The sequence below is a fragment of the Leptonychotes weddellii genome, chromosome 1 (assembly GCF_054177405.1).
Source record: "Leptonychotes weddellii isolate Sample4059 chromosome 1, ASM5417740v2, whole genome shotgun sequence".
Taxonomy (NCBI): Eukaryota; Metazoa; Chordata; class Mammalia; order Carnivora; family Phocidae; genus Leptonychotes; species Leptonychotes weddellii.
In genome coordinates this window covers 118,792,024-118,853,993 of record NC_138369.1, presented here as the reverse complement: position 1 = coordinate 118,853,993, position 61,970 = coordinate 118,792,024, and the positions used below count along the sequence as shown (strand labels likewise).

General features: G+C 46.1%; 1 pseudogene; it reads left to right on the top strand.

The window, feature by feature from the left end:
* Positions 1–24,807: 24,807 nt before the first annotated feature.
* Positions 24,808–32,986, top strand: LOC102733387 (galectin-related protein pseudogene; annotated as a pseudogene).
* The last annotated feature ends 28,984 nt before the right edge of the window (positions 32,987–61,970 follow it).

Sequence of the window (61,970 nt, the reverse complement as noted above, 5' to 3'; positions counted from 1 at the left end):
GATGAAAAAATTCTTTCTACGTGATGTGGAACAAGGTAGTATCTCAGAGATCATATCGTTTGTCTTGAAATTTCAATATTCATTCAAGGCATGCCTTCTAGTACTTAAGACCTTGATGAGCATATACAATAAGCCCTAAGATCATGCATTTTTTAATATAATGGGACTTGCTCCAGGCCCCTGACCAGCACTGGTTCCCAAACCTCAGTCTCAAACTGAGGTCGACTAAAAAGATATTAACACTTACCCTACAGGCTGGGTGTTAAGATTAGAGATAATGTTTGAGACGTGCATGGTTCATGGTGCTCTAAAAGCAGTCATCTTTTCAGTCTGTGCATGCGCGCACACACACACACTAAAAAAACAGATGGAGAGAGAGGATGTGTACTTGCTTGGGTCTCTGTGACTGCAAGGACTGGGCTTGATTGAATGTGTGTGGTCATGTTTGCGGGAAAGTCCCAGGCAAGGCTGTGGCAGGGCGGTGCGAGCCAGCACTGGGAGAGGACAAGTTGAACATCACTGAATTGGGACTCGCTTGGGTGGACATATGGAGAGCTGTGTACAATGCACTTTCGTATAATTACCTCTATGCCTTTTTGGGGGGATAGTACAGACCTCCTGGAAAATAGTTTCTTTGTTGACATCACAAAGATGCAACCCTACGTTTTACATGGTTGAGTTTCGTACCCCATTTATTTCATTGTGGCCTGGGGTTATTTTGTGTCATCAGGTGGTGGAGAATAGAGGCTGGATTGGAAAAGAATACAAAACATCTTTGAGAAATTAGACCCTCAAAGGTGAACCTCTTGGGACTGTATCAGAGGAAGAGTGAAGATCCTGGAAAACAGCAAGGAATCCAAAGTTAAGAAACTAATACACAATTTTCACAAAATATTTTTCTTTGCATTGTGCTAAACATCTGGTGCTAATTTTTTTTTAAAGGCCTACAAACCCATTGCCAACAAATTGTAGCCGAGGCTCAATTTGTGGTACATGCAATGACATTGGAAAGGGGAATTGTTTTTCTACGGAATTATTTTTAAGGGTTTCGAACACTGTCAACGCCTTTGTAGCCATTGTCAGTAACTTCAAAAATAAATTTCCACTGTGGCCGTTTTCATTCCTTAACCTTCTCCATGTGAGCAGAGAGCTTCCTTATTCTACTGGGGCTCTTGTCCGCTAGTAACAAAAAATGAGCTTGCCTGATCTTGTTACATAGATGATCGTCAACAGCTTTCACCATCTCATCAATTTTTCTTAGAACAGGATCATCAGAATTAGTGGAATAAAAAATCATGTCAACAGGACTTTTTCCTGTTGTTATTCTAGTAACCTATCGTTTGCTGGTAGCTTGAGTTTCTTCTACTATGGGCTGCCTATTCTATTTTGCAAGCATTTATACTATTCTGAAAGAGAACAGCAACAACTTTACCTTCTACTGAAAGATGTTTTTTTTAACATCCCGTGAAAATTCTAGATTTCAAACTTTTTCTTTAAATCTCAGATGAATGATATCCCACCAGCATGATAAATGCATTTCTTTTTTTTTTTTTTAAGATTTTATTTATTTGACAGAGAGAGACACAGCGAGAGAGGGAGCACAAGCAGGGGGAGCACAAGCAGGGGAGGGGGAGAGGGAGCATGTTGGCAACAGTTCGCATGCAGGCGGATATAAAACCAGATTTTCAGTATTCGACAGAATGTTGTTGACTGTTTTCCTTTAGAGCTGACATTTTGTCACACAGGCTAAGTCAGCGTATTACTATGTAAGTGGGGAATCACCATAAAAAGGACAGCTAACACGCAGATTTGGTGGTTCCAGTAACAAAGGAGGATCGCTGTAAATGCCTTTTCAAAATGGTGAACTCAGTAAAGTTTTCAATACAACACAGTACAGCCTTCCCTCGACGAATGCAGTTGTTTCTTCCTAGGAAATTTGGTACTTATTAAACCTTGCTTTAAAAAAAAAAAAGCCAAGACAAAAACAAACACTTTGTGTTCATTTGTAAAATGGAATTCATTCTGGGCTCAGATAATTATAAGCAAGTGTTTCATCTACATAATTCCAGGTTCTGTTAGATTCTAGAATTAGATCATTATAAACAGGTTTTTCACTTACATGTGAAAGTCCTGAGGGACACAGGAGAAATCTTTGCCATGCTAATCTGGCCCCACTAAAGGCTAGCAGTAACCCCTATTCATTATGACCAAAAACAAATAAAAATTTTCAAAATACCCCTGGGAGCCATATTGTCCTGCAGAGAACCACTAATTTTTATTAAGATAAAAATCACACATCTGTGGTTTACAATCTAAGTTACACATGATTTATGTAAACATATAATCATATAAACATGATCAGGGCTGTTTTAAGAGCTTTAAGAGGCTCAGGCCCTTAGTTTGGAGGCCCTAGCTTACTTATACCAAGCATATTAAAATGCACACTCATCCTACAGTTAATACCAATCGCCAGACCTGCTATGTGCCAGGCATCATTCTAAGTGTTTACTAACAACCCTCTATAGTAGGCATTATTATTTCTCTTTTACAGATGAGGAACAGAGAGGTTCAGTGACTTACCCAAAACTACACAGCTAGTAAGTGGTGGAGCCAAATTACAAAGCTAGGCACTCAGAAGCCAAGATATTGTGGCCTACCTAGCTCTTGTAGTTTACATTTAAGAATAACTATCACTGGGGGCGCCTGGGGGGCTCAATCAGTTAAATAGTTAAGTGTCTGCTCAGGCCCAGATCTGGGAGTCCTGGGATGGAGCCCCACATTGATCTCCCTGCTCAGCGGGGAGCTGCTTCTCCCTCTGCTCCTCCCCCGCCCATGCTCTCTCACGCAAGCTCTCTCTTTCAAATAAATAAAAATCTTTTTTTTTAAAGATTTTATTTATTTATTTGACACAGAAAGAGACAGCGAGAGAGGGAACACAAGCAGGGGGAGTGGGAGAGGGAGAAGCAGGCTTCCCGCTGAGCAGGGAGCCCGATGCGGGGCTCCATCCCAGGACCCTGGGATCATGACCTGAGCTGAAGGCAGTCGCTTAACCAACTGAGCCACCCAGGCGCCCAAATAAAAATCTTTTAAAAAAGAAGAAGAATTATTACTTACGAATTAGTTTAGCTGCAGATGATTTAACCTTTGTCAATTTCAGTTGTGAAGTTTTTGTTTTGTATTTTGAGCCAATCCATTAATGTAAAGTCTCAGACATTATAACAAGGCCTTTTTTTTTATGTTAATCACCATACAGTACATCATAAGTTTTTACTGTAGTGATCCACGATTCATTGTTTGCGTATAACACCCAGGGCTCCATGCAATACGCGCCCTCCTTAATACCCATCACCAGGCTAACCCATCCCCAAACTGTGGAAAGAGCCGAGATGCCCTTCAACAGATGAATGGATAAAGAAGATGTGGTCCATATATACAATGGAATATTACTCAGCCATCAGAAAGGATGAATACCCAACTTTTACATCAACATGGATGGGACTGGAGGAGATTATGCCAAGTGAAATAAGTCAAGCAGAGAAAGTCAATTATCATATGGTTTCACTTACTTGTGTAACATAAGGAATAGCATGGAGGACATTAGGAGAAGGAAGGGGAAAATGAAGGGGGGGGATCGGAGGGGGAGATGAACCAAGAGAGACTATCATAAGGCCCTTGAAAGGCCCCAGAGGCCCAGGACCAAGCCTGCACTGTCTAAAGCCTACAACAGCACCTTCCATGAAATTGGGAAACCCTTGCGGGCACTCACCTTCTCTCTTCTGTTTTTAATGTGTGTGTGTGTGTGTGTGTGTGTGTACGTGCATGTGTGCTAAAAACAATGACAATGGCTAGCTTGTACAGCCCCGTGACCCATCCAACTGTCATCTTTAAGTTTAGCACCCACCCTGTAGGGTAAGTGTTATCTCAATTTACAGATGAGCAAACTGGTGTCCAAATGACTGACTTGCTGAATGTTCCACAGAGCTTAAGAAATGACAGAGCTAAGAATTTTATCTTGCTCCTTATGGCTCCAAAGCTTCTGCCCCACCCCCCAACCCATCCCTGGCAGACTATTTGGGTCCCTTGAGGCTTTCCTGTCTCTTTGCCTGATACCCCTTCCCCAGTAGTGGAACCTCAGTAGGTTCAAGTTTTCCTGCCACCCAGCTCCCATCTGTAAGATTTCGCAGTGCCTGGTTCTTTCCCCACAGCTACTATCATCCCGTTCCAGGGCCCCATTAAGCCCTCAGACTCCTGTTAGGGTGCAGCCACCCGCAAAGGTTGTTCTGGATGGGGACCCCAGAGGACGATTTTCTGAATGCCAGACCTTATCTGCTCTTTTTGTCCTGGGCACTAAAATCACCCATCACTTCTCCTGACCGGGCTCTTTTCTTAGAGATCCCGTCCCCCACAACCCCAGAGTCCATGACTGCACCAAGTGGCCCCTCTTCCTGGCTGCCTGGACCCTAGAAGATCCAAAGTTTGGGGTGGGGAGGGGCAGATGTTACCAAGTGGTTCCCCTCTCTTGAGACAGACTCCACAGGCCCTTTACCTAGAGGTCTCAGAGAATGAGGCTGAAAGAGCCACCTCTTACTGGGCATGTGGTAGAGAAAGCTCAAGGAAGGGAGTGCAGAGGCCGGCAGAGAGAAGCAAACAGGAGAGAACTTGCAGAGCCAGAGGGAGGAAGCAGGCACCGAGAGAAACTTGGCCCCGCCCCTCGTCCCCAAACCTTCCCGAGCTCTCCTACACTTCCTATCTTTAGGCTTCGTGAGATCTGCCAGCATCCTTCCAATAAATGCCTTTCTTGCAACCAAAGTTGCCTGCATCTCTATTGAGCCCTGCTGCAGCCCTAATGTGCTGAACCCCAGACAGGAGCACAAAGGACCAGCTCCTTAGTCCCGGTGCCACCCCCTCCCCTGCCTCCTTCTGGCAGGTTGTGCCACTAAAGTGACTTTTCTTTTTTTTTTTTTTAAGATTTTATCCATTTATTTGAGAGAGAGAGAATGAGAGAGAGCGAGTACATGAGAGGGAAGAGGGTCAGAGGGAGAAGCAGACTCCCCGCCGAGCAGGGAGCCCGATGTGGGACTCCATCCTGGGACTCCAGGATCATGACCTGAGCCGAAGGCAGTCGCCCAACCAACTGAGCCACCCAGGCGCCCCACTAAAGTGACTTTTCTAAGAGTCTATCACCTGTTGACCTCTGAGTCACAATCATTTACCCCTAGGGCCTTACCTGGGGGGCTAGGCTCTGCCTCATAGCCCCTCCAGGATGCCCCAAGTCTAGCCCACTGTGGGCCCCACTTCACTTTCCTCTAGGGAAGCCCTGGCCATTGAAAGGCTGGACCTGCTCCCTGAAATCCTGCTTCTCATGCTGACTTTGCCAATTCCAGACTCTAAAGCCTCAGTAGGGACACCGATGGCTCAAGGCCTGCCTGCCCCACCCACTGGATGGTCCCTCTCAGCAAGCTTTTCACCTGAGCTTGCCGGGCCCACACAGTGGAGCATCACACAGCCAGTTCAGTGATGGTCGCCTGATGATCTGGAAATTATTCACAAATCCACATCACAGAGAGAAGATATGCCTGTAGCCACACACATCTTCACCGGAAACAGCCTAGTAAGTATCATGGCTGATCTTTTCTTTTCTTTTCTTCTCTTTTCTTTAAGAGGGAGGGAGGTAGAAACAGAGGGAGAGGAAGAGAGAATCTTTTTTTTTTTTAAAGATTTTATTTATTTATTTGACAGAGAGATAGACAGAAGAGCACAAGCAGAGGGAGTGGCAGAGGGAGAGGGAGAAGCAGGCTCTGCACTGAGCAGGGAACCCGATGCGGGACTCGATCCCAGGACCCTGAGATCATGACCCGAGCTGAAGGCAGACGCTTAACCATCTGAGCCACCCAGGCGCCCAGGAAGAGAGAATCTTAAGCAGGCTCCACAGTCAGCACAGAGCCCCACATGGGGCTCAATCTCAGAACCCTGAGATCACGACCAGAGCCGAAATCAAGAGTCAGACACTTAACCAACTGAGCCACCCAGGCGTGCCTGATTTTCCTTTCTGTTTCTTTTTTTGCTTTAACATTGTTCTGGTTTTACTATTCACCACAACATGGATGAATCTCACAGAGACAATGTTAAAAGGAAGCAGACACCAAAGAGCAGATACTATATAACTCTATGTATATGAAGTTCAAAAACGCAGAACCAATCTGTAAGGATAGATTGGAGTCAGACCAGTAGAAATTTCTGTGTTGACTGGGAGGGGATTGAGAGATTCCTCTGGAGTGCCGAAGATGTTCTCTCTTGATCTAGGGGATGGCCACATGGGTCTATACCTATGTAAAAATCTGTCAAGCAGTACCCTTAAGATTAGAACACTTAATTGCATGTAAATTATACCTCAGTTAAAAGTACAAAAACATTTATCATGGGTTCCTCCCTTCCCCAAGAGTATTCCCTGGTTGGGTATGCTCCTCACCCTGCTGATCTGTCTTCCTGGATTCCTATGTTCCTTTTTCTCCTTCCAGTGCCTGGAAATTGTCCTTTCTGGAAGTGTGGTTTGGAGCTGAGAGCTACCAAACAGAATTAAGATACTCTGAATTGAGGGCCCCAGGTTCTGTGTTCCATGTGCCAGTTATCAAGTTATTCCCTCTCAGCTCCAAGTCGATTGCTCTGTGATAATGGAATTGGACCCTAAAATAGTTCTCCTTTGCCAGCTGCCAGATGCTAAGCTCTCGCAGTAGTAGGCACTGGAAGGAGGCTGGAGGAGGAAGGGGCCAGCCTTCCGGGTTCCAGTGTTCTCCCCTGGGCAGCCTCCGGCAGCCTGAGACTTCAGCAGCACCTCATCCACCTGCATGCACGGCTTTTGCAGGAGCCAGCAGCCAGACCTCTGCATGGTGAGCTCCAGCCCACCCCAGCCCCAAACCCCGGGGAACTGTTTCTCAGTGAGTCCCTCCAGCACAGCCCTCAGCGGAGCTGACCTCCTCCAGCGAATCCTGGCTGCGCTTCTCCCCATGAGGTCTGGGTCTCAGCCCTGCAGAGGGGGGTCCTCTTGCAGATCTGCTCTGCCCCAGTTCTGGAGGTAGCGGCTGCTCCCTGTATCTGCTAGCCCCGTGTTCGAGTTTTCTCCACCAATTACTAGCCAGTCTTCCTTTATCCCAATTCCCTGTTATAACCAATAATTCTTCATAGTGAAATTTCCCTGCTCAAGTCACAGCAGACCATCTTCTGCTTGGACCCTGACTGATTCATATTTCCCTTGTGGGGCTTGGGGTTGGCAAACAGAAGTAACAATTGTCTGAGTAGCGATGCACGGAGGTAAAGGGCCCTGCTGTCAAATGCTGTGTGATCTTGGCATCTCAGTCTGTTTAGGCTGCTATAACAAAATACCTTAGACCAGGTGGCTTGAATGGCAAACAACTATTTCTCACAGTTCTGGGGGCTGGAAGTCCGTGATCACGGTACCAGCAGGGTCAGGTTCTTGGTGAGCGCCCTCTTCCTGCTTTGTGTCCTCACATGGCAGAGAAAGAGATCATCTCTCTGTGTCTCCTCTTATAAAGGCACTGATCCCATTCATGAGGCCTCCCCTCCCGACGAATCGCCTCCCAAAGGCCCCACCTCCCAATACCATCACCCTGGGGCTTAGGATTTCCACACACAAATTTTAGAGGGGGACACAAACATTTAGTCCATAACACTGAGAAGTCATTTTTCCTCTCCGGCCTCAGTTTCTCCTTGGGTAAAATGGGGAATGTGTCCACTATCCTCTCCTAACTTCGCAGAGATGTTATGAGAAGAAAGTGAAAGCACTGTAAGCTCCTCGGTGGAAAGGGGCTGCTCAAAGTCCTGGAGCTATTTGTTGTCCCTAAAACCATAAAAACAGCTTTACTTTCAACACCCACCAGCCCAGGATCATTGCCTATTGAAGTGGCTCATAAAAACAACTGTCCTGTTGCCTGAGGTCTCTGCATTCATTGCCACCTCTCCCGCTACAGGGAAGGAGGAAAGGGGTGGAGGAATGCGAGAAGGCCTGGGGGCTTGCGGAGGCAGCAGGACCTCTGGGAGATTCTAGGCACGGACAGATTTTAAGACCCACACTCTATCTACATCCTCAGACTCAGCTGATCATAAGGGTTCACTTAGCATCAAATTTGTGACCCTGTTCCACGGTGCTGAAATGTGATGCTTGTTTGTAGGAGGTGCGCTCTGCACAACTGCAGGTGGCGCCATAGAGCTCATAGTCCCTGGTGTTGTGCAGTGTACAGCCTGTGCGGCCGGACACGGTAGCCCTGCTCAGTTGAGTGAACCTGAGACCCAAGACATAAGTCTCCTGTGCGCCATCTTCTCTGAGGTGTTGAAGGGAAGGCTCTTCACGCAAATTTATGACAACGTGTGAGAATTCGGGCCAAGACTCCAGGGGCCACATAACAGTCATACTGATTTCTACCTGACTGTCTACGGCCACCTAAAGGGCACCATACCTTCTCTGTAGTTCTCCCACTGGGCCCACCATCTTCAGGCTCACAAAATTCCTTATCTATTAGTGCAATGTATCACACACACTTACTGCATAACAGGAACCCAACTTAGGGCAAAGGAAGCGTGAAATGGACATAGGATCAGAGCATCTGCTGACCAAACAGCCTCAGAGAACATGGGACTGGCCTGTGAAAACCTTGCTTCTGGCACCAGCTTGAAGACAACACCCTGTGGGGTTGAGGTGCGTCCTCCGAGGTGATGGAGAGGCCCTGGCCAATGGGTGATAGCTAGTGTTGTTTCCTCATTAGCTGTTCGACATGGGTCCAGGAACCAAGAGGTAGAAGTAGGATTGACCCCTCCCACCACCTGTCCCAGACTTTGTGCTTCCTGCACCTACAGCCTTACGTCTGTTGTGTTGGAAGCCTGGCTCTACATGGGGGAGGGGAGAAAACTCCTGACGGGTCTCGTGAACTTGAAGTGACCCCTACTACCTGGACCCTCCAGAATCCTATGCCAGTAGATCAACAAGCAGATTACTAGCAGGGGAGACAGCTGACTCCGATTGCCACGAAGAGCTAGGGTTGCTATCTGATGGGAGCAGGAAGGACTACCGACGGAAACTCAAAGGTTCTTTGCCCCGTGATGGTGAGCAGGCAAGGATTGCAAGTGCAGCCCAACAAGGGCAAGGTCGCTAAGGCTCAGATCCCTTGGGGGTGAAGGACTAAGCCTCCCCCACCAGGCAGCCAACCCACACCTATCAAAGTGCTAGCTGATGGACAGAGGAATCTGTGATGGTGACGGGGGAAGGAAACTATAAATGCCAACGTCAGCTTTGGGACCGGCTGCCCCGGTGGGGACCATAGCTTGCTCCACTGACGTTCTTGTGGTACGTTCTTGCAGAGAGTGTAGCCGACCACCTTCTTCATGGGGCCGCTGTGCTGGACTGGACTTGATGGAAGGCGAGAGCAGATCTGAGTGATACAAGGAACTCTCTTGTGCACCACTTCAAATCCTCTTGGTCACGCCTCTCACTCCAGCCACTGCTTTGACAAGCGGTTTTGCACAGACCTCAACCAGTTCTTTGTGCAACCTGACAGTGCCTTGCCTTGGGCCCAGTGCCACGTACAACTAGTTCTGTCCTCGATGCTTTTGGCACCTATATATGTACAGCCCAAAATACAGCGGAATTTAAGGCTTAGGGAGCTATTCTTAGAGTCTAGGACTTAGATCAGTGGAGGATGGAAGCCAAAGATAAATTCTTCCCCTTTCAACCCCCAAGCAGACAGCCCTGAGATGCATTTATGAGGCTTATCAGAAAGTGTTCTAGGGCGCCTGGGTGGCTCAGTCGTTAAGCGTCTGCCTTTGGCTCAGGTCATGATCCCAGGGTTCTGGGATTGAGTCCCGCATCGGGCTCCCTGCTCAGCGGGGAGCCTGCTTCTCCCTCTCCCTCTCCCACTGCCCCTGCTTGTGTTCCCTCTCTCGCTGTGTCTCTCTCTGTCAAATAAATAAAATCTTTAAAAAAAAAAAAAAAAGAAAGACAGTGTTCTAGGTTGAGCACCAGTCACATATAGCAATGGGCAGCTCACAGCCACATCCTTCCTTCCTGCTTCACTTCCTTACTCTTCACTCTTGCTCCCTGAGATCACACTCCAAATAAACTGCCCACAAGCAAGCCTTTATCTCAATCTCTACTGTGCAGGAAACCAAGATAAGATGCATGGCCACACCTAATAACTGCAAAGGAGCTTGCACCAAGGACGTCACTGGGCAGCTATGGGTCCAGTACTGTCCCTTATGGAAGGAGGGAGCGGGTTTTGGTGGCCAGCTAGCAGTCTCAGCAGGGAAGCATAGGAACATTTGACAGGTGCTTCAACTGAAGAGATAGAAATAATAAGAGTTCCGACACTTAAAGAAATGGGTAGTAAAATTACCCTTGTCCTAAGAGAAGAGGACATTCCCTTGGCCATGACCAGCACAGTGGAGAGAGAAGTGGGGAATTCTAAGAGTCAGATGGCTGGAATGTGACCACACTTAGTGGACAGGAAGGAAAGGAGGAGCCATTAAAGGAGGAAAACACAAGAAGCTTGGGTAAGGCTGAGGGAGGGTGGGCAAAACCAGAGGGTAAGGCTGCTACTCACAAACCTACCGTGGCCATAGGTAAACTATAAATTTGGCCATAAACACCGTCAATATGAGCATCCTAACTTGCCTCCCTTCCCTGTCAAAACACTTCTCTTTCTTGACTCACCGTCTTTGCTTTCTTTTTTGTCTCAGAAAGAGCTGTTTCTTCTTGCTTCCGTTCACCGCCCCCCCCACCCCCGCCAACGCCATAATCTCCCCCTCCCCCGGTGTCTCAGACTCACTTTTTCAGAACTTGCTTCAAATATCCCTGCTCTCCTTCCTCTCTTCATTTTCAGATTCTTTCTCCTTGTCTGGATTTCCCTCATTCTCATTCCTTTTCCCTTTCCCCCAAACTGCCAGACAATGGTTCATTTGACTTGTCTCTGCATCCTCAGGAACCACCCTTAGCTCATCCCAGCCTAGCTCCAGTCCCTGTCCCTCAACGGAGACTGTTCCAAGATCAGCAATGACTCTAAGTTGCCACTCTAGAGCTTCTTGCTTGTCACTCTTAACTACTCCTGTACTCTGAAAACTCATTTCTTCCTGTGTCTTCCTGACCCTTCTCCTACGTTTCTGCCCTCTCCTCTCATTAGCTCTTCTGGTTCCTCCTGCCCTGTAAATATGGGTTCTCTCCAAGTCCAACCTTCTTGCTGTACATACTCTATCAAGACAATCTTGTCTACTCACATTGCTTCATCTTTTCTTTTTAATTAAGATATTCCCCAGATATCCATCTCTACAACCGTATTTCAGAACCACATTCCCAAAGCTGTCTGGGCACTTGCACACAGAAAACCAATCAATATTTCAAACTCAAGGAGTTCTTGCAAGAGAATGACTATTTTTTTTTTTTTGCTATATGAGAGTTGTAAATTATACATATTTATTTTATATTTTTACTATAGTGATAAGAAAAGCAAGGTTCAAAACACACACACACACACACATACACACACACACCCCTTGGGATCCTGAACAAGAGTTTCCAAGCAACACTCTGGATTCCCAGTGCCTGATTTTGTTCTCCACCCTTCTTCTACCATGTATTTCTTGACCATTCTATAGATTTGCACTTGGCGATAACTAAAGCCACAATGCCAGTCATGCATCCCAGTTTCTGCCTTCATCTTCCATCTTTCTATCTCTCTCCCTCATTACCCAAACTGCAGCAGTGCTTTGCCCCACAAGGACCTCAGATCCATTGATCCTATCACCTTTCCCAGTCCCTTGATCCCCAGATGTCCCCTCGTCCCTCCTTGTCAAATTTAAATTCCTCATCCAATTATTATAATTGTTCTACTTATCACAATCTTAATTCCTTTGCCCCTCTTTCACTTCACTTTTTTGGAAAAACTACAAACCAGGTTAAATCCAGCCTTCCACCTGCTCTACACGTGCCCTCATCCACCTGAATGTGGCTGGAGAAAAAGACACAAAACTTCTGACTGTTTTCACTCTAAATCTGTAACTATAAACCTCAATCACATCTCTACTGTAACCAGGCAATCATTCTATACATCTTAACCCTTTCTTTTTTTTTTTAAGATTTTATTTATTTATTTGAGAGAGCAAATGAGAGAGAGAGCATGAGAGGGGGGAGGGTCAGAGGGAGAAGCAGACTCCCCGCCGAGCAGGGAGCCCGATGCAGGACTTGATCCCGGGACTCCAGAATCATGACCTGAGCCGAAGGCAGTCGCTTAACCAACTGAGCCACCCAGGCGCCCCCATCCTAACCCTTTCTTTCACTCTCCTATAGTCCTAAATGATGATTTGCCACCTATTTTCCCCTCAGATCTTCAACACCTTGTCTTATCTTCACTCTCACTGGTGATCTTGCTTCCTACCTCACTGAGGAAATCAAATCTGTCAAGAGAGACACATCATCCCATTACCGCATCTATGCCAGCATATTCTGCATTACCTCCCTTGACTATGGATAAGCCATCAGTGGTCCTGTCTAAAGCCAACCTCTCACCTACTCAAGGACCTCTCTCCAGTAATTTGACCCTCTCTCTCTCACATATCAGATTTTCTCTCTCTACTGAGTCCTTCCCATAAGCATATAACCATACTATTATTTCTCCCATCTTCAAAGGAAAACTCTTTCTTGACCCCTCCAACTACCATCTCATTAACCCTGCTCCCCTTCATAGAAAAGCCATTTGAAGCATTACTTGTACTTTTTGTCTCCCATCCTTCTCCAGTTCTCTGTTGAATCCACTGCAGTCAGGCTTTTGTCCCCAGCTCACTACTAAAATGTCTCTGAACAAGGTCACCAGTGACTTCCATATTGCAAAATCCAATGATCAGTCCTCAGTCCTCATTTGACTTGACCTATCAACAGCATCTGGCACAGTTGATCACCCCTTCCTCCTGAAAATATTCTCTACCAAGACACCACACTCAGGGGTTTCCCCTTCCTCACTGACTGTTCCTTCTCAGCCTCCTTCCTTGTTCTTCATCTTCCTCTTCACATTGCAGTACTCCAGGGGACGTCTTCATTTATTTGTCTATACCAACTCCTTTGGCAATTTCATCCAGTGTCATGATCGTGTTAAGATTTTAAATATGCTAAAAATTCCCAAACTTATATCTCTAGTCTTGAACTCTTCCTTGAATTCCAAATTTGTATATTCAACCCTCCAAAAGAGAGTTCTTGATTTTACCCCTCCTCCAGTTCTGCTCAACCTGCAGTCTTCATGTAACAGTGATTCTATTTTTCCATTGCTCATACCAAAAACCTTGGACCTTGAAGCTTCTTTTTCTTTTACATCCAAATCCAATCCATGTTTTTGCTCTATATTCAGAATATGCTCAGAATCTTACCACCAAAACTAGTACCACCCTGATACAAACCACTATCATTTCTCACCTAGATTAATACAACAACCTCCTAATTGGTCTCTCTGCTTTCACCTTTGTCCCCCACGCCCATCAACCAAAACACAAGTCAAATAAAATCACTCCTCTGCTCAAAATCTTCTAGTGGTTCCTCAAATCACTCAGAGTAAAAACCAAAGGCAGGTGTTAAGGAGAATAGCTACCATGGCTTCCATGGTAAAACCTCAGATGTGGAGACTTCTAGCCAGGTGTCTGTGACTTTGTATTGTTGGAACATTTGTTCTATTCCTAGGGTTATAGCACTCCTCAAATTTGCTGTCACAGAACCAAGAAAGAAGACATATGCAGATTTCTACAGAAATTATAATTCCTTGAAAGAATTTTGAGATGACAAAGGCTGGTATCTTTCAGAGCGTGAAGTGATTTGAAATATAAAGAATTTCTTTGGATTGAGTTCTATGGAAGTTTGTCAGTGACCTATGTTCCTGAATTGTATCACATGTAGGCTAAGGAATAGTTTGTCTTGACAAATAACCAGTTAACAACAAAACAACAAAACCAAAGTCATTTTGGTGGCTTACCAGGCTCTTCATCTTCTGACCCTATCTCCTGCCACTCCCCACTCTTGCTTACTTTGTTTCAGCCACTTTGGCCTCTTCCCTGTTTCTCAAACACTCCAGACCTGCCCATGACCTCATGGCTTTTGCATAGCAGTATCTTCTCCAGATGACCTCATGGCTCACCCTCTCATCTCCTTCAAGTCTTGGCTCTAAAGTCACCATCTCAGTGAGGCCTCCCCTGACCACCCTAGTTAAAGTTGCTACACCCCCCAACATTCCCAGTCTCCCCTACCGTCCTCTGTTTTTCATATTTATCAGCTTCTAAAGTACTATGTGATTTATTTATTATGTTCATTGTCTGTTACTCTCACTAGAATATAAGCTCCATATGAGCATGGATTTTGTTTTCTTTGTTGATGCATTCTTAGTGCCTATAACAGGGCCTGAAACATGGTAGACTTAAGTTAATATTTATCCATTGGATGAATAAAGTGGATGGGTCTTGAACATTTATCGGTCTCAGGATGTTTCAATCAGTTGGGTGCTACCACAAGGGAGCTGTGTGCTTGAGGTGTTTGCAGAAAACAGGACCACCCAGAAATCCACCAAGGAGTATGTATTTATTTATAACAACAATTGCCAATACATTACCACTTATAAAATATCACCTATGTTGATTTTATCCTCAAAACCTTGTGAGGTATGTATTATTCTTTTTTTTAAAAAAGATTTTATTTATTTATTTGAGAGAGAGAGTGAGAGAGAGCATGAGAGAGGAGAGGGTCAGAGGGAGAAGCAGACTCCCTCCTGAGCAGGGAGCCCGATGCGGGACTTGATCCCGCGACTCCAGGATCATGACCTGAGCCAAAGGCAGTCGCCCAACCACTGAGCCACCCAGGTGCCCGGTATGTATTATTCTTATCATCATATTTTATAGATGGGGAAACTAAGGTGTAGAAATATTAAGTAACTTCTGAAAGGTGACATAACTAATAAATGGCAGAATTGGGATTCAAATCCTGGCTTTTTTGATTGCATATCATTTCCTTACACTGACCAAATTTTAGCAACGGGGGAAATAATTTTCTACTATTTGGATGAAGGGGAAGGAAGACTGACGTAAACAAAAGTGGGGAAGCCCCAGGAATATGGTGTATGCCCAGGAGCCCACATGGACACCTGATAAGACAAGTAGGCAAGAATTTTAGCTTCATGTAAAGAAGATGTGGCCTTGCATTCAGTAAAGAGCATGCTTCAGATGTGCCCCAAGAGCCAGATAGAGATAGGCCAGGGGCAAGGTAGGCCAAAGCCAGGGAGACCACTAGCATAACTGAACACAAGTCCATCTGCCTGGCGCACAGCAAAGTCAATCACTGAAACATCAGGTTTGCAGCAAGGAAAGGGTTTATTAGAAAGGCAGCCAAATGAAGAGACAGGAAGATGAGCCTCAAATCTGCCTCCCCAAAGGGGGAGAGAACAAGTTTTTTATAATCATAGGAGTTGAGATTATATACATATTGATGAAAAAGGCAGGGAAACTTATCAGTATTCATGAGGAAAGATGGAGCATTGAGCAAACATATAAGTAACATACATCCTGTATTCACTTTGGGGTGGAGACTTAACACCAGACCAAGGCAAAATTCAGCCCCTGATGTCAGGAGGTCATTTTAGGTCAAGGGAAAGGGGCTATGGGCATGCTCTAAGAGCCAGGATAAACTGGATGGGGTCTTGGGCTTATCCTGGGTAAAGAATGTAGGGCGTTGTTTGTTGCTGGGCTGGAAACATATCAGTTGGCCTTGAGTCCAGGTTTCTGCAGAAACAGCCAGTGTGTTTGTTAGTGGGAGTCTAAAAAGACACAATAGCTGATTAGGGGGAAACCGTTCTCTGAAAACCAAGCTTTAAATTTTCTGCTAGTTTCAACCTCATTAACCCTAAGGAGCACAGTTTCACTAGGTCAGTGGGGAAAGGGATGTTTGAGTCAAATGATGTACCAAGAACTTCACATTTATTATTGCATTGAAGTCCCACAGCCAGTGAGGCACAGTAGGGTACTGTTACCCCATCTGGGCTCAGAGAGAGAAGATGACCTGCCAAGGTCACACAGTGGGCTCCACCAATCATGTAGTATCTGTGAGACTAGGACACATTGACCTTGTGCCCAAAGGAAGGATTTGTGGGACCACATCAAGTGTGTTTTCCTCAATCAAAAGTCCAGATTCCAGGGTGACTCCGGACCAACGTGGAACTGATGCATCGTCCGTGCACAGCAGGGTCACCGGAAAGCTTTGACCTTGATTTCAGAGAAAGGCCTAGGACACGGGTTCTTTCAGCTCAAAAGAGGGATCCAGGAGGTCTCACTCCCCTGGCCTAACATCCAAGCCAAACCCTGGGGGGAAAGTGCTCAGCTCAGCCAAGACTGTAACTGTGGGGAACGGGGCTCTGTGCTGGGATCCCAGCCATGCCTCTGCCTGGGTGTTTTCTCAGTGTGCTTGGGCCTCCTTTTCTTGGTAATTCTGTAAGCTCATGAGCAAAGCATGCTGGGGCTTGAGCAGGTAGTCCATGAGGAAATGGAAGAAGCCAGAACCACACACACCGGGGGGGTGGTGGGAGCTGATGTGGTTCTGAGGGGAATGAGGGTGCAGGGAGCTCAGGCTTGGTTTGATATCACAGCAAGTCCAGTCTAGTGGGCAACTCCGACATAAGGGACTGGTTAAGTGAAGTAGTTTTCAGGACAGGGTAGAAGTAACTTTAAACACCAGATAGCACATAATTATCTAATGACAGGGGAAAGATGCTCGATATAACACAAAAGTACATTTTTTGTTAAGTTAAAGCCATTTTTCAGCCGTGCATAGAACATGAAACGTCCGATCCAGGGGCAGGGGCTTCTGTGCCAGCCACCATGGGTTCTGCTGTGAGCCATGAGCTCTTTCCGTTCCAGGCACAACCATACCGACTGCCCTCTTTCCCAGGAGTGATGGTCAGGACCACATCCAGCTTCTGGTGGCTCCTATAACCACAGAACCATCTTCTTCGCCTTTCTAATGGGCCTGCTTTTCTTTTAAACCCTCAAAACTCTAAAAGCAGAGATTTCTAATGGAAGGCGGCAGATTAAATATCTCTGTTTATTTCCATTCCCTCGCACATCCTCGAGGAAATTAAAAAGTGAAGGATTAAAAAGCTGATAAACCCACAGCCAACCACAAGAGAATGAGATGGCCGGTCAACAGACGGGAGATTTTGACAAAATTCCGGAACATGGGAAGCAGAAGGAGTTGATAATTCAAGCAGCTGGGTGAAGGAAGATACAGACTAGAATACTGGCACAGAGGAAAAATACCGAAAAGAGCTGTTTAGCCCTGCAGAATATCAGAGAAGCGCGGTTCGCTCAGAAATCAGGTACAGGAGCACAACGGAGGACAAGGATGGTACGGGGCTAAGGAACATCTATGTGGAACATAAATGATCCCCCACTCCCCCCCTTCCTCCAGTTCCCTTGTGGTCAAAAACAGACATCCGCCCTTCGAGGAAGAGAGGAGAAGTTCCTTCCCAGGAGAAACGAGTCGGCCCACAGGAGCTCATTGCACGTTAATGCATTAGAGGGCCCCTCAGCAGCCTGGCCGGCTCCCGCACAATCAGATACACACAGGGCTCCTTGTAACCTTTTTTGGGCCACCCTCTTAAGCAGGAGCAGTCAATCAGGCATCACTAGAAATTTGAGGAACTCTTCCAAATGAATAAAACCTGGATATTTTTTAAATGACTCTGAGTTCCCATGGGATAATGATGGTTTCCTACACCCAAATCTCTTCACACACCCTCTCAAATCCCTACAAATTAACAGGGAGAGCAACTCAAATCACATAGAAGCCACATCTAGGCCATAACTACAAGGCAGAGATTCGACAAACTTTAATTTACACGGAAGAGAAAATGAAACACATGACGGCAGCAAGCCAGGTGAAGACTATGGCAGAAGGAAATGGGCAGTGGGGTCCTGGACATGGAAGAACATGAATAAAAGTCACTGCTTCCAGAAGGAGAGGGTCTCATCTCAAGTGGAGAAATACCAAGGGCAGGTCCACGACCTGGCTGGCCAGAGCACAGGCTACTGAGGAGTCTTGCCAAGGTTCAGAAGTGCATAGGACTGGAAGTAACAGTCTTGGAAGGGCTCTACTTCCAGGGAGGCAACGGCAACTTAAAGAGGAGACATTGGGGCACGTGGGTGGGGCTCCGTCAGTTAAGCGTCCAACTCTTGGTTTTGGCTCAGGTGGTCATCTCAGGGTCCTGAGATCCAGCCCGTGTCCACTGGGCTCTGCCCTCGGTAGGGAGTCTGCTTCTCCTCAATCTCTCCCTCTGCCCATCCCCCCCCACCCCACTCATGCATTCTCTCTCCCTAATAAATAAATTAATCTTTTTAAGAAAAAATGAAGGGGAGGCATTACTTGGACACTGGGAAGTGAAGAAAAGAAAGGAGGAAAATGGTGGAAAGTAAGAGTCCTATGGAATCAGAATCAGGAGACACACAAACCTCTCCCTCACAAATGACCATCTGTTAAGGAAATCTCACTTCACTTGTCAATACAAGAGGGCACTCTGGAACTAAAAATCTTAGTAAGCCACCCAAGCTCTTCGCCTGTTTTTGACAGGCCAGGAAAATTGAACACACTTTTAAATAGACAAGTGACAGGTAGCATCTCTACCCAAGCCACTTTGAGAAGAAAAGGAAAAGGAAGATCCTTGTATATTCAGCTGATGAATTTAGCCCCTCCAAAACAGCAAAGAACAGATGAAAATCATCACACAACATCCAACACAAATTAAATAGTATTAAATAGGCATTTGAGATATAAATGCCCCCGAAGAGCGCACCTCGTAGCGGGAGGCCTCGGCAGCTAGAGGCTGGCTTCCCACAGGAAGGCCCTTATACTTGGCCCAATACCACAGTTACCGGCACGTCTTTCTTTTTCCCAAGAAAGTGAGTTACCTGAGAGCAGGAATACCAACTTATCCACCTTTATATCCCCTCTCTTCTTTATTTTTAAAGTCCTGCAGAGAGTAGACAAAGTTCTATGGAATAAGCCACAGTCAGTCTTGGGCTCATCCTTTCCGTCCCTCCCATTTTCTGTCTCCTTCTTTCTCTGTTCACTTGTGCATCCCGGAAAGGGTGTGCGAGGTCAGGGCTTATCAAATGAACAAAGCCCAGTCCTGGGGAGAGAGTCGAGGAGAGAGACCACATGCAGGGCTGAGGCCCTCCTGGGAGCCTGGCTGTCTAACCCTCCAAATCATAGCACAGAATCCAGATGTACCTACACAATCGTTCAATGCTCTCTATTCTTAAACTTGAGTTAAACGTGAATTAAATTTTCTAGTTTAAACATTTAGCTAGTTTTTACTTATGGAGTTTTCTAAAGGATCAGTGGCTTCCAAAGGAAGACAAACTTCCTCCTCAGTATAATCCAGGTAAAATCTATAGGTTCCCTCCAACGGCTGTACCCTCACCCTTGTGGGTTGTTCCTTGAAAGGGGAGGCCACGGGAGGCAGGCAAGGCCTCATCCGCAGAACTGGGCCTGAGGATAGCAGTGGGGAGTGGTCCAGGGGCCGTGGGTGCCACCGAGGGGCACTGGGAGCACGAGGCTCTTCATCGTTGCCGGATTAGCAGCTCCCCCTAGTGGCCAGAAGTGGAAGCCGCAGTGCTCTCTGCCAAGGAAATGTCGACAAGGGTGTGTAAGGTTTTCCACACACACACACACACACACACACAGCCCCTCCACCCCCGCAGACCCTGGACACTCTTTTCAGAGTCTGGCCTCTGGAAAAGGCACAGGCCACCTGGAGTCTGTGTGTTTACAGTCTCCCTGGGTCTTGGGTAGAAACTGCCAGTGTGCTGGACTCTCCTGAGTGCCAGACCAGAGCACCCCGCTGAGCCTGCTCTGTGAAGACAGCTGCTTCCTGCCCCGCCCCTTAGGGCACCAGAACCCAGATAATGAAGCTTAAGCTTCAGGCCCCGTCCCCTTGCACAAGTCCCTTCTGAGGCCAGGGCAGAGGTCCTAGCAAACGTTCATATGGACATATGTTTATACAAAATCTGTAAAAGTAAGGGGTTTTTGGCATTATTTTTCCTAAAAAGAGTCATAAGCTGTATCAACTTAGGCCACACAAAGTCTCTCTCTGACCCTGATGATCACATAGGGACCGCTCGGTCCAGAGCTCTCTGAAGTCCTTTAACTCAAATGTCCAGTCTCCAACCCCACTTCACTCCCTGGAAGCCACACAGAGGACTTTGGGTGGTGGGGGGAGGGCAGTCAGTGCAGGAGTCGGTCAAGAACATGGATTTAGGGGCGCCTGGGTGGTTCAATCAGCTAAGCGCCTGCCTTTGGCTCAGGTCGTGATCTCAAGGTCCTGGGATCGAGCCACATGTCAGGCTCTCTGCTCAGCAGGGAGTCGGCTTCTCCCTCTCACTCTCCCTCTGTGCTCTCTCTCTCAAATAAATAAAATCTTTAAAATAAAAAAAGAACATGGGTTTGTAAGTCAGACAGATTTAAGTCTGTCCCTAGGCACGATACTTGACTGTGCCTCTCTTTCTTCATCTGAAAAAGAGGGATAATAATTTTACTTACTCTTTGGGATGCTGTAAGAATAGAATTAGAGAAAGCGTGGTCAGACTTCTGTTCTAGGCCTGGCCTGTTGGGGGCGCTCGGGGAATACTAGCTGTGGGGAGGTCCGCAAATAGCTACCCTAGTCTGGGAATACATATACCCCAACCTAAACTCAGCTCTCTATATTAAGTCAATCCAAATAAAATTACCAGTATTTCACTGTTTCCTGACCTACAAAAATGGCAGTTTCACATGATTCCCTCTAATAGAACAAATGACAATAATTACAAAGAGCAGCTGGGGTGTGGTTATCAGCAAGGTCCCTTAGGGATCTCATGGTACATCTGAGTCTTGCCTAGAGAGGCAGAGGGAGGTGGTTTAATTCCTTGATCTGTCCTACCTCTGGAGCCCTGCTCTGTGACCATAAAGACCTCTGATACAAATTAAATAAGTCCCAGGGATGTAATGCAAAGCAGGGTGACTATGGTTAATAATACTGAATATGCACACTTGAAAATTGCTAAGAGAGTAGATCTTAAAAGTTTCCAACACAAGCAAAAAAACCTGTAACTATGTGTGGTGACAGATGTTAACTAGACTTATGGTGGTGATCATTTCACACTATATATAAATACTGAATCATTGTTATACACCTGAAACTAATACGTTGTACATCAATTTTTTTTAAAGAACTCTGATAATGGGGCGCCTGGGTGACTCAGTCGTTAAGCATCTGACTTCGGCTCAGGTCATGATCCCAGGGTCCTGGGATCGAGGCCCGCATTGGGCTCCCTGCTCCGCGGGAAGCCTGCTTCTCCCTCTCCCTCTCGCCCTGCTTGTGTTCCTGCTCTCGCTGTCTCTCTGTCAAATAAATAAATAAAATCTTAAAAAAAAAAAAAAAAAAGAATGCTGATAAAATGACCCCTCCCTGCCCCAAGTGCTTTCAGTTTTAATGGTCAAGTCAGTGTGCAGAGACAGTTTCAACAACTGTGGCCACCCCAGATTCTCATCAGCCAGACTGCAGGGGGTTGCCCCGTCACTCTGCAATGCTGTCCCCTGCTTCCTGCCTCTCGGTGGCACCAGCTGCTCTCTGGAAGGCAGCTCCTGTTTGGAAGGTGCTGGGGCTCTCGCGGCCTCTTCCGACCCCAGCCCCTGGCACCTAATCCGAAAGTCTCTCCTCCTTCATCTGGCCCTCAGAGAGGCAGGGGAGGGTCTGGTGGGAAGGGAGCCAGGCCCAGATGGAGTCCACACTGCAGAGGCCCCACCTGGCGGCCCAAGTCCTCCAGCCTGAAGCTGTCCCTGAGAACCGCAAACTCATAAACATACTGCCGGCTGCTGGTGCCTGAGCTTCTCCTGTTGAACTCTGTCCCCCTCCTCCCTCCCAGTGGCCCACAGGCCACATACTCTCTGAGAACGCAGGCAAGAATCCTAGAGCCCCTGCCAGAGGCACAGAGCACCGTGCTGACAGCCAAGCTGGGCCTTCCGCTAGTTAGGCGGTCAGACCACAATCAAGTACAAAGCACCTGCTGTAAAGACAAGCGCCCTCAGAGATCAGAGGGGACGTGCCAGGCCGACTGTGCCAGTGGAGGTCTCTGAGAGTTGGGAGAGCACAAGGTTCATCAGCAAGTAATGTCATGAAAGAAAGGGGAGGAAAATGGTTTGGGGATCGACAGCCAGCACAATGCCGACCTGACAAACTTTTTGCCACCCCACGGGACCGCTGCGAAAAGATGTCCAAGGTTTCCTATTAGGAGCGTCCCTCACTGGGTAGAAACAGCCAGGGCCTATTCTATCATCATGCTCAGTCACTGGCTGAGGCCACCCCAAGAAGAGCATGACCTCAGCTCAAAAGCCGAAGCGGACCTTGACGCGGACCCCGATGCTGAGGCCGTCCGCTCACCTCGCTGCTCGCGGCTTCTTGCAGGGGGAGCGAGCAGCGCGGCTCTGTGTCTGCCAAAGTGTGCAGCGCTGCTGCGTGGACCCACTCTCCACACACATGTGGGGAGCAGCTCCCCTTGGGCCCTGCAGGCCCTCTTCCTTAGGGAAACCTACAAGAGGGAAGTTGGGGGGGCCATAGAGACCCCATTCGCCACAGTGGATCTTGGGGCCACGGTGGGTACCCATGGTCTTCCACCTCTGCTATTCATTCTAAAGCCCCTCACCGTCTGCTGTCCCAGTGGTTCCCCTGTAGTGAGACCCACGTCCTGGTGGCTGAGGACTCTGAGCCCCTGGTAACGAGATGTACTAATCAGATCCTCCTTCAAGAAAAGATGTGCTTCTGGGTGCCTGGGTGGCTCAGTTGGTTAAGCGACTGCTTCCGCTCAGGTCATGATCCTGGAGTCCCTGGATCGAGTCCCGCATAGGGCTCCCTGCTCGGCAGGGAGTCTGCTTCTCCCTCTGACCCTCCCGACCCTTCCCCCTCTCATGTGCTCTCTCTCTCAGTCTCTCTCTCAAATAAATAAATAAAATCTTTGAAAAAAAGAAAGAAAGAAAAGATGTGCTGCTAACTGCAAAGAGGGTGGTGATCTGAGAGCCCCAGCTGCCCACATCATCGGGGCTCAGTAGCACCTCAAGAGTTGTTTTCCGCTGCAGACGGCACGGCCTTGCTCCAGAATCCTAGAGCCCAGAGTTGCTATATTCTCCCACTGGGATTTGCAAAAACTTCCTATGGCATCTCTTCCCACCACCCCTACGTCCAACATCATTGGCTCTGCCAGGTCACGTGGCCCAAGTGGCGGGGCGCTTGCGCCGCAGCCTGCACCTGCTGCAGGGCTGTTGCTTGCTCTGGGGCCCGCTCGAAACTGGCGTCCTTTCGTTTGGCCTGATATATGGGCTAGAATAGTACATGCCAGGAATGGAATATGTTGCCTCGAGAACCCAAAGAAACCCACTAGGCATTGTGCTTTTTTCTTTGTATGTGGTACAAGATGCAATTATTTGTCTTCTACTTTGGAGGGACTCCCTCGGCACACCACTGACCACTGGACCTCTAACGGTTTTACTGATGTGGCAGGACCCTAAATCTCCAGAGACTTTATTCTACCCCCAGTGGGTCACATGTATCTCACCAAGAGCTCTAGTCATCTCCTGCTCATCTGGCTTGATCAGCATAATGTCATAAATGTTGGGAATCAGTATGCTGTTTTGTTAAATATCTAGACAGTCCAGATCTCTTCGGACTGCGTTAAGACGGGACAAACTATAAATGAATATTGCTTTCCATTCCACGTGAATGCCAATTGCTGCTGACCCTCTTTTCCGATAGAGATAGCTAAAAATCTGTTTGCCAATCGGTGGCCGCATCCCTTGTACCCAAGACCTTGTGAATCTGCTCCAGCAAATACACCACCTCTGGCAGGAAAGCTGTGACTGGGGTTACCATTTGCCTGAGTTTGCTGTAGGCTGTATACATTCTCCAGAAACCATCTCATTTCTGTAGAGACCTGACTGCTGATTTAAGTAGAACTAGGACAGGGACCACCTTCTCTGCATCCTTCCGATTTCTAAGCATGGCACTAATTTCTGCCTTTCCCCTCAGGATGTGACAGACGTTGTTTTTGACTATTCTGGCTGAAGGGCAGGGGGCAGTTTCAGAGACTTGCATTTGACCTTCACCATTCTGATAGCTCTTACGCCACAGGCCAAGGTTCCAGTGCGGAGGTTACTCCAACTGCCAAGTATGTCAATCTCAATTACATAGATCACCAGATGGGTCTATGGACACAATAAACCCACTGTAAGTTGGGTCTTCGGCGAGGATTCCATGTGCTCTTATGCTAACAGGGGACCATGATAACATTTCAAGTCTCTGGATCAACATTAACTCAGACCCTGGGTCCAACAGACTTTGAAATGTCTGAATATTATCCTTTCCCCAGGGAGTAATTACCATAGTAAATGTAGGTCCCTTTGGGGAAGGACTGGGAACGGTGAAAGGGCACATTTGCCATGGTGTGGGGTTCTCCCCGGTGTTCCAGCCACCTCTTCAGTCAACAGGTTCTGGGTCTGAAAACAGGCTTGGGTCCAGTAACCAGGCAAGACATCATGACTTTGTATTGGGGTGACCACCGTTAGCCTCCCACTCATTCATTTTTAGTCTCCTTTGATGACATATGCATATATATACACACAGTACTCTTTTGGGTGCCCATCTCTTTTCCACTAAGGACACTGTTCTATTGACCCTCTTATACGTCTCTAAAGATCAGGCCTCCATGATGGTCACACTGAACTTTCCATGTCACAGCCATAGCTTCAGCGAACCAGGTTCTGTGCCCGCCTCTTTGGGCATCCGTCCTGGCCTGCAGCGGAGGGACACCAGTGAGCAACTTAGTCATGGCCTTGGTGAGTGGTGTGTTCTTCAGTCTCCCCTGAGAACACTGTCTTCTTGCCTAACGTACTATATCCATTCCGAGTGCCTGCTCATTTCCCTGAGCCTTTCAGCCCCTTCCTCTACCATCTTTCCTGGCAATTCAGACATTTCAACCTCCCTCAGCCTGAGCTATGGCCTTCGCCTGGCTTCGAGAAGCCATCCTAGCAATGAGCTTACCCCTTCTCCTGGGGTCCTTGCCAGGGTGTGAAGTCCTGTGTCATGTAGCTCCCTCACCCAGTCCTGCAACTCTCCACGAATCCAGGCCCACCAGCACCCCTAGCCCCTGCCGGTGAATGTGAACCAGATCTCCCAACTCCTCTGGGCTCTAGTCCCCTTCCTCCTCCATCAGGCCAGCATGTCCCCAGCCAAATTATGCAGCGACTTAACTCTGGCTGTCAGCTGGCAGCCAGGAAAGGAGTTAGAGGTGGAAAAGAGTTAGGGACCCCTGTTGCCTTGTGTGAGGGGGAAGGCCTCAGTATTGTCTACCCACATGGGGCTGGGGGCTCACACTCTTGATGTAGCTGGTGAGCCACCTCTGCAGGCTCTGAAGGCCAGAGAATTTCAGGGATTCAGAATCTTCCAGAATATCCACCCGGAAGTCCCTATCCCACATGTCAGGGTCCTACCAACCCGCATTGGCTGAGCATTCAACCATCTTTGGGGCTCAGCCCCTCTGCCTATTAAATCCTGGGCTTCATTTTCAGCTCTTTTTTCTTCACCAACCATGCAAGATGAAGGCTTCTTTGTAAGGTGCCAAAGAAACCCTCTGGCTCTTAGTTAGTTAGTTTTCCACTTAGTTTTCAATTTTTGTTAATTGTTCTCAGATTTTCATTATACACCTATAGATCACCAAAGCAACTATCCATTTCCACTTATCCACATGTGTGTATACACTTATAAATACGTTACATATAACATATGTTTATCAGTTACATATATATGATTCTCCTCTGCATACCTTCCCAGTGCCAATCTTCCCAATAAGAGGATAATTCTTCTCCACCCACGTTCCCCCAAGTCACCACCAGCTCATTCCGGGCTGTCCATACTCACCTAACTCCTGGGATGTGGCCCCCATTGCCAGCTGGGTGATGGGGTGATTGGTCCCCAAACTCCATCTTTATTTACTTACTGAGCTGGAGGTAGGAGTGCCAGTGTCTCATTGGGGCAGGACTTGCGAGAAGGCAGCAGACAGCGGAGAGGGCGGGGAGAACTCGCCGGCCACAACGCAGACCTGCTCTGGTCTCAGCCTGCCCAGCAGGGAGCTCTGGAGCACAGACGCCCACCAGAGAAGGCCAGCCTTGTGCCAAAATGGCCGGCCTTGTAACGCCACCTGAAAAGGATGTGGCCTCAGCTGAAGACTGAGATTGGTTCTGAAGGAGGCTACAGCTGAAGCTGTCAGCTCACCACGCTCTTGGCAGCGGGGTGGTGAGTGTTTTCTCGAAGAGCTGACAGGCACGTCTCCAAGCAGCCACACAGACAATGGCAAGACCGTCTGAGAGCTGTTTCTGTGCAAGCCTGTGCAGGGTGTGGTCAAACCACGGCGCCATCTCTCCTGTTGGTAAAGTGGTGTTGGGTAGAAGTTTACCAAGACGATAAGGTGGGGAGGGGATTCTGCAGACGGAGGGAACCAAATGTTCACAGACCAATGCAATGTAAAACATGGGAATAGTCTCGAAAAATACAGAGAATTTAGTGGAGCTGAAGCATAAATGTTGGCAGGAGGTAGAAATGGCTGGAAGGAGTGACTGACTGACTGACTGACTGGGGGATGAAGGAGGGGAGGAGCCTAGGACGATGCCCTGCTTTCTGGCTTGGTCATCCCTTTTAGCTGCTCACCTTCTCCCAAAAGACACTGGTCCATGGGCTTTGTCTTTCTCCACCAATTTCCTCTTCCCCATGACCTATGGTCTCTTCCCCCTTCTGGCCCAGGTCCCTTACACCATTAGACCTCCCTCACCCTCTACCACCTAATGCATAATTATAGGAGACAACACAGGAAATAGGCCCCCCAGCAGAGACTGCCGGGCATTGTCTGGGGTGGGGGTAGGGGGTACAGCTCACTTGTTCAGCCCCTGCCCAGACCATCACTTCTCCCTGATCTGTGGGGCTCTCAGTCCTATAGAAATGGGTGGTCCAACAGGTAAGGCCCTCCCCAGTCTGCCCAGACCTGCCTGTCTAGCCTCCCCCTCTGCCCGCTGTTCTCCTCTCGTGATTTCCCACCCCAGGGCCCCCCCTCTGCTTGCAACGTCCAAACCTTCAAGGCCCAATTCAAATGGCACCTCCCCACTGATGTCCCCCACTGTGAGTATCTCTGTGCCTGATCTGTAATGGCTTCCCACGTTGTCCTCTCCACTCCCAGCTCTGTGTTGTGGGCCTCTTATGCCCTTGCTGGCATCCTTTGCCAGACGTCAAGGACCCAAAGACAGCGTCCGTTCCAAGCAGGGCCTTGCTCTGAGTGGGGGAAGGAGAGCACACAAGCAGGGGCCCGTGCAGAAAGACAGGTCCTGGCCTCTCGGGGCAAGAGAAGCCGAGCGTCAGTGGCCCCACGCCACTACCGCCCACCCAGAGACATGCCCAGCCCAGCGCGAGCCTCATGGTTCTTCATATCTACAGGGATCAGTGCTCTCCCTTCATGATTAATCACTGCAACCAAGAGCCCAACACGCCAACAGGTCACACCCTTCCCGTGCAGGGCTTACCGAATCCTCTCGGCTGCCTTCCCAATGGCCCCAATTGTGCCCTCTTCCAGACTGAGGGTCCCAAAGGATGTACCCCAAGGAGCTCACTCACCAAGGTTTGGTTCCCAACCTCGGGGGGTGACAAGGCCCCAGGACATCCTTGCACCAGAGGACACCAAGTGACAAAGCATTATGTGGGGTCACTCCTAAAGTGGGCTCAGGAGTTTCTCAGAAGGAGAAGTTGACAGAGAAAGACAGATTGTGACTGAAAAACACGCACCAGGTTAGGTAACATATTTGCAGCTATGTTCTTTCTTCTTTCTGTTCTTGCAGAGGGAAAAGATGCAGAAATAAACAGATGCTAGGTATGGGAAGCCCTCCCTTAGAATAATGGACTGTAGCCCAGGTGAGGTCCATACTAACCAGTGACCTTGGGCAGGTTACTACTCTGGGCTTTGCTTCCTCACCCATGAAACGGGCATCAAATGGGTTGTTGTGAAGATTAAGTGAGGTGATGTATATACGAAGTGCTTAGAACAGTGTCTTGGCACATAATAATTGCCATTATTATTTGTATTATTTTTCCTAGGATGATGAGAACTGCAGCAACGTGTGTGTGTGTGTTGACATATTTAATTAAAGGCTCAGAAAGGTATTGAGAGCATTCGCTTTCAGATGGAAAGGATGATTTAATCCACTCTAGCCTTGTGCAAACCATGAACAATTAAGCAGTAATTGAGAAGGTTAGCAAGAAAGATAATTGAGACTCGGGATGTTTGTGTTCCTTACAATCCTGTGTGTAATGATAGGTTTTTATATTTAGAGCAGAAAATTATATGCTTTCTAATTTTAATGAAAAGTAATTTGTAATTTAAATGAAAATTGTATTTGGTGAGGTCATGAGCTGTGAGCAATAAATGAGTTCAGAAAGAAAAAAGGATGAAAGAAATCAAATGGATAGCATAACCCCAACTACCTAATGTTAAAGCCCCTACATTTACATCTGGAAAGTACAGCACAGTTTCTGACTGGTCCAGAGCTAAGGCGCATATATATCAAGAGTCATCTGACATCTCTCCTACAAAAAGATCTATTTAACATGAAGAATGAGAGGCTTATAATGGTTAATTTTTATGTGTCAACTTGACTGGGCCACCAGCGCTCAGAAATTTGGCTAAACGTTACTCTGGCTATGTCTGTGAGGATGAGATTAGCATCTGAGTCCACAGGCTGAGTGAAGCCGACTGCCCTCCCCAGCATGGTTGGGCCTCATCCCATCCGTGGAGGGCCTAAATAGAACAAAAGGAAGGAAGAATTCACATTCAGTCTGTTGAGCTGGGACGTCTCTCTTCTTCTGCCCTGAGGCTGGGACTTACACCATTGATGCTCCTGGTTCTCAAGCCTTCAGACATGGACTGAAGCTACACCACCAGCTCTCCAGTTTGCAGATGGAGGTCATGGGACTTCTCAGCCTCCATAATCACATGAGCCAATTCCTCATAACAAATCTCTATATGCGTATGTATATGTATATAGTAGGCATATGCTATATATACAGTATAGAATAGTATATAGGGTATATGTATAGTATACAGTATGCTATATATGGGGGGGGGTGTACCGCAAATACTATTGGCCCGGTTCCTGTGGAGGATCCTGGCTAACACACCTGTGTATCTGTGTGTGCGTGTGTGTATGTGTGTACACACAGACATAGATATAAACACACACACGTATGTATTTTTTATATTATCATTGTTTACTAAGGTGGAGGTTTAAACATCTGTGGACATTTTAGACAGGGCAGAATGGCTAACAAATGCTGAAATGTGCCAAGGAAATGGGCCCCCTCAGAGAGAATTTCCCATGATGGAGAAAAAGACTGGTAGAGCAAACCAGGCCTGAAATGGTCCGCAAAGGTTGGTAGCGGCTCTGGGTGCAGCATTCATGACACCTGATACTCAAATACTCCCCAGCGCAGTGCTCCGGGCCTCAGGGAGATACATCAAGACCAAAAAAAAAAAAGTCTGTGCAGACTAACTGAGTGGATGGTCTACAAAACTTCCATTCCCTTCGGAGTCCCGGCAGCCACTCCCATGAAGACAGCACAGGCGGGAGAGGCCCTCCCCATCACTGGTCCCAGTAACGAACCTGCTCTGGTCTCAGCCTGCCCAGCAGGGAGCTCTGGAGCACAGACGCCCACCAGAGAAGGTCAGTTACATATATATGTCGGCAGCCCCGGCAGCAGCTTTCTGACACGGTGGGGCCCGGGGTTGCTGTGGCGTGATGCCCGCCGTCAGGTGGCAGCAGGCATGCGCAGCCTGGCCAGCGCTGTCAGGGCCCGCAGCCGCAGAATCAAGGCTCCGAAGCTGCCCCCCTGCAGAGCAAAGCGTGGCGCAGAGCAAAGCGTGGCCCAGCGCCTAGCTACACCTCTGCGCTGATAGACACTGGAAGACCTGGGGAAAGGCGGCTCCCCGGGGGCTCGGGAAGGGCTGGGGACTTGGCTGTGAAAGGTGGTGCGCCTGGGTTTGTCTTCACGGGCCCGTGAAACCTGGCGCTCCAGTTAGAGCCGTGAGAAATGATGATAAGTACTGTCGAGTTCCGTCCACGTCCACGGGGTCCTGCCTGCGTGCTAAGTCCGTCCCCTGCGTTCTTCCGCGGCCGAGGCTGCCCGAAAGCTCGGGGCTGAGGAAGGGAGCGAAGTCGGGTTGTGAAAGTATTGCCCTATCCTGGGGCCCTGCCTGCCGCGTTAGAGAGGAGCCCGGCCAGTCCTCAGCCGCCTGAGAGCAGACCTGGCCCCCCGACCCGCACCCCCCATGGGGCCTGTGCGCTCCTGCTGTGTGGCCTGCAGAGCTGGGCCAGTGGCCTATGGCGACTGTTGAGGGGTGCACATGCCTCGGAGGCTGAGTCACTCGCGTTGCCACTCCTCCCCCCAGGCGGAAGGCTGGCCAAGGCATGGGCACTCTGTGGGACACCTGACTCCGGGACTGGTCATCCGTTACATGGGGCTCTACTGTGCAGGGATGGTGTCCCAGGCCCTCTTCAGGGGCCAGAGGCTCCTCTTTGTCCCGATACCACCAAAGGGGCAGGGCCAGAGGTAGTAGTGACAGGCCTGTGTGGAGGGAACCCTATAGATGGGAGCTGGCTCTCTCCGAGGAAGAAGGCCTGCTCTGCTCCACAACTCACCCCTCATACCTGTCAGGGTGATTTCAGCTGCTGGTTCCAAAGCTCAAGCCACACTGCCTCAAACAGGAGACAGGATTTAGTGACTTGAATCACCAAAAGGTCTAGGGCAGAGAGAATGTCCATAGGACGTTGATCCCCAGGCCCTTACTCTGTTTTCCAGCATTTCTTTTCAGGACATGTGGCAACACCTGCCACTCACATTTTGAATGGGATAATTGAAAGGAAAAACCCCTCGGTATCTTCCAGCATTGCACATATCTGTCCAACAGCATTAGCTAGAGCTGGATCCATGCATCCCTCTTTTGTGTGTACGTCTATCATTTCCTGTCTCCTGACTTTCTGTCTGGTTCTCAAAAGAATCCGAGACCCCAAAGAGGTTACAAGCCATTGCCTAAAGTGGAAAAAACATTAATTCGTGATAGTTGTCCTTAATTCTAAATGTTGAGCAAATACTCAAATTCTGTTTATAATCATAAAAATCTGGATGTGGCAGAAGGCTCATTCTGACTCCTGCGGAGGCTGGAGAAATTCTCAGAGCACAGAAAAGGCAAGACAGGGGGCCCCACTGGAGCAGAGGGAAGACAGAACTGAACACATGACCAAGTAGATTTTCTCCTCTTGGGCCTCAGCTAGCTTCCGATGGGAGCCAATGCTTAAAGAGGAAAGATTCAGAGTAGTTTATCAGAGCTCATTCATTATTTGTGATACTTGTAATACATTAAGTATTTCTGTTTATTCTTAGGGCAACTGTATGGGCAGAATAATTCTCAACTTAGCTTTCTTGTTATGTTTGTGAAACCCTAAATTGAAAGAACTCCACGTGAAATGCGAATTAAAATCACACTGAGATCTATCTGAATATCTAAAATTAGAAAGATGGGCTCTACCAAACGCTGTACCAAGTGAGGATGTGCAGCAACCAGAACTCTCTACGTTGCTGGTGGGGATGGAAAATGAAACAACCACTTTGGAAAACACTGGGAAGTTTCCTCAAAAATTAAACATACACGTACTATATGATCCAGTCATTCCACTCTCAGAAATCTACATTGGAGAAATGAAAGCACATGTCCCTACAAAGACTTGTACACAAATATATATAGCAGCTTTATTTGTGATAGCTGAAACCTGGAGGCGACCCAGATGTCTACCAACAGATGAAAGAATACTATTGTGCAATGAAAGGGATGGACTACCGATACAACAGCATGAATGAATCTCAGAATAATAATGCTGAGTGAAATAAGTCAGACAGAAAGAGTACATACTGCATACTTTCATTTACATAAACTTTTAGAAAATCCAAGCTTCTCTATAGTGACGGAAAGCAGACCCATGATTGTCTAGGCACGCGGGATGGGGGGTGGGGTGGAAATTACAAAGGTCCACAAGGAAATTTGGACGGTGATGGATACATTCAATATCTTGATAATGGTGATGGTATCACAAGTACATCCATACATCAAAACTCATCGAGCTGTAGTGCGCACGGGAGCCAGCCTCCAATTGCTCCCCAGCCCCGCTCACTTCTGCCCTGGATCCCTGCCTGCCTGTGCTTCTCGTCCCACGTCCCCCGCCTCCTGCCTCCTCCGAGCAGCCCTCCCTCCGTGCTCCGCCTTGTTCCCCAGTGCAAGACTTTGGCCTGATCCACTGCGATGCAGTGCTGAAACTAGATGATGGGCATTTAAACAACTCCTTGGGCTCTCCAGTAAGAGATTGTGGTACTTCCCACGACTGATAGTTCCATTTTGTGGGCACATTAAAGCTGGCATGAGACCAGGCAGGAAGGTGTTGGTGGTGGGCACCGTAGACCTCATGCCAGAGTGCTTTCCATCAGATTGACTTCTGGTGACTCTGAAAACCCTCCTGCCAATGTGGCAATTGAACGCAAAGCTGTGTTCAAAATACAAAAATTCTTGAGTATCTGAGGAACAGTCAGCCATCCCTTACTTTCCATCCATCCCAGACCAGCCATTCAGGGTGGAAATTCTTTGTGAACACTTACGTTTCAGAGTGTCTGTGGATGGACACCAACTTTTTTATTTTTACCACCGCATTCAAACGTTATCTGCAGTTGATACCATAAAGATAAACGGGGACCTCCAGATCACTAAGCTTGGCTGGTATCATTTAAACCATATCTGTTTCAAATAGGATCAGGTGCCACAACTATCTGCCTGTAGGTCTGGAGAAACTGGCCTTGCAAGATCTGGAGACTTTAAAAGAAAATAAAAACAAAAAGCAAGTTTCACTGTCTCTTCTTTCTGTGCAGTTTAAACCCAAAATGACAACTTCAAACTGTGGTTTGCCCTTAGGAAGCTGTCAGAACAAAGACACTGAGCCATTATTTCCAAAACAAAGCAATACATTTATGCTGGGTTTTATTCAGACTAAACTAAAAAGAAAAAAACCTTATCAAATTGTATACTTTAAATATGAAGTTTATTGACTATCTAGTACACCTCAATAAAGCTGTTTGTTAAAAAAAAAAAAGAAAGAAAGAAAGAAAGAACCCCAAGAGTGGGAAAAACAGGTGAAGGGGTTAAAAAGTACAAACTTCCAACTACAAAATATATAAATCATGGGAATGACATGTACAGCACGGTGACTATAGTGAATATTATTGTACTGAATACTTGAGAGTTGCTAAGAGAGTAGATCCTGAAAGTTCTCATCACATACACAAACACACAATTTGTACCTATGCATAATGATGGATGTTAACTAGACTGATTGTGGTGATCATTTCACAGTATATACAAATACCGAGTCATGTTTTACAACCGAAACTAATATAATGTTACATGCTAACTACATCTAAATTTTCTTAAAGGAAAAAAAGAACTCCTGGGGCGCCTGGGTGGCTCAGTCGTTAAGCATCTGCCTTCGGCTCAGGTCACGATCCCAGGGTCCTGGGATCGAGCCCCGCATCGGGCTCTCTGCTCGGCGGGAGGCCTGCTTCTCCCTCTCTCACTCCCCCCTGCTTATGTTCCCTCTCTCGCCGTGTCTCTCTCTGTCATATATATCAAATATTTAAAAAAAAAAAGAAAAGAAAAAAAGAACTCCTAATGTCCACTCTACCTGTCCCCTTTTCCCTCTTGGAACCTTGTGTTTACGGTCTTGTTTTAAATTTCCCCCTTTTCGGGCGCCTGGGTGACTCAGTTGGTTGGGCAACTGCCTTCGGCTCAGGTCATGATCCTGGAGTCCCAGGATCGAGTCCCGCATCGGGCTCCCTGCTCGGTGGGGAGTCTGCCTCTCTCTCTGACCCTCCCCCCTCTCATGTTCTCTATCTCATTCTCTCTCTCAAATAAATAAATAAAATCTTTAAAAAAAAAAATTCCCCCTTTTCTGCCCCATCACTCCTTCGGTTTCAATCATCTGCCTAAACCAGGCAGGACTGTCCTCTCTGGGCTGGGCAGTAATGTCCTTCTTTCATAGCAATGAGAAGACAGTTTCAGGACTCAGGTTCCAGTCACAGGATTCCTTCACCCTCTATGTCCTCTCAGGGTACCGAGCAGTACCCAGACGTTAACCCCACCAATTTGGCCTTGTGCCAAAGCAGCTGTGCATCTCAGAGCTGGGATGGTTCTCCTGGTGACAGAGTAAACAGAAAGGAGTCTCTTCAGGAGAGCAGGGTCAAGCTCTGAACAACAGTGATATACCTGTTCCAAGAACAGAAAGTGTTACTGCATCTGTTATTACTTTCCCCAGGGCAAAAACTGTGACACCTAATTGTGCATTTCTTGCATCATTCAATGTCAAATGGAAACATGTCCCCTATTCATGAAAACTAAAAAAGCAAACAAAGACTGCTTCTAAACAAAGATGGATTTATAAGGGGGAATTACAAGTATTTCCAGTATGCCTCTTGCTATACACATTACAAATAGAAACAATTATCCACTCTGCTAATTCCATCCGCTTCCTCTAAAAAGTACAGATTCCGTACATGTGGGTATCAGGAGCCCTCAGGTCAATGGAGGACATTTCCCAAGGTCCACCACCAGAGCCCCCTCCCGACTGGTTTTCACCCTCTGCAAGTCCCCCTCCACTCTGCCCGCGGCCCTCCACCGCGGGGGACCTGAGCTTTCCCTTCCCCCCAGCCCCGCCCCGGCTCCTGGGGCTTTGGCCCCGCCCCTCCCCTCCCGGGAGGCAGCTCGCGGAGGCCACCGGCAACCCCAGGGTTCTCTCGGGACCTCTTCTCAGGGCCGGTCCTGCCACCCCTCTGCAGTCTTCCCCCTTCCTCCCCCCTCTGTTCCCAGTCTTCTTCCCATCGGTTCCTTATTTTATCCCAACTTGGTAAGTAGGGGTAACTTCCTAAATTCTCTCCTTGGCTGGTTTCCCTCTCTGTGTGCGCAAGTTCTGAGTATCTTTTTCCCTCCCCTGCTTCAAGCTTTATGTTATTCAAATGACTCCCAAATCCACAGGGCTAACCCTAAGCTCTCTATCGAAGCTTGAGATTCACAGATGGTGGACTATAAATAAGATACATTCCTAAGAAATGAAAGACAAGATATTCTTTTTAATCTGCAACTCAAAATCATGAAGAGGTCCCTTGGGGGATCAGAAACTGGAGAATTCCTGATGGGGTCGGTTGGAAGAAAGAAAACACAGAACAAAACGTGGAAAGGAGAGCCCCATGCCAGAGGAAGGGGTGCCTGGGAGCTGGACGGGGCCAGGGCAACTCAAAGGGAGAACTACCTAGAAGAACAGTGTTTGGTCTCTATAAACCAACCCCTGCCCACATAAATACAAACACTCAGCCAGTCAGGGGCCACCTGGGCATCTCCCTCCAGGCACCTTGATGTACATGGGCTTGGGTCAGAGAGACAAGGCATTGTGCCATGCCTGCCAGAAACCAGAGTGCCCACACCCACCAGACCAGCCTCTGCCACACCCTGTCCTCAGGGACACCCCCCCCCGCCCCCACTCCCATGCACTCCCGCCCCAGGCTTGTAGCACACACACAGTCTGTATGACCTCTCAACCCCAACGGCCAGCACAGGCAAAAGTCAGCCAACATTTGAGTAAGGCCAGCACCATGAAAGAAGAACAGACAGTAAAAAGGAACTTAACAGAAGCAAAGTGTCACCATAGGGAGACTTACATATAATCCAGGTCCTCAGAGGAATAAGTAAGGGTCTGGCATCCAAGAAGTAAGAGTAGACAGGCTGTGAGGGAAAGGAACCAATGAGAATTCTTAAAAAGACAAAAATACAACAATGGAAATAAAAAACGAAGCCAATGAGCTGATAACAAAATAATTACAGTTTACAAGAGCGGCTGACCTGGAAAATTGGGCTGAGGGATTCTTCTGGAAGAAGAGAAGAAGAAAAATACAAATTAATCTATTTCAGAGATTGGGACAATAAAATCTGAAGTTCCAATAGCCCTCTAATAGATGTTCCAGAGGAAGAAAACAGAACAGAGGGGAATTTTTAAAGAAATGTTAAAACTACAAAATGGAACCGAAAATAATATGATACTGTGTTCCCATCAGTCACTACTGACAACTCATACTGTTTTACCAGATGTGCTTCAAGTAATTTTTTCAAAGAAATAAAACTACAGATAAAGCTGATGGTCCTTCTGACCCCAATTCCTCGCCCCCTCTTTGTTCCTGAGGGAAGCCATCGCCATCATGAATTTGTCTGTTTCTTTCCAGCCTGTTATATATACAAAATGCATGAGGCTTTTGTCTGTGGCTTTAAATTTTACCTAAATTATAGTATATGTACCTAAGTTTCTGCAGTTTGCTATTTTTCACTCAACAGTATGTTTTAGCACTCTCCGGCTAATTCCCCTGGACTGCTGTAGAATATTTCCTTGTATTACTGACTATACCACATTTTTAAAAGAGTACTTTATTTATAGATGGACTTAAGCAGTAGCTCCAAATTTTTACTATCATGAAACAATGAAACAATGTAATGATATGTGCCTTAGGTACATGGGTGAGGGTTTTCCAAGCATACATCTAGAAGTAGAATTGTAGGGTGATAGGATATGCACATGCCCAATTTTACTAGATTCTGTCCAATTGCTCCTCAGTTTATACTCCAGCAAGCAGGATATGGCTGTCCCCATTTTCCATCAATCTCACCAAGACTTAATATTTTCAGACTTTAATTTTGCCGGTCTGATGGATGAGAAATTACACCTCATCATAATTTGTATTTGCATGGCCCTGATTTCTATTAAGTTTGACCATCCTTTCATAGTCTGCTGACCATTTGGGATTCCTCTTCTGTGATTTGTCTCTTTGAATCCTTTTTTTTTTTTCATTGAGCCATAACTATCATATAACATTATATTAGATTCAGGTATACGATTGGTGATTTGATATTTGTATATATTGTGAAATGATCACCACAGTAAGTGTAGTTAATATCTGTCATCACACAGTTACAAATATTTTTTTCTTGTGTTGGGAACTTTCAAGATCTAATCTCTTAGCAAATTTCAAAAATGCAAATCAGTATTATTAACTATAGTCACCCTGCTGTACGTTACATCCCGATGACTTATTTATAACTGGAAGTCGGTATCTTTTGACCACCTTCACCCATCTTGTCCACCCACCCCTCACTCCCTGAATCATATTTCAATTCCACTTATAGTGGGGGCTTTTTGGTACAAAAGTTTCTAATTTTAGTCTAGTCAGATTTTTCTTTTGCAAGAGATGCTTTTTAAAGAATGGATGAGTATTTGTCAAAGCTGAAAAACTCAAGTCCTCAGAATTGAGAGGCAACACCTAGCGCTAAGAGGGATGAGTATAATAAATGCCAATGTAGTTGGACACATTGTAGTGAAACTTCCAAATATGATCGTAGGAGGGTGTTGTGTTTGGGGTGGGAAGGGCTTGTATCCGTGTTTGCGGTGAGACCAGAGGAACGCGAGGGAGCTCTCTGGGTACCCGGAGATCTTGTGCATTGGCTGGTCTCGAGCTGTCTGTGGGCTGGCCGGCCTTTGAGCCGGTCCTACAAACAGAATTCTGGAGACTCATTAGGGAACATGGATGGAAAGCTTGTGTTTTGTTTAACACAATAACTAACAATTTAGAGTTCACAAAATATTGTTTACATATTAGGGCGAGCCATCTGAAATTACCATTTTTGGACAGTAAGAAACAATTGAATGTTGGCCATTTCCTAGGATTCAATCTAACACATGATTTCCTTTCATACTCTCAACTCTGTGAGATGCACATTATTATTAACTTTTTTTTACAGATGAGCAACCAGTGGGGCAGGGAGCTTGAGTCAGCCCATGGGGGTCTTAGAAGACCTAAATGGCCCAGGTTAGTCTGTCTGGCTCCTTCCTGCCAGCAGGACTCTGGGCAGCACTGCCCCCATCTGGGCAATGGGAAAAATACTACATGTTCTCTCCTGCAAGAAGATTGTTAACAGTCTCAGGGGCCATCTTTCTTCTAGGCAGATTAGGCTCAAGATAATCAGTAGCAAGAACTGGTTTTCACCGAGAGAAATTGGCCCTGACATTCTGACAACATACTTCAGGCATAACATATGAGCTGGAGAGGTGTGTCAGGGCCAGAGAGCATGGTGCTCCAGAGCCCACCCCGTGAGTGAGTGGGGAAGGGGGAGATGGTTGTGTGGGTCCCACGGCTAACCACGGCTGCTCAGAGCCCTAAGTAACTGGTGTGCTGTTTCCTTGCACCACGAGCCTTCCAGGAGGGACCCTTCAGCCTCGATGACAAGTCCAGCAGGCCCGATGTTTTCCTTCTTAGGAGAGGGTCTATGGTCACTTTGGGTTGCAAACACAGCCTCAGTTCAGAAATGAGAATACTAATGCCAGGTATTCATCAAAACTCTGGGCTTATTTTTACCTTCTGTCCTCTCCTCCCCCAGCCAGGGGCCTGCCCAGCTGGGAGCCTAACGTGGGGACAATGTAGAGGACTTGGCTTCTTCTCTCTTTTTCCAGCCGCCGCCCCAGCCGGTTGCCATGGCTACGACTGCTGGCGGTCTGTGGGAGCAGTCGGGGAAGGGGCAGCAACAGCTGTATGTTGACTTCAGGCTTTCTTGCCAGACAGATGTTAAGCTCTGCCTCTTTCTCACCGAGTGCTTGAATGCCCTCTCCACAGCTTCCCCACTCGGCCTCTTTCTCCTGAAGCTCTCTCTCGAAATTGGGGATGTGCCTCAAGTTCAGTCTCATTTCCGGGGGTCATCCAAGACCCTTTCCTCAGCCCCTTGGCATGCAGCTAAAGCCTTTAGCTAGTTCCTGTACCCCATGCTTCCTTTAGCCACCAGAACCCTGGGTAGTAGGCTGGTCCCCACGTGGTAACAGCAGTCCTACCAAAGCAGCTAGTGCGAGCACCTTCCAGATCTCCCAGGTGGGACCAGAGCCCAGACAGCCACACCTCAGCTGCAGAAGTTACACATTCGGCTCTTGGAGTAGCGCCCCCGCTGACACTCACCCTCACTAGATCTAAGGTATGGGACCAGGAACTCACCCCGTCCAAGATGGCGCTCCCGGCACAGCTTTCTTCAAGGAAATGCCCCTGTCTCCTCTATCTCTACCTTCTCAGAGTCTCAACGTGAGCAAGGGGTTTCAAAAGTCTTGGGACAGAGTTTTTGTTATTTCCTTAGAAAAATTTCTCTATGAGGTGACTTGGCATCTTGCTTTGGATTTTCACAACCATAATACATGTTAGTGCCTGGTAAAAATTTTCATTTTAAGGCTCTGTTACATTTATATGCATTGACTCTTTATGTTCATAAGTACAGGTAGTATTTTCCATTTTAAAGATAAGGAAAACTCATCTCTAGGGCTTAAAGAGGTAATGCCAAGGTCACCCAAGCCATCAGGGACAAAACTGGGATTCCAACCAGGTCTGACTGGTGTCATCTGGGAGGGTGTGCGCTCACTGGCCCCAAGCCCAAGCCCAGATGAATTCAGAGACACGGAAGGAAGTATTTCTTTCATTTAGGACCCAGGCCCTAGGTCACCCCAAAAGGTTCCTACCTACCATAGAGCTGATGGAGGTCAAGTCCTGTGGCCTGGCTCTGCCCACACGGTCACAGGACACATTCTGGGACCTAGTTTCCGAGAGAGGGCTGGGAGGACTTGGGTGGTGGGAGAGACCGATAATTATACTGATCTGGCAACTACCCCATCTCAATGTGACTTTGACTCGAAGTAGGGTGCCAGGAGAGCTGACTCACCTAGTCTAGCATCCAAGCCAAACACTGGGAGGAAAGGGCTCAGCTCAGCCAAGACTGTAACTGCGGGAAGATGGGGCTCTGTGCTGGGATCCCAGCCATGCCTCTGCCTCGGTGTTCTCTCAGTGTGCTTGGACCTCCTTTTCTTGGTAATTCTGTGAGACTCAAAGCCAGGCATGCTCGGGCTTCAACAGGTGGTCTGGAACCACACAGGAAGGTGTTGAGAGGTGAGCGATGGAGGAACTGACTTAGCTGGTCCTTATAGGAGCAGGAGGATAAAGCCCTGGCCATCTCCCAAGATGGGCTTTGTTTGGTCTCCAAGGAGGTTCAGTCTGTTGGGAGTTTCCAGCACAGGGGGTTAGTTCATAAGCCATGGTCCATCCACAATGAAGTGGTGACTGAACACCATGACATAGAACACTGGATAATATGGAAAGATATTTACAATATATTATTCAATAGTGAAGACTGTGTAGAGCAGGATCTTATCTTTATAAAAGCAGCTTTCTTGGGTGCCTGGGTGGCTCAGTCAGTTAAGCATCTGCCTTTGGCTCAGGTCATGATCCCAGGGTCCTGGGATCAAGTCCCATGTAGGGCTCCCAGCTCTGCAGGGAGTCTGCTTCTCCCTCTGCCCCTCCCCCCACTCATTCTCTCAATCTCTCTCTATCTCTCTCTCTCTCAAATAAATAAAATCTTTTTTAAAAAAAGAAAGAAATATATATATAAGCAGCCTTCTTGCTTGAACAAGGACTTCTGAAGGACTGGCTGGAAATGTGCAGTTTGGGTGCTTGGCTCCATCGATCACTCTCCCTATTTATCCTCAGGCTGACCCAACATGTAGGGTCAGGACATGATCCAGCCCCTTCCACTTCCTAGAGTCAGAGCCACTCACCTCCATCTCCCCTACATCCTCTCCCAGGGATCTGTTGGCCAGTCTTCTACACCCTCCAGATACAAATGGGATTGCCATACCCTGCGCCATGTTCCCAGACAACTGGGCCACTCACTGGGCACCCATCAGCTGAATGCTCCCTTTGGTGATTCCAGGAAGCCCCATCCAGTCCCACCCTCATTTCTTTGGGGACTACAGCCCTGAAGCCAGAATGTGTTTTGACACTTCCTGAATGAAGAAAAGAAACACACACACACACATTTAAAGTAGGGCAATCTACCTTGAAACAAAAACAAAAACACACATATAAATATTGTTTTGTTTTTGTTTTTACATGCAATTGGCTCATAATAGGTATGTTACTCTGCCACTAGGATTAAGCGTAATTCATACTTAGGTCTGAAACATTTCTCCAAGGGAACAATCTGCAGAGATGCGTCACTGCAAAGGTAACCTTTCAATACTTGGTGCAAGTGGGCCTGGCTTCTTCCAGTCACAAACCTTGGTACTCCAAGAGAGGCTCTTGGCGGGGCTCACATAACTAAAAACCTGTAGGGAGATTCCTCAGGAGAGGGGAGAGAGGTCAAACAGCTAGCTACTATACACAAAACTGTTCTGATTGTAGCTCCAAAATTACAGGGTTTGGATTCTGTTGGATTTGTTTATTTTGACTCTTATTCTCTCCATCAGAAGGAAGGACTGACTTCCCCAGATATGTATTTATGCTCGTATATGTCTGCTTAGAAAACATTTTGGAAGGAAACACAACGAAATGCCTAAAGTAGTTAAGGCAAGGGCTTGGAATTCTTATTTTATTGTTACCTGTGCTTTCCACAACGAATGTGTTCCTCCTCTTCTTGGCCAAAGAAATCGAGGCCATTGGCCTGAACTGCCTTGAACTCGTGTTGCCTTCTCTCCTCGACGTCCACACCCATCTCTGTGTCCACATCCACCCTCCCCCTCCTTCCCTCCAAAATCAGACCAAGGCAAACTCTCCTGCTGTGTCCTTACTGTCTTTGTGTTCTTACGATACCTACTATGTAGAACTGATCTATTAATACATTACAGAGCTGTGGTCAGCAGCAATACTCTTGATAAATAAAAATAGTTCAAGAAATGGTAATGATGATATGGTTTGGCCTTCCGGTGCCTCAGTTTCCTCATCTGTGAAATGGGGTAAGGATCGTACTCCCTCTTCGAATTGCTACAAGCCTTAAATGAGTTAGAGTTATGTTAAGCACTTAGAAGAGCATCTTGTACATAATAGGTACTCTATAAACGTTTGCTAGTATTACTATTCCTAGTACCAATTAGTATCATTTGTATTAGTATTAGTACATTCCTACATTTCTGCAAAAACCTTGATTCGTCAATTATGTCCCCCTCCCTCCCACATGTTAAACCTCTCTCTCTCTTCGGATTCCCTCTCTATTCAGAGCCAACTCTGTCCAAACCCCCACCCCAGCCTGTGATTTCAGTGACCTATCTCTCCCCACCCTTCAAGTCCAGGCACCTGGGGAAAGTGGGTTTCGAGATTCACTCCATGTTTGCTCACATTAGCTCACCATGGCTCAGGGTACAATGCAATCTGTGTCCCCTCCCACCTCTCCAGTGACCACAACTGGCCTTCTTTCACCACATTCAAAGGACCCTATTCAGTTTTTATCTTTCTGGACCCTTCTTCTTTATCTGACTCACTCTCTTTCCTAAAACTTGTTGCCTCACCTCTCCTGTTCACTCCCTTCTCTGGACTCTCGTCTCAGCCTCCGTGCCTGGATTCTTTCTCTCCACTCAGTCCTTACATGTTTGATGCTCCCAAGGGTCTGTTTGCAGCCACCAGCCCTCCTCATTCTGCTGGCCCTCCCCCGGGGAAGCTTTTGCATTGCCACACCATGTACCGTCTTTCTCCTACACAACCAGATCCTCGCTGTGGCCCTGGCCTCTCTTCTAAGCTGTAGACCCAGATATCCTAGTACAAGCTGGGTCATTATACCTAAGGGTCTCATAACACTGTCCAAAATTAAACTCATCATCTTCTTAAATCTATGTGTCCTTCAGGGCGCCCTTTTTAGACACATCAAATGTCAGGTGGTGACTCACCAGCCCCATCCCCCAGGGGAGAGGCTCGGAAACGTCCTTGGCTTCTCCCTCCAGTCATGCCTCAGGTCCGGCTGGGTTCCTATCCCTGGCTTTTCTGAAGTTCATCTCCTTCTCTCCACAGGAGACCACGTCAGACGCAGACAGTCAAAGCATCATCTCGGTCCTCCTCCCAACCTTCTTCCTTTTGCACTCCCCTCTTTCTCCATTTACACATTCAGTCCATCAGTCAGTCAGTCAGTCAACAAACACGGTTGAACATCCACACTATGCTAGGCCCAAGGAATATAGAAAGGAAAAAGACAATGCCCCTGAGGGAGCTCAGGATTTAGGGGGGAGCCCCAGTGTCATGAAATAGGCACACACAAGGAACTCAAGAGTAGTCGTATCTGAACCGACAGTCACGCAGATCTGGATTATTATGATTTTTACTGTAACAGTTCAAAGAAGTAAAGACACTAACGTATCTTACATTTAAGCCTCCAACCCCCAGCTCTATGGAATTCTGATATGTATCTTTCCCTTGTATGTTTATACTGTGTAATATATATGTGTAACTATATATAATATCCATGTTTTCAACTTCACGTAAAATGTATCACACTCTATATGTCATTTGACAAAGTGGTTTTTTTTTTTCTTAACATTACATTTTTGAGATTTTTCCATGTTTATACATGTAGCATTTTCACTGCTCTGTAGTACCTCCTTTATTTATTCATTCTCCAGTTAATGGATGTATAGATGATTTCCAGTTTTTCCCTAATATGAGCAACATTATAATGAATTCTTACCCATGTATTATACATTCCTCCTTGTGTGCACGTGAGGATTTCTCTAGAAATTGAAGAGCTGAGGGACAAGCACATCTGAAGTTTATTAGACATTGCCAAATTGCTCTTCAAAGTGATCATACCAGTTTACTCTCCCTCCAGCAGCCTGTGAGAATTTCTGTTTACTCTACGTCCTTGTAAATACTTGTAGTACCCCTTCTTTATTGTTGCCAATCTAATGGGTGTGTAATGATATCTCAGATAGTTTAAATTTTTATTTCCTCATTTATTAGTGAAGTTCCCCATTCAGATCTCCTTTTCTCTTAGTTGCCTCTTCATTCTCTAGACATATTTTCCCGTTGTATTGTTGATCTCTTTCCTATATGATTTGTAGGATGTTTTTACAAATTGTAGATACTAATCTTTTGTCAGTTCTTTGTGTGACAAACACCCTCCCCTGGTCTCAGCCTTGTCTTCGAGTTTATTTAAAATGCCTTTTTTGAAAAGACATCGTTTGTTTGCTTGTTTTAAAGAGAAGGAGAAAGGAGGGAGGGGCAGAGGGAGAGGGAGAAATAGGATCTCAAGCAGGCTCCACACCCAGCGCAGAGCCCGACATGGGGCTCGATCTCACAACCCTGAGGTCATGACCTGAGCTGAAATCAAGAGTTGGACACTTAACCAGGTGAGCCACCCAGGCACCCCAAAAAAGACATTGTTCATTTAAAATAGGTAAAATGTGATTCATTCCTTTTGTGATTTATTTTTGTCTCCTATTTAACAAATCATTACCTGCCCAAAGGTCATAAAGAACTCTCCATATTTCTTCTAAAAGTTTTAAAGATTAGCTTTCTGGTTATTTATTTTGGAGTATGGGACTAGGAATCTAATTTGATGTTTTTCCATGTGGATAATCAATTTTCCAAGCATCACTTATTTTTAAAAGTAATTTCTTTCTCCTGTGGATTTGAAATGCCAGCTAGTATTTCCATATGTGCGTGGGTCTCTTCCTGGGCTCTCTGTTCTGATCACCACCCCACTCTTTAATTACTATTCCCTTGTAACACCACTAAGTCCTGTTATCTGGTAGGTTAAGCCTTCCTTCCATCCCACCTCCTTGTGTTCTTTTCCAAAATTATCTAGTTCTTGTTCCTCATATGAATTTTAAGATCAGCTCGTCAAATACCATAAAAAAAAAACTTCATTGGGATTTTAATTGAAATTTAGTTGAATTTATAGATTATTTGGGAGACACTGGAATATTTAGGACACTGAGTCTTCTGATCCATGAACATATGTCTCTTTGTTTATTTTCAGGTCTTCCTTTGCATCCTTCCCACAATGCTTTATAATTTCCTCCATAAAAATTCTCCTATCTTCCATTAGATTAAGCACTGGGTACCTCATACTTTATCTCCATTATGAAAGAGATCTTTGCTTTTCCCATTACATTTTCTAACTGGTCATGATTGATTAATAGGAAGACTAGTAATTTTTCTCTGTTGACCTGTGTCCAACAATATTGCTGAATTCATTTAATACTTCTAATAATTTATCTGTAAATTTTTTAAATTATCTATGTACAGTTGTAGTTTGTAAAAAAGAACACTTGCATTTCTTCCTTTTCAATTCTTACACCTCTTCTTTTTTTTCTTTTACTGTTGCATAAGCTAGGTTCTCCAATGTGGAAAATGAGTGATGAGAGCAAGCATCCTTGTTTTATTCCTGAGTTTAAAAGAAATGCTTCTGACATTGTGCCATGTGAATATGCTTGCTGTTGATTATTGGTGGATAACCTTTATCATGTTCAAATAGTTTCCTTCTATTCCCAATTTGGTAAGTTTTATCATGAATGGGTGTAAAATTTTATCAAATGCTTTCTCTGCATCTGTTAAGACAATGGTGTATTTTCTCCTTTAATTTTTTAATATGGAAAATCACAATAATACATTTTCCTAGGTTAAACATTCTTACATTCTGGGACAAACTCTAACTATACTTTACTTGATTCATCTTGCTAGTATTTTATTTATGATTTTTGCACCTAGGTTCTTAAGTGATGGTGTCAGTTCTGTCACTGCATAACAGTTATCCCAAACTAACTTATTAAAACAATAAGCATTGGGCGCCTGGGTGGCTCAGTTGGTTAAGCGACTGCCTTCGGCTCAGGTCATGATCCTGGAGTCCCAGGATCGAGTCCCACATCGGGCTACCTGCTCGGCAGGGAGTCTGCTTCTCCCTCTCCCGCTCCCCCCTCTTGTGCTCTTTCTCTCACTCTCTCTCTCAAATAAATAAATAAAATCTTTAAAAAAAAAAAAAAACCAATAAGCATTTATTATCTCTCAGTTTCTGTGGCTCAGGAATATGGGAACAGCTTAGCTGGGTGGTTCTGTCTTGGGGTCTCTCATGAGGTTGCAGTTAAGACCATTGGCCAATGCTGCAGTCATCTGAAGGCTCGACTATGGCTGGAAGATCCACTTCTAAGATGACTCACTCACATGAACGGCAAATTTGTGTTGGCTGTTGGCAAAAGGCTCAGTTCCTCATGGTGTGGCTCTCTCTATAGCGATTTTTGAATATGTTCATGACATGAACTGTCTTCCTTTAAAGTGGACTATCTAAAAAGGCAAGGCAGAGAGACTGTAATGTTTTTTTGTTTTTTTATGAACTAGCCTCCAAAGTTACACATTGTCATTTCCATCATGTCCTGTTGGACACACAGGCAAGCCATGATTCAGTGTGGTGGAGTACTACAGAAGGATATGAATAACAGGAGGTGAGGGTCATTGGGAACCATCTTGGAGGTTGGCAACAAGCGAGATTGGTTTATCATTTTCTTTTCTTGACCTGACCTTGTTTGGTTAGTATCAAGAATATACCCACCTCAAAAATTAAAATCCCTGGTTTAATTCTCTGAAGCAGTTCTTTGAAGCTTCAGAAAAATCTTCCTATAAAATTCATGTCTTCTGAAGGGGGAGACGTTTGATTAATTATACAATTATTATTGGTTATTTCAAACTTTCTATTTCTTCTTGGGTCAAGTTGGATATTCACATTTTTTATTATGTTCAGTTAGCCAGCATATATTACATTATAAGTTTTTGGTGTAGTGTTCAAGATTATTCACATTTTTTTCAAAAAATATCCATTTCCGGGCGCCTGGGTGGCTCAGTTGGTTAAGCGACTGCCTTCGGCTCAGGTCATGATCCTGGAGTCCTGGGATCGAGTCCCGCATCGGGCTCCCTGCTTGGCAGGGAGTCTGCTTCTCCCTCTGACCCTCCTCCCTCTCATGCTCTCTGTCTCTCATTCTCTCTCTCTCTCAAATAAATAAATAAAATCTTTAAAAAAACAAAAAATATCCATTTCCTCCATGTTTTCAATTCCATTGACATAAAGTTGTTCTTTCTCTTACTATTTTTTAAAATTCCTATTCTATTTCTAGTTATGCTAATTTTTGTCTCTAATATTGTCTATTTGTAACTGTTTCCTTTTCTTCCTTGATAAGTCTTGCTGGAAGTTTATCTTTTTGTTATTTTTTCTTTTTCAATGATCCACATTTGGGTTTTATTTCTTTGTTTTCTATTTCATTAATTTCCATTATTTTTACTACTCTCCCCACTCTCCTTAGGTTTACTCTGTTATAGTCCTCTAGGTCCTTGTACTGATTGCTTAATTAATTCTAAATCTGTCATTTGTAATAAATGTCTTAAAATTTAGAATTACTTCTGTTTCACCCTACAAGGTTTGACATGTAGTACTTTTGTTATCATTTGCTTCTGAATACTTGGTCATTTCCATTGTGATATCTTAACTCATTTACTTAGGAGTGACTTTTTATAGTTCTAAACATGTGGAATATTTCATACTATTTTTATTGTTAATCTCTGATTTACTTTAATTTACAAAGAACACAATTTGCATGGCGTTGACTGACATCCTCTCTCATGTAGGTATGCAGTTATTAGTTCATAATTGTTCCATGAGTACGTTAAAAATATATATGCTCTGAATTTGTTGCACATATTAGACTAAGCTTAATAATTTTGTGGGGAAAATCATCCATACACTTACTATATTTTTGCCTACCAGATGTAGCAGTATCTGAGAGAAATGTGTTCAAATCTCCTGTTATGAACAAAAAAGACAAAGGAAAAAATAACCAAAAAATTAAATTTTTTAAAAATTTAGAAAAATAAAAGCAAAACAAAAACAAAATAAAATAAAATAAGATCTCCTGTTATGGGATGTGTTCATTTCTCTTCATAATTCCATCAATCTTTGCTGTACTGTTAAGAGCATAGAGGTTCGTGATTGTCATATCCGCTTGGCAAATTGTTTCTTTCCTTACTGTATAATAGGAAAAAAATAATGTCCTTTTATTCCTTTGCTATATATGCTCTTTGCCTTGATTTTGTCTGATATTAGCATGGCTACACCAACTTCCTTTTGAATAATATTTGCATAGTACATGTTTGCTCACCATATTATTTTTAACCTTTCTGTTTGGTTCTGTTTTGATGTGAGTCTTATAAACAGCCTGTGTTCGGTTCATCTGCTTTTACCCATTCTGATCATCTCTGAATTTAATTGGTCAACTTAATCCATTTATATAAAAAGTGGTTACTTAAGTATTTTAATGTATTAATACCATTTTATTTTGTTTCTGTTTAATAACTTTTTATCCTTTTCCCCTTCAAAAATTCTTGCTGTTTTCTGCTAGACTGATGAATTTTTTTATATTCTCTTATTTTTCTTCTTTTGTTTGAAAGGTATATATTGTATTTTAATTCTCCAGCTCATTCTTAATTCTTAATTTTTATATCTAATCATAATTTATTCTAACAAATCTAAAATTGTTCCAATTTCTTCTTCCTGTACATCAAGGACATTATCACACTTTACCTAATTATGACACATGTCCTTAATCTTTTGTCATCTAGAACAGTGCTGTCCTATAGAAATAAAAAACAATCCATATATATAATTTTATATCTTCTAGAAGCCACATTTTATTTTTATTTTATTTTAAAGATTTTATGGATTTACTTGACAGAGAGAGAGAGAGAGCACAAGCAGGGGAAGCAGCAGAGAGAGAGGGAGAAGCAGGGTCCCCGCTGAGCAGGGAGCCCAATGCGGGGCTTGATCCCAGGACCCTGGGATCATGACCTGTGCCAAAGGCAGATGCTTAACCAACTGAGCCACCCAAGCACCCCTAGAAGCCACATTTTAAATAGTAAAAAAAAAAGTGAAGATAAAGTTACTAATATATTTTATTTAACCCAATATATCTAAAATACTTTAATTTCTACAAGCAATCAATATTGTAAAATACTAATGATATATTTTACATTCTTTTATTCATAGTAAGTCTCAGAAATCCAATGTGTAAGTGTAATACATCTCATTTTTGACTAGTCACATTTCAGTTGCCCAATAACCATATGTGGCTAGTAGCTACCATACTGAATAGTAAAGGTCTAGGTTTTAGTTTTACCTATTGTTTAGGCGGGGGGAATTGCATATTTCCATTTACCCCAACTCCTTTCCAAATCTCTATTTTAGAACCTTCTAAAATTGTTTTTTTTTTAAGGGCATAGAATCACAAAAGTAGGGAGACAAAAGGACATCAATAATTTGGAATCTGAAAAAAATAATAATAATAATTTGGAATCTGAAAAGCAGGTGGACAAAGAGTAGCAGACCCAATATACCAGAAGAAGCTGATACCAAAGTCAACCATATAGGAAATGCTGGAGCAAACTGAAACAGTGTGCGTGATCCTGAAAATTCCTAGGAACTGGGGACACTAGGCGTCTCTGAGAGTAGGGATGTGGGTGGGACTAAATATAGGATGATTGGTTTAAAATCTGTACAAGAGGGATTATCCCAGTGGGCTCCCAGAACGAGGCAGGTAGGCTGACACCTAGAATACTCCTCTCTGGGGAAGCTGCCCAACCACAGAGAAAAGACTTACATATTGACATTTGTGGGCCCATGGGAAAATGGCCTAGCCAGACATTCTAGAATGAAACCCACCCAGACAAACCCCTCCCATGTACCCATGGTCTCCAGTCAGCTGTTCAGTGCTTTATCCTAAATATTGACAAGCAAGGATTACCAGACATGTGAGCTTCCTCTGTGAAGACATACACATACATACATACATAAATGGAATTTGGGGAAATAAAGGCAATTGGGAACAGGGGGAAAACTGCTTTAAAAATCTATAATTAATATCCTTAGGGAGATAAGCAGAGATATGAAGGTAATAAAAATAGAAGAGAAAAAAATGAAAAATTTAGGAGTTTTGGAAATAAAGCCAAGGAATCTTCCTGAAAGTAGAACAGAGAAAGAGAGAGAGATTAAAAATAGGAGAGAAAAATAAAATCTTTAAATGATCAATCCAGAAGACCCAACATCCACATAATAACAAATTTACAAAGAGAAAATGTAGAGAGAAAAGTATCAAAGAAATAATTCAAGTACAACTTCTAAGAAGAAAGAACATGGGTTTCTAGAATAAGAGTCTCCATGTTCTCAGGACAATTAATTTCAAAAAGACCCCACCAAAGCTTATAATCATTACGTATCAAAAACAATAGGAATAAAACAAAGAGCCTAGAATTTTTCCAGGAGGGAAAAAAATGTCCTACATAGAAAATCTGGAATCGGGGTGCCTGGGTGACTCAGTCGGTTAAGCGTCTGCCTTCGGCTCAGGTCATGATTCCAGGGTCCTGGGATGGAGCTCCACGTTAGGCTCTCTGCTCAGTGGGGAGTCTGCTTCTCCCTCACCCTCTGCCTGCCACTCCACCTGCTTCTGCTCTCATTCTCTCTCTCAAATAAATTAATAAAATATTTTTTTAAAAATCTGGAATCAAAATAGCAATGAATTTCTTAACAGTAACACCAGAAGCTAAAAGGTAATGGAGCAGTGCCTTCAAATTCTGAGAAAATTATTTCTGACCCAGAATTACATTTACAGCTGAACTGTCACTCAAGTGTGACCATGGACTAGACATTTCAGAGATGAAAGCTCTCAAAAAACGTGCCTAGGTCTTATGCACCCTTGCTCAGAAAGGCACTGGAGAATACACTCCATCAAAATGAGGGACTAAACCAACAAACAGGAAGACACAAGATACAGGATGTAGGCTAAGGGATTTCCCAGTGTGATAGAGAATGGATGTTCCAGGAAGACAACTGTACAGCAGACCTAGAGTGTAGCCAGCCCAGACAGAAACAGGAGAACAGATGGTTCTAGGAGATGTCCCCAAGAAAAAGAGGAAGTTCATACATTACCTGACATGTTCAGGCATATTGAGAGGAAATGAGTCACTCATGAAATGTAAACAAACGAAAAGATAGACCATTATTATCACCGGAGAAAACAAAAAGTTATACAGGAAAAGAAATGTTATCATAACTCAATACAAGGTTTACAAATAGTATTGATATGGTAATACCAATATGAGCACTGAATAACTAGAAAGTATGAAGGAATTACCTTGAAAGGGAAGGGTTAGGGAATTGGGGAGGGAGAAAAATAATATCGTCTTCCATAATAGGAAATCAATATATAATATCTAAAATGAAAAAATAGGGGTGCCTGGGTGGCTCAGCCAGTTAAGTGTCTGCTTTCAGCTCGGGTCATGATCCCAGGGTCCTGGGATCGAGCCCTGCACTGGGCTCCCTGCTCAGCAGGGAGTCTGCTTCTCCTTCCCTCTGCCTCTGCCCCCTCATTCATGCTCACACTCTCTCTCTCTCAAATAAATAAATAAATCTTTAAAAATGAAATGAGGGCGCCTGGGTGGCTCAGTTGGTTAAGCGACTGCCTTCAGCTCAGGTCATGATCCCAGAGTCCCAGGATCGAGTCCCACATCGGGCTCCCTGCTCGGTGGGGAGTCTGCTTCTCCCTCTAACCCTACCCCCTCTTGCGCTCTCTCTCTCTCTCTCTCTCTCAAATAAATAAATAAAATCTTTAAAAAATAATAAAAATAAAAATAAAAATGAAATGAAAAAAATGGGGTGCCTGGTGGCTCAGTCCATTGAGTTTTGGCTCTTGGTTTCAGCTTGTGTGGTGATCTCAGGGTCATAGGATTGAACCCTGTGTCAGGCTCCATGCTCAGCACTGAGCCTGCTTGAGATTCTCTCTCTCCCTCTCCCCATACCCCTCCCCCCTCAATCAATAAATAAAATCTTTTTTTAATTTCATTACAAAATAAATAAAAAGAAAAAATAGGAAAAATATAAATAAGGTATATAGAAATATAGAGGCAAATAACAACAAAATACTAGTTAAAGAGTTAAAACTGTTTGCCTTTAGGGGTTGGGAACTGGGGTGGGGTAAGATGGGACAAGGGGCTGCAATTTTTCTTTTTTTTAAAGATTTTATTTATTTATTTGAGAGAGAGAGACACAGCGAGAGAGGGAACACAAGCAGGGGGAGTGGGAGAGGGAGAAGCAGGCTTCCCGCAGAGCAAGGAGCCCGATGTGGGGCTCGATCCCAGGACCCTGGGATCATGACCTGAGCCAAAGGCAGACGCTTAACGAATGAGCCACCCAGCCTCCAGAGGCTGCAATTTTTCATTCTAAGCTGTATTAATCATCTATTGTTGTACACCAAAACTAATCAGCTGAAAATAACAATAAACATTTGTTATGTCCCTCAGTTTCTGTGAGTCAGAACTTCAAGAGTTTCGCCAGGTGGTTCTGGCTCAAAACATCTCCTAGGATTGCCAGGGCTGTAATCATCTGAGAGCCTGACAGAGGCTGGAGAACCCCCTTCCAAAGTGGTCCACTAACATACCTGACAATGAGTGCTGGTCGTTAGCATAAGGCCTCAGGCCCTTGCCATACAGACCTCTCCTTGAAGATGCTTGAGCACCCTCACCACTTGGCAATTGCCTTCCATCAGAGAAATTGAGCCTAGAGAAAACCAGGTGGAAGCAGCAATGCCTTTCATCATTTAACCTCAGATGTCACACACCTGTGATATGCAATAAATAAGCAGTATGTTCTGTGATATTCTATTGATCACACAGGTCAGCCTTATTCCGTGTGAGAGGTACAACACAAGGGCATGACTACCAGGAGGCAAGGATCACTGGGGGCCATCCTTAGAGCAATAGAGAACTAAGTGACTTTTAAAAATGTGGGTATCTTTAGTAAAAATGAGAATTTTTTGTTTTTGTTTACAATCTATGCTCATTTAGATTTATCAACATATTTTTATCAATTTCTGTACTTAACATTGTTTCTTGTATTCTTTCTTTTCTCTCTGGGTTTATTTTTCTTCTTGAAGTACATCCTATAATAATTCCTTCAACGAAGGTCTGTACTCTTTATGAATAGAATGTCCCTTTCTGCCTTTCATTTTAACTATAAGTTAGCTGGGTATAAAAGTCCGGTTGGCACTTTGAAGTTACTCCTCCAAAATCTCTGGCCTTGGTTTCAGCTGAGGCCAGGAGTTCCTCTGTAAGTAATCTGTCTTTTCTCTCGGGTCTATTGTAATGTCTTTTTCTCTTTGCCTTTGATTTTCTACAATTTCCCAAAGAAAATTTCTCTGCTACTTCTTCCTCATAGACTGCTTCACGGTGGTTCCTTTCATTTTCTTCTTCTGAAACTCCTATTGGATATACATTGTTTGCATACAAGCTATCCTTCATGTTTCATAACTGCTCTTATATATTTTTAATTCTTATTTCTGTGTACTGTATTAGTGTTAATTCTTAAATAATGTTTTCCAACTCTCTACTTCTCTCTTGTGTCTAGTCTAAGGTTTATTCTGTCTACTGTGTTTTCTTTTATGCAGATCAAAGTTTTGATTTCCAAGATTCTAATCAATTCTTTTATATCTACTTATTCTTATTTCCTTTCTGTCTGCCTCCTTCATTTCCTGGTAATTTCCAAAGGATGTTGAGCCTTCATTTGCCTTTTTAAGCATCCTGAACATTATTTTTAATTCTTTATAAGACTTTCACAAAAATAATTTAATGTAGAATGAATGAATTCATATTCCAAATGTTGACTGTTTTTCTTACCAAAAGTATTTTTCATATATTTTGGTTTACAACCTCAGTGAGTTGGAGAAGTTTTTTAATTTTGTTTTTACTTCAAATTTTTGCTCTTTTTCTGTCCTGAGCTGGGACCCCAGGCCCAATTGAAAACCAGGTCCTATAATAGCGTTTCAGGGCTCCCACTCTGTTGTGGTATGAGATCACAGATCCAGGCACATAGCCAGAGGGTGGCTTGGCTCAGCTCCTAGTCAAGAGTCTGTCTTAGTCTTCCCACATTTCAAGCCCCAGGCTATACATAGACAGCTGGCTTTTTTTTTTTTTTTTAACTTGCCTCTTTTCACAAGCAGAGGGAGCCTTACCCCACCCCTGGCTTCAAGGAACCTGGCTGTTCTCTGTCTTGCACGGAGCCTTTGTGCTCATTACCAGGAGCCATGCTTCTGGCCGCTATTGCTGCTTCTAGACCCCAAGTCCTCCAGGCCCTCAAACCCCACTCACCACTTTGCATTTCTGATCTGCTTCTGATATACAAAGATAGCCATCTTGGTTTGGGGCCCAAGTATGTCCTGTTGTTTATCATTTTCTTTCGATTTTATTTATTATTGCTATGTATTTAGAACAGAGGGAGTAGGCCACAGCATGACTCACAATGCCATCTCGGCTAGAAACTGAGAACTGAACTGCATGGCTGCCATACCTATAGAGAAGTCCCATGTCTCCTTCTTTTAAATGGAAGAAGAGAGACCATTTTATAAAAACTCAGTAGGCTTTTATACATGAACTTTGCTAGGAATACTGTCTGGAAACCAGGGGTCCTGAAGGAACACATTTCTTCCTCCGGATAAAGGAGCACGAGTCCTCAGAGCAGAACCGGGCCTGGAGAGAAGAGCAGGGAGGGGCCCTGGGACCAGTGGGCCACTGAAGGGGAACCAAGGTGCACCTTCCCCTGGTGGCCACAAGAGGAAGCTGCAGTGTTTACAGCCAGGGAAATACCACAGGAGCTAAGGTTTTCCACCCACATCCCATCCAGGCAGGCCTGGGACCTGTGGAGACGGCAAAGGCAGCCCGAATATGTCAGTTAGGCCCCAGGGTGGAATTCTCCCTGCTGTCTCCCCGGCTGTGCCAGAACAGAGCCCATCCTCCTCAGTGCTGTTCTGGGAAGGTGGCTACTTCCTGGCTGACCCTTCAGAGTATCAGAACCTTGACTCTAGGGGATACTTGGTCTAGAGAGCTCTTCGAATGGGTTCCTTCACTCCAATGTCCCAACCCCCCCCATCAAGGCCACACAGAGGACTGTGGGAATACAGTCTGTGCAGTGGTCCCAAACCTGAGTTTGGGAATTTGATAGACCTGACTCTGAATCCCACCTCTGTCACTTACTAGCTGTGTGTCTCCAGGTGACTTACTTAACCTCTCTGTGTCTCTATGTCTTCATCTGTAAAATAAGGGTACTACTGTATGTACCTTAATGTGTTGCCGTGAGAATAGAACCAGATAATCAGGTAACTCCCTGTCTCCCCGTATGAGGCCCCTGTTTTGGAGGTGCCTGGGCTCTTCTGGCCCCTTCCTATTCCATTCCTGAGACCTGCAGGCTTGGATCAGCTTCCTCTGGGTCTTGGGCAGCAGGAAAGGGGGGAATTTTTGAGCAGGAGCCAGGTCCAGATGGAGCCCACACTGCAGCGGCCCCACACAAGGGCCAAAGTCCTCCAGCCTAAAGCTGTCCCTGAGAACCACAAACTCACAAACATACCGCTGGCGGCTGGTGCCGAGGTGTCTCCTGGTTAACTATTTCTCACTCAGGGGACTGCAGACATACTCTCAGAGAATACATGTGAAATTCTGGAGCCCCTACCAGAGGCACAATTCCAGCACAGCCAAGCTGGGCGTTCAGCAGGTCAGGGAGTAAATTATTAGGCACCTGCCCTGTGGTTGGCACTGAGGCTCTAAAGGGGAGGAAGGGACTCCTGCCCTCAGGGCATTCGCGGCAGGGTGGGAACAGGGACCAGCACATTCTTTGATAACTGCTTTAAAGAGAGTTGTGTGGGGGCACCTGGGTGGCTCAGTCATTAAGAGTCTGCCTTCAGCTCAGGTCATGAACCCAGGGTCCTGGGATCGAGCCCCGCATCGGGCTCCCTGCTGCACAGGGAGTCTGCTTCTCCCTCTCCCACTCTCCCTGCTTGTGTTCCTGCTCTCGCTATCAATCTGTCAAATAAATAAATAAAATCTTAAAAAAAAAAATAAAAATAAAAAAAATAAAGAGAGTTGTGTGTACCAGGAGCATAGATCAGGGCCAGCCTAGGGTAGTCAGGGACGGCTTCCCCAAAGAGGGGTTTCCGACTAGGTACTTGACTAGGGAATAAGAATTTGCCAAAAACAAACTTCGCCAATTCATGCAACATGTTTTTATTCAACACCTGCTGCCTCTCCTCCAGTTTCAGTTCTGTGCACTAGGATTCCATGATGATGAAGAGGAAAGCAGTCCCTAAATCTTGGCCTGGCACTCACAACTAGGCTGTGGTGTTCTCCTGTTGAATATAAACAATTTCACAGAACATCAACATCAGACAAGGCCACTCTGTGACCATGATGAATCTAGACAAAAACAAGCCCAAACCCTGTGAGCCTTTTCTGACATCCCCATCCCGAGAAGCCCAAATGCCCCGTGGTCTGTGTTCTCCTTCACTGCCACCAGCCATAAATCCAACGTGCCCCACTGCAGACGGGTTCCTGGTGGTCTCTGGGTGGAGGGCACTGACAGTGATGACCAAGAGGTAGGATCTGAGGGAAGACAATGGAAAGAGGGGCAGGCCAGGTGGAGACATGGGGGAAGAACATTCCAGGCAGATAGAATAGCTAGTGCAAATGCAAAGGCCCTGAGGTGAGAATATGACTGGCATGTTTGGAAAACAGCAAGAAGGCCAATCCAACCGGAGTAGAAAAGTCAGAGTAGGCATTCCAGGCGCAGGTAATAAACTGGGCAAAACTTCAAGTTCATAGGCCATTTCCTGGCAAGTATGGGCAGTTCCATGTGGTCCAACTAGAAAGCCAACATGTTTTGTTTCGGGGAACAGGGACAAGTCCAAAGGAAATACAGAATGAAGAGCCTCATTGCCTTTTTTGAGAGAGTCTTAGTAAGATAACCATGGATCCTAATGCTCCGCTGGAGCCAGTCCTGATGGCATTTTTTCTTTGGTATAGTAATAAGGTACATAGATTGATACATTCTCTTTTTGAACAAGGGCTACCAAAGGGAATTCCCCTTGTTCATGATGACCTACTCCTATTATCACCAAGGGAGAGGAGAAAATAGAGGCCAATTCCCGGGCCTTTCGGGTGACCCTGTCAGCTCATCCTGTGGATGTGTGTCCCCTGATCCACCTGTCCCTCGGCTGTAGGTCGAATAGGATTACCCAGGCCAAGCATTTGTGTGGTCCAATGCGATTTAGTAGTGAGGGACATTGAACAGATTTTATCACCAGCTGCACTTTATGCCCCAGAAAGAATACCAGAGAAAAGGAGTCTGCCTTCTTGTTGCTGGCAACGTAAACCGGAAATTCCCTACAGCAGCTCCGGGCTGCAGACCGCAGGTGTGAAGACACACACACACACACACACACACACACACTACACCATCACTGAGCCCCAACTCTAAGCAGCCCAGGGCTCAGGACCACTCAACAATGAAAGTTCCCCAGAGAAAGGGGGCTGAACGTGCTGAGGTGGTACCCAGTGCTGTTTAACTGAGAACAAGAGATACTGAGCACATGCCTTCTCTCACCAATCTCTTCCTCCTGACTTGTGACCTTTGCCTCCTCCACTCCAGGTCTCTTATGCCGTCATGTGTCTCTTCCCCCAGTGCATGGGGCCAGGAGGCAAGCCCACAGGCACGGCGTACAGGCCTTGGGTCCCAGGGGAGGGCAATGACCATTCAAGGCCAAGATGGATGGAGTTGCCCACGGGGGTGAGAGGTAGGGCCTGTGGTCTCTCAAGTACCGCCCAAGGCAGGACCACCCCTACAGTATGCCGACTCTGGGCAAATAACTTTTATGGAGCCCCTGTCAACATAAGGAGTTTGATTTTATAACGTATTACCAAAATTCTGGGGATGAGCTATACTGATTATTGTCCAGTCAGAGTCCGTGAAGATTGCCCATAATACATAGGCACCAGCCCTTCCTGTCCAGCGCGGGAACCTTCTCTTCATGTTGTTCACGGTCAAAGTTGTCATTCGTGGCTAACTTCACACATCTTCCTGGGAGGAAAAGGTAGCAAGGCTGGTATTTCTCACAACGCCTTGGCTCCTCAGAACCTGTCTATAGAGACACAACATAAACCTTCCTGCCTCTGCCCTTCCCTAATACCAGGCATTTAATGCCCCCTCCATCACCACTCGGTACACTGCATCAAGCACAGCACAGCCCTGAGTGCTGGCTTCCAGCGACTCTCTCAAAGGTTGGAATGGTGTTTCCTCAAACATGGTCACAAATACGAGTCTCACCCAGAGTATGCAAAAAAAAACCATGAGCAACTATTAATTTTCAGATTATGTTAAATTTGCCACTGGGGATTTTATAGCACAAAGAGCAGCACATCTTGCAACCACGGCTTCTCTAGAATTCTTTAGGCCATATTCACTGAATTCCTAGAATCCTATCGTTTTCCCCGATTGACCACGCCCCTGCCCTTCACAGACCATGCGAAGGAAAGATGAGGAGCCCCATGGCCAGAGTGAAAAGAATAGTCTCGTTCACGCTCACCATAACCATCGCCGCAGGTAAAGACTTCCACGGGAAAGGCTCCTTGCGGTGAGCTGGTACTGAAAGTCCTTGGAGGAGATGAATGACATGGGGTGTGGAGGTCACGGAAGGCTGGGGTGGGTGATGACCTAGTGCCACTGACAGGGTGCCCAGGGAACATTTGCTGCCACGCCCACCACCCCTGGGTGCCGCAGCCCTGAAGCAGCCCGGGACTGGAGTGCTGCTGGACAGGTGAGCCCAAGGGTTGCCAGTTGACCATCGGTAGCCCAGAGCCTTGAATTTGTCCTGTGTCCCAAGGGACTCGAACTCATGCAATCCCACAAAAAAATACCGTGCTGGCTAGCAGGAGGCACCGGCTTACCCAGGCTGCCCTCCTAGAAGAAGGGCCCATAGGACAACACCATTGGTCTGAGTTCTGGAGCTCTTCAGGGCCTCTGGTTCACCCACACCTGGAGTAGAGGGTCAGAAACACCACAAAGGAGAGTAATAGGAGCCAGGGCTCCTTTGGGTCCTGGTTGGGGCATGGAGTCTACCAGGAGGGGAGCTCTGGCTGCTCTTGGTCTTCAGAGGGGAACAGGCTTCTGACCTACACAGGCCTAGTCCCAGCTCAGGGCACCAAGCCCAAGCAGGGGTTGAAACATTCCGAGGAAAGCATTCAAAAGCACTGGGCCCTCTGAGGCCCCACCGGGGGCAGGTACCTGCTTCCCCATATCTAAGGGCAGTACTGGCCCAAGAAGACAGTTTACCTCCAAGCCAGGCTGCCGCGGCCTGTCTGTCCAACCTCATACCCCCACCTCATATCCCTTCTCCAACCCCACTCTCCCCCTTGCAACTTTCCACCCCAGGGCCCTGAGGCCTTGCCTTCGCTTGCAATGTCTAAAGCTTAGAGATCCTCCAAGGCTCCGTTCAAATGCTACCTCCTCCGAGGTATGCTCTGTTGTCCCAGCTGGGAGCATGTCTCTCCCCAGATCTCCACTGGCCTCACATGTTGTCCTCATCACTCCCTGCTCCATGTCATGGGGACTTAAAGCACACCTCCAGTCTCTCTTGCTAGACGATAAGAACCCAGAAGGCAAGATCTCTACTGGGCAGGGCCTTGGTTAGAATGGAGGGTGGGGAAGAGCCCAGGAAAGGAGCAGAACTGCCCAGAGGACGGGGACAGGAGGAAGGGTACATAGTGAAAGACAGGTCCAGGCATCTGCAGAACAAGAGAAACCAAGGCATCCGTGGCACTCATACCACTGCTGCCCACACAAAAATGTGCCCATCGCAGAAGGACGCCTTAACCCCTGAGAAATACCTCTGGAGTGCCGGCCTGACTCACAATGGTCCTCTCTGTCTGTGAATTCCTCTGCCCACCTACTTACCCACAGCCCACAGAGGTGGAGCCCCAACAGCCACCATTTCCCCCTGTGACTGCATTCTCTGGCTGAATTCCCTCTGCAGGGATCTGGGGCTCACACACAGCCAGGGAGTCTCTGAGCATGGCTGGGACTGAGTATCTGTAACATCCCCTCCCCCCCACCCCCGAGCAGTGGGTACACCACCCTGTTCTTGGAAAGGCAGCAAAGACCAGTATCCAAAAGAGGGAATTGAAGCAGATGGGCGCAGATGGGCCCAGATGGGTCCAGATCGGGGCTATCGGTCGGGTCTCACACAGAAACAAGTGACAGAAACCCAGTTCAAACCAGCTGGAGCAAAAGGAACACTCTGGCTCATCAACTGTGAAGCAAAAGAAGGCTTTGCTTTAGGCGCAGCTGTGTCCATGTGGCAGGGCTCTGTCCCTCTCTTGACCTCTTGCCTCTGTTTGGCTCTAGTTCTTCCCCATCAGAGGTGCAAAGGCCCTGGGAAGTGCCAGGGAAAGGAGGATTCCTCCCCTCATGTCCACAGATCTGCCCACAGGAGGCCAGCCGACGCTGCAGTGACCTCACACCAGCCCCGAGCCAAGAGATGTGGGCCAAAGAAGCCTGGTGGATGCCCTCCCCCACATGTCCGTGAGCGGCTGGGACCGGAGTGGGCTGACAGAGGTGCCCCCCCAGTAACAAGAAGGGGTCGGGTCTGGGCAAGCAAGGTGAGCCGACCCCAGCCCCATTCAGAGCTATACCTGGCTCCTCACAGCCTCAGGAGGCCAAGCGATCCCTTCCACCCCCAAATACATCTTTTCCTTTTGGTTAAACTTACTGAGGATGATCTCTGTCCTTTGTGACCAGAAGAGCAAGACTACCCCGATCATATATGTCTATAGCAGCATAAGAAAGAGTCCAGATAGTTACACCAAAATCTTAACAGTAGTTATTTATGGATACTGAGATTACAGGTGATTTTAGTTTTCTTCTTTATATGCCTTTAAAATTTTTCCCAGATTACATTTATTTAACTTTTTTTTTAAAGATTTTATTTATTTATTTGAGAGAGAGAGAATCAGAGCACATGAGAGGGGGGAGGGTCAGAGGGAGAAGCAGACTCCCCGCCGAGCAGGGAGCCCGATGCGGGACTCGATCCCGGGACTCCAGGATCATGACCTGAGCCGAAGGCAGTCGCTTAACCAACTGAGCCACCCAGGCGCCCCATTTATTTAACTTTTATTATATGAGGACTAAATATTTGACATAGCAAAAACTGCAGAGAAAAACAACAGATGTTTTTCAGCAAGACCCGACACTCATGGATCATGATAATTACCGTCTTGGCTTCTTACCTTACACACAAACACACACTCACATACAGGCACGCTGTGGCCTGTGGAGCTACGTGACACCACCCGGTAGGTACCCTTGTGCCAACTAAGTTGTCACAAAATGCTTGGAGATATTAAAAGAAGTGCTTTACACCCCATGGGAAATAACTTGAACTCTAACAGTGTTTGGGGTTTACATGTGTCCTGACAGCAATAACGCACAGGTGGGTGGGTGGTAAAGAGATCCCACAACAACAGAGGCCCGTAGGTGGCACCCCGGAAAGAAATCACCACGCGGGAGAAAATGGGCCAGACCCCACAGCACAGCGAGAAGATCGGGGCAATAGTGAGATCAAGGTGCCTGGGAGGCTGCTCCCGAACACTCCAAATTCCCCTCAGCCTGCTGGCATGCAAAGATGTGAGGTAAAGGGGCGCCTGGGTGGCTCAGTCATTGAGCGTCTGCCTTCGGCTCGGGTCATGATCCCAGGGTCCTGGGATCGAGCCCCACGTCGGGCTCCCTGCTCGGCGGCGGGAAGCCCGCTTCTCCCTCCCCCACTCCCCCTGCTTGTGTTCCCTCTCTCGCTGTGTCTCTCTCTGTCAAATAAATACATAAAATCTTTAAAAAAAAAAAAAGATCTGAGGTAAAAACAGAGGGAGGATGTATCATGAGGAACCTACTCAGCTGTGTTACTTTGGAAAGTTACTTCTATGTACCTGGTTTTCCTCATCTGCAAAAGGGGGATGGGATGATAA